Source organism: Marmota marmota, unplaced genomic scaffold (assembly GCF_001458135.2).
Source record: "Marmota marmota marmota unplaced genomic scaffold, marMar, whole genome shotgun sequence".
NCBI classification, from domain to species: domain Eukaryota; kingdom Metazoa; phylum Chordata; class Mammalia; order Rodentia; family Sciuridae; genus Marmota; species Marmota marmota.
In genome coordinates, this window is record NW_026000005.1 from 21,743,217 (window position 1) to 21,815,305 (window position 72,089).

Consider the following 72,089-nt stretch of genomic DNA (forward strand, 5'->3'; position numbering starts at 1 on the left):
TGAATTTTTGTCCCATATTTGTTTCATTTTGTCTCGGTTTTATTTGCATTATCTTAGTGAGGGATATCTTTGTCACGGAAATATGGAATTAAAAATTAGTAAAAAACAAATCGAAAGAATGTTAAGTAAATTGTTAGACGAAGGAGGCACCCCAGTAAAATCAAGAACAGTTAGGGCATACATTGAAGATTTAAAAAGGATAGAAAAGGAAAGCCCAGGAACTCTGCCAGTTGGCACATTATTGTTATGGTACAATCTTGTTTGCTTAGTCAAGGAGAAGACATTTTAGATCAAGAAAAAGAGGAGGCCTCTCGAGATAGTCAGAAAGGGGAAGAAAGTTTAGAGCAGAAAAAGCCATCAGGGGAAAGTTACAACAGGAGACTGCTACTAACACCTTTCTATCACGAGAGGGCGTTAAGTGTCCAACCAACAGCTCCATCTATGGAGACAACATATGCTGGGGGGTGCCCAACCCCCGTAGTTGATAGATGGGATCCTGAGACAGGACCCTCAAAGATTGGCATGCCCTGTACTTGAGCAGGCAGGAGGGCAGCGAATTCACCATGCTCTAGATTTCAAAACAGTGAAGCAATTAAAAGAGGCTGTAACCACCTATGGTCCCCAAGCACCCTTCACTGTAAGCATGGTCAAATCCATTACCAACTTGGACATGACACCAGCAGATTGGAGTAGTATGTGCAAAGCTGTGCTAAATGGAAGACAATACCTGTTATGGAAGGTTGCCAAGAAGAATTTTGCACAGAGACAGCTAGGTGAAATGCAGCAGCCAGTTATCCTCAGAGAAATCTAGATATGTTGTTAGGAAAAGGACCTTATGAGGGTCAGCTGCAACAAATTGCATATGATCCTGCTATATACTCACAAATTGCTGCAGATGCAGTTAGGGCATGGAAGACTTTACAAGGACATGGAGATTTACAAGGTCAATTATCTAAGGTAATACAAGGAGCTAATGAACCTTACACTGAGTTTGTATATAGGCTTATTCAAACAGCTACCAGAGTTTTTGGGGATACAGAGCAAGCAATGCCACTAATTAAACAGCTAGCCTATGAGCAAGCAAACAAATGGTGCAAGGAAGTCATTAGACAATGGAAACATGAAGATTTAAACACATATATTAAATTATGTAGAGACATTAATGAACAAGGGCAAGTCTTGGCAGCTGCAGTACAACAGGCTTTAGATGCCAGGCCAAAAACATGCTATAATTGTGAACAAACAGGACATTTTAAAAGGAGTTGCCCCATAGGAGGAGGGTTTAACAAAACTAGGTATCAAAGGGGTAGAATACGGGGTATTTGCCCACGATGCCATAGAGGGAGACATTGGGCTAATGAATGCCGTTTTCAAACCAACATAGAGGGTACTCCATTATCAAAAAATGGACAAGGACCAGGTGTTTACCCACGATATCATGGAGCAAGGCATCGGGCTCCATTGCCAAAGAACGGACAGGGGGGCCCAATGCTCCGGAGTCCACAACCACAAATATACAGGGCACTGGAGGAACCCAGCAACACCACCAGGGTAGTGCCCAGGACACATTGTCCATTAGATCTCTCATCAGACAAACAAGAGGGAGTGCAGGGCTGGACATCTATGCCTCCGCCAGAGCAGTACTAACTCCAGAGATGGGAGGTCAAATCATTCCCACAGGGGAAAAAGGACCTCTTCCCCAAGGAACAGTAGGCTTATTATTGGGACGCAGTTCTTCTACTCTAAAAGGACTTATGATAAGTCCTGGGGTAATTGATCCTGATTATGAAGGTGAAATAAAAATTATAGCCAGTTCTCCAAGGGGTATATCAGTAATTTCACCAGGAGATAGAATAGCACAGTTACTAATAATACCCAGCCTACATGATAAATTTTCCAGCCATACTATAGAAAGAGGTTCCAGGGGATTAGGCTCCACAAGTGTAGATTGGGCTATGCTTTCTTTAAACTTAGATTCTCGCCTCATGCTAAAACTAAATGTTCAAGGACATGAATTTAATGGGCTACTGGATACAGGTGCAGACCTTAGCATCATCTCTCGTCAAGAATGGCCAAAACATTGGCCGTTACAACAAGCCACTCAAACGCTTCAAGGCCTAGGAGTGGCAACTAATCTCCATAGAAGTGCAATGGTATTAGATTGGAAGGATCCTGAAGGATGTGAAGGAACTATACAGCCATATGTATTGGATCATCTTCCTATAAATTTATGGGGACGAGATGTCCTAGATCAATTAGGTTTGACATTAACAAATAACATCAATCCAAATGCGCCCACTATTATGGCTAGACAAGGTTTTAGGAAATGAAAAAGATTAGGAGAACAAGAACAAGGTTTAGCAGCACCAATACAAATAGACCAAGGAACAGACAGACATGGATTGGGTTTTTAGGAGCGGTCACTGAGACAATAAAAATTACTTGGAAATCAGAAAGACCAGTATGGGTTCCTCAGTGGCTCCTGACTAAAGAAAAGATACAAGCAGCCCATGACCTGGTCAAACAACAATTAGCGGAGGGACATATACAACCTTCCATACCTCCCCATAATACTCCCATTTTTGTCATCAAAAAGAAATCCGGTAAATGGAGATTATTGCAAGATTTAAGAGCCATTAATAGTGAGATGGTTATTATGGGACCTGCTCAATCGGGGATTTCTCAATTGTCTGCTTTGCCAAAAACCTGCTATGTTTTAGTTATAGATATTAAAGATTGTTTTTTTTAAATTCCAATTCATCCTGAGGATAGTCCACGTTTTGCATTTACTGTCCCTGTGTTGAATCATGAAGGTCCTGATCAGAGATATGAATGGAAAGTACTCCCTCAAGGGATGGCTAACAGCCCAACTATGTGTCAAATTTATGTTAACAAAGCAATCCAGTCACTTAGAAATCAAAATCCTGAACTACAAATATTTCACTATATGGACGATGTATTATTAGCACACAAAGATAAGAACACATTGCTAGAATGTTATACCACACTTAACAAACTTATTAAAAAATTATAATTTAGAGATAGCAATAGATAAAGTACAACTAAATTTTCCAATTAATTATTTAGGAGTTCTATTATCCTCAAACATGGTCTGTCCACCAAAAATTCAAATATGAGTAGTTCAACTCAAATCACTTAACGACTTTCAAAAGTTATTAGGAGACATAAATTGGATAAGGCCTTATCTAGGCATACCTACAGGAGAGTTGGGACCTTTATTTGATATCCTAAAAGGTCCATCAGATCCAAATTCACCCCGCATGTTAACGCCTGAAGCAAGAAAGGCATTAAAAATCATTGAAACATATATGGAAAATATGCATTTGGATAGAATTGATATAAGTTTGCCTTTATTATTTATTGTACTACCAACAAAAAATATTCCTACAGGAGTATTTTGGCAAGAAGGTCCATTATTATGGATACATTTATCTTATTCTCCTAACACTATTCTTACTAGGTATCCTGAGGCTGTAGGACAATTAATACTCAAAGGAATAAAAGCAGCAAAGGGAGTGTTTGGAATTTCTCCCAATAAAATTATTACTCCATATACTATGAATCAAATTGATGAGTTAGCTAATGAGTTAAATACTTGGGCAATAATCATGTGCAAATCTAATGTTTCATTTGATAACCACTTACCATCTAATCCTTTATTGTCTTTTTGGTCATTGCATCCTGTAATTTTTCCAAAAATGACAAGAAAAACACCTATCATGAATGCTCCAAATATATTCACTGATGGGTCAAATAATGGTACAGCAGCAGTAGTTACCCCTGATCAAACTTTTACATTTTTAGTACCCAAACAATCAGCTCAAAAGGTAGAGCTTAATGCAGTTTTACAAGCTTTTGTGATGTTTAAAGATTCTGTATTTAATTTATTTTCTGATAGTCAGTATGTAGTTAATGCTATAGTATCTCTTGAAGATGCTGGTAGGATTTCCCCTTCTTCTACTGTTTTCTCTTTGCTTTCCACTATACAAAGTCTAATCTGGGACAGAAAAGATCCATTCTTTATAGGACATATCAGGGCACATACAGGATTGCCTGGAGCCCTTAGTTTGGGCAATGATTTAGCAGATAAAACTACACATGACATACATATTTTCTCTACACTAGAAGAAGCTATAAATTTTCATAAAAAGTTCCATGTCAATGCTAATACTTTACAAAAGCGTTTTAAAATAACTAAGGAACAAGCTAGACAAATAATAAAACAATGTCAAAATTGTGTGACCTTTTTACTACAAGTTAATCTTGGAGTCAATCCTAGAGGACTGATACCTAACCATATTTGGCAGATGGACATCACACACTTGCCAGAATTTGGAAAATTAAAATATTTGCATGTTACAGTTGATACTTCTTCAAGATTTTTGATAGGCTCCCTTCATGCCGGAGAAAAAACTAAAGATGTTATAGCTCATTGCTTACAAAATTTTGCCACTGTGGGCGTTCCAAAACAGTTAAAAATAGATAATGGCCCTGGCTATACTTCTACCTCTTTAAAACAATTTTGCTCATCTTTTGGCATTACTCATACAACAGGAATCCCATATAATCCACAGGGACAAGGCATAATTGAAAGAGCTCATCAAACTATTAAAATGTACTTATTAAAGCAAAAAGAGGGAATTGGGAAGGGGTATATATCCCCCAAAGATAAACTTAAAATAACCCTTTTTACTCTAAATTTTTTAAATTTGGATTCATCAGGGCTTAGTGCTGCGGAAAGGCACATGTGTCCAAAAAATGTATAGAAGCCCAAGGTACTTTGGAAGGATATTCTAACAGGACAATGGAAATGTCCTGACCCAGTGATTGTCTGGAGTCCAGGGTCTGTTTGTGTGTTTCCACAGGGAGAACAGCAGCCGATTTGGATTCCAGAGAGATTAACTAAAGTGATTTCTACAGACCAAAAAGAAGATGATTTGGCCCAAATCCATAACAGCTGATATCCTTACATCTGCAACAGTGGTTCTCCCACACCTGGAGGCTAATGAATAATGAACACCATTAAAGCCTATTTCAAATGTAAAAAACCTTGGGGCTTGCTTGTGGGAATCTTCAGACCAATATGCAAGTTATAGGAAGGATGAGATATCAAAAGAAGAATCAAACCCAGGTGGTAACCAGGATGCTTTTTTCAATATCTGTTTTATTATTGCCCTTTCCCACATCATGAAGTTCTATTTTATTTTTTGAGCTCATACAGACCTAGGTTAATGTTTTTCTGATCAGTTCTATATTTTGACTGTGGAGTTTTTAAACATTGCAATGGAGATTTCACCTGTGAAAAGCTACAAGGCCTTTACTATTGTCTTATGTGTTGTATGTTATGTGTGCACATTTCTCTTTTGTGTTGTATGTCTGTATGTGCATATGTGCATATGTCCATATATCATATATGAGGAGCGCTCATGAAAAAAATGGATCCGAATTTTTTTTTATTCACATGATTTAAATGGTTTAATTTAAATTGGGTAAACAGCTGTTGAGGATTGTTTTAATATGTGAACAAATAAGGAGGTTAACAGATCTGTTTGTTTACTTTCACCTTTCCTTTTCATTATATTTAATAATTCTGTTCAGGATAATGTAAGTTTTTCAGAAAATTGTTTTCTTAGTACCTGTTGGAATGTTACATAATTTTATTTTAGCCATCGTTGCCAGAATTCCTATCTTCATCCCAGTGCCCGTGAAGACAAAGATAAAAACAAACTACCGCCTCTGCGATAGCTATCACAACAAACTGTATAAACTGATGCATCAATGAATAATGTAACTCAACAAGTGATGCTCAATCAAGGAGTCGATTTACTTTGGGAGAAAATGAACATATTAATAGATTCCTCTACTTTGAACTGCTCCCAGAACTTACCTGGACTATGTATCATTTGTATGCATTGTGAACTATCTGTTGGTGCAGCGAATTGTGGTAGTGCTGGAGTATCTTTGCTGATGGTGTCATTGATGGTACAATTTTTCCAAAAGGAGCCATCAATTGGCTTATTGTCGTGGCATTTCTGTATCCCTCTCCTTTCTGCTTGTGATGGTCATTCAGCTAAATTCTGGGGGCCAACAGAGGTGAGGCAAAGAACCTCACCCCCCCACTGGTGCAAAGGCCAAATTTGGGGGCCAGCAGAGGTGAGGCAAAGAACCTCACCACCCCACTGGTGCAAAGGCCTGTCCACAAGTATGCCTGTATGCTGGACCGGTAGTCAATGACGGGTAAGATCCAATTGCAATGGTACCAACCTAAGACAGGAGGCTGATGCCTTGAGGTCAGTTCATCTGATGATGGGTATGGTCCATATGTAGTATTGGACAACCTAAGACAGGTAAGGTCCCTAAGCCACATGCTTGATGTTTAACTAAACAGAAGGGGGGAGATGCTGGAATGGCCCCTGGAATTTTGCCAGAAGTAATGGTTGAGAGGCAAGCCATTAAGATGATGATAATTAAGTTAAGCTGTCTATAATTGCTGTGACTGGATGATGCTGGATTGAAACAGGCTGTGTATTTAATTGTATATAGACCCCTGCTGTCCGCCTCAGGCACCTGCTACTTTGGAGTTCTTGTGGGGATTCCCGGGGAGTTCGTGTTGGTTGGTGAAGTTCCTGTGGAGGGAGTTCCAGTTGGTGTGTGGTGTTCCTGGGAGGGCCGTGTGGGTGGTGTGCGCAGGAGTTCGGGCAATAAAGGAGTTCCTGTTTGAACCTACAAGTGCCTCATGGCGGCTCGGTTATTTTGTGCACATCCGGACTGCGGCACATACCATCTTTCATCTACTGATATCAAATTCATTGTAGTTTACCATGACCTGCTATATTAATGGTGTATGTTTAGTTATGGTTTGTTTTTGTATTTTTAAAATTTACTTCAAGCCATTAATAAAACCAAGGAAAGCCTCTAACTTTATCAAGCCTACGTTTTAGAGAATTTTTCTAACTCTTCATATAATTTTATTTTAGGAAGATAATGTTTGTCTTAAAATGCACCCAGGGTTTTTTTTTTTTTAATAAGATGCAGGAAGACATACAAACACTGTCATAAAGGAAGAAGTTTTTATACTAGCAGTTTCCTAGATGTTGGAGGCACAGCATATGATGCAGAGTCACTGACACCAGGTTAAGAGATGAAGTGAGAAGACGAAAGCTTGGGTAAAATATTTTATTGTGGTTTTCTCTGTAAGGACACAGGCAAGACAGGGTTAGCAAGCTGAGCATGTTTAAGATTGGACAGTCTGAATAAATCAGAGACCTCTGAGCTACCAGAATCATCCCTAGTTGTCTGATACCTAGACATCGCCTGAATTAGAGTTGGATAATAATGTTCCAGACTGCAGGAGTAGTTGGTGTTATGGTTTCACTATTAGGTATGCCCCCAAAATTCATGTATAAAACAATGCAAAAACATTTAGAGATGAAATTGTTGGGCTACAAAAGGTTTAACCTAATCAGTGCATTAATCCTCTGATAGAGATTAATTTGTTGGTGATTGTGGGCATGTAGGTTATGGCTGGACTAGGTAGGTCCCTGGGGGTGTGACTTTGAGTTATATATTTTATCTCTGCTTTCTGATCATCACACCTTGAGCCAATTTCCTCCACCACACCCTTTCACCACATTGTTCAGCCTTATCTCTAGCCCTGAGGAATGGAGCTGGCTGTCTATAGACTGAGACCTCTGAAACTGTGAGCCCCAATATAAACTTTTCCTCCTCTAAAATTGTTCTTGTCAGTATCTGTTTTGGGTTGAGGCAAGGAAAAAACTGACTAAAACAATTGGTTTGCATATCAAAGTCATGCTCTCAGAGAAATCCTTTACCATCTCTAGGAATTGGCTAACCCTGAAAGGAGCAGTCCCTCCCTGGGTTCTCAAGTTTCCAAGATGTCAAAGCATCATTAAATTTTAAAAAATTAAATAATTAGTACATCACTATTCTCTTAGAATAGAAGACCATCTCATCCTACTACATTATCCCTGCCTTTTTTTTATATATACCAGGGATTGAACCCCAGGGTGCTTAACCACTGAGTCACATCCCTAGCCTTTTATTTTTAATTTTTTAATATTTATTTTTTTAGTTGTAATTGGACACAATACCTTTATTTCACTTATTTATTTTTATGTGGTGCTGAGGATCGAACCCAGTGTCTCCTACGTGAGAGGCGAGTGCTCTACTGCTAAGCAACAACCCTAGCCCCTATTTTTAATTTTGAGATAGGGTCTTGATAAATTGCTTAGGGCCTTGCTAAGTTGCTGAGGCTGGTTTTGAACTTGTGTACTTCCTGCCTCAGCCTCCTGAGCCGCTGAGATCATCACATATTATAGTTGTGTACCACCTTGGCCCTTTACATGGATCACCCTTTTCTATTTAGCAAGACTCAAATCATAGGTCCTTTGGCCCATTTTCTAATTTCCAAATACACATAATTCAGATTAAAAAAAAATCAAGACTTTGCCCACTTTTTTCTTCCTGTCCTCCTTTTCCTCTTCCTCCTTCTCCTTGCGGTCTCCTAAATTATTTTAAAGAAAACTCCAGACATCATTTCATCTCAGAAAGCATTGTTTAAAAATGGATAGTGTTGTAAATTACCACATTTTTCTAGGTAACTAGAAATAAAATGATTCTTCTTTTCTAAAAGAATAATTAGTCAGGTATGGTGGCACATACCTGCAATCCTAGCAACTCAGGAGGTTGAGGCAAGAGGATCATACATTAGAGGCCAGCCTGGGCAACTTACAGTGACCCTGTCTCAAAAAAAACTTTAAAAAATGGGCTAGGGGTAAGACTTAGTGTTAGAGTGCTCCTGAGTTCAAAAATATTTTGAAAGAGATTATAAACTCCCGGAGGGCAAGGAATCTTTAAGGTATAGCAGAGATGGTAATGCCATCAGGGCTATACCATGATGTGACCAACAGAGATCAGAAACTCAGTTTTACCCATAGACCTAGAGTTGACTAGTTCAGAGGAAATGGTTCAAGATCTTAAGAAACTGATGAAAGAATGTTACTATGTTTTAGGTGGTCAGAGATGAGACCTTCTTGTATTGCTTGGTAAGATTAAACAACACAGCTCACCCATATCCTCTGTGTTTTCTGGGTAGACTAACCTCCAGACTTTTACATCTGAATGTTGAAGAAACTTTTTAGCTAAAATAGGAACTAAATTGAAATAGATACCCTTGATTTACATAGAACCCACAGGGTAAAGTGAGAAAAAGACATTGAGATTCATACAAGGACTAGCTTGATGGCAGGAAGATTTCAGAAAATGCAGGACTGGAGAGAGAAATAATAGAGTCAAGTGAGGAAACCATCATGCATCCAGGGCGTGGTACATGTCTATAATCCCAGCAGCCAGAGAGGCTGAGGCAGGAGGATTTCAAGTTCAAAGACAGTCTCATCAATTTAGCAAGGACCTAAGCAACTCGGCAAGACCTGGTCTCTAAGTAAAACATAAAAAAAAAAAAGGGCTAGGAATGTGGCTCAGTGATTAAGTACCCCTGGGTTTAATCCCCAGCACACACAGAGAGAGAGAGAGAGAGAGAGAGAGAGAGAGAGAGAGAGAGAAATGACCAGAAGTTTGATCATGTTTCTGTTCATCTTCCAACATGTGTTCTAATTGCCTCTGTTTCCTCCAAACACCCATGGGCTTTGGAAGAAAGGAAAGGGCTTTAGCCAAAAGAAAAAATGTCACAAGTGGCCAACACCTCTGAAAGAACAAGATAGGAAACACAAAAGTTGTTTCCCTGGAAGCTGGAGAGGTATGTGCAATAGATGATGATATAGATATGTGCTTGTATTTAGTAAAGCGGTAGCAGTTGACCAAGCATAGGACTGGAGGGAGTACTAGCAGATAATAGAGCAAAGGTATCAAAGCTATAGGCAGTAGGTCAATAATTATATGATACAAGTGATCGCCATGTCTATCTTCTGAGTATTCCTAAAGGAAACAGTGAGGGAGGTTGTGTAATGCTGGATTACTCAACTTTTCTGAGGAAAATGAGGGTAATAATAAGTATACCTATTTCTTAGGTTTGTTGCCTAGGATTACATCATATAACAAACACTTGAAACAAACATATCAGTTGTTACATCAATAAAAACGTTAATTTATTAAAATGGTTACAGTGACTTACAGTCACTCTAATGCAGGTCCTACTATTCTGGGAACATACCAGACACACTCCTGCATCAGTGTTTGACTATGACATTCTTTTTGCCTGGAGAACTCTTTCTCTAAATACTTTCATGGCTAGCTCCTTATTTCCCTAAAGTCATTTACTCTAATGTCACTTTATCAAGTTCTTTCCTGATCATCTTGGAATACTTTATTTTCTTACCCTGCTTTATTTTCTCTGTAACATAAAGTTTCATCTAATATACTATGTATTTTACTTTTGGTTTTCTGTTCCACTTCACTAGAATATAAATTCCATAAAGTATGGAGATTTTTAAAATGTGTATGTGTCCCCTCCTCACCAGCCACTGCTAGGTCTTTAGTGCCTGAAACAGAGTTAAGACAGTCAAATATCTGTTGAATATGCAAAAGATGTTCACTAACCAGAACATTCTCTACCTGATACTAGGCATAAGGGGGGTCTGTGAGCATAATGATATCTTTTATTATTCTCATAAAGTCTTGAAAAGTACCTGAAGCTTCTACTAGCCCCTTGAAATAATTTAAACCTTTGATTCATTCATTCTACTCACTCATTTATTCATTCACTAGTCACATTTAAATATGGCAGATACTAGCTATTACCAGGGATTAAGTGACAATTTTTTTTTGAGAGGAGAGACAGAGAGAGAGAGAGAATTTTTAATATTTATTTTTTAGTTTTTGGCGGACACAACATCTTTGTTTTTGTATGTGGTGCTGAAGATCGAACCTGGGCTGCACGCATGCCAGGCGAGCGCGCTACCGCTTGAGCCACATCCCCAGCCCAAGTGACAAATTTTTAAAAATTTTTTTAAAAAATATTTTTTAGGGAAGCGGTTCAATGGCAAAGCGCTTGCCTGGCATTGAAGCTGTGGGTTCAATCCCCATTCCGAAAAGAAAAAAAAAATTTGACAGATAAATGAACCCAAAGGGTTTGTGGCTCAGTGGTAAAGTGCTCGCCTAGCACTTGTGAGGCCCTGGGTTTGATCCTCAGCACCACACAAAAATAAATAAATAAAATGAAAAAAAGTTAATAAAAATTAAAAAAATATATATTTTTACTTGTTGATGTACCTTTATTTTTTATTTATTTATATGTGGTGCTGACAATGGAACCCAGTGCCCCACACATGCTAGGCAAGCGCTCTGCCACTGAGCCACAACTCCAGCCCACAGTGACAAATTTTTATGACAAACTTATATTCTAGTTGGAACAGAGATGGAGTTGAAGTGTACTGAGAAAACAGAAGAACCATGTGTCTCCTTACTGTCATTTCACTGTGTGAGGTATATAATATAATATAATATATATATGTATTTTTTTTTTTCCTTGAAGCCCTGGGGATTGAACCCTGGGCCTCACACATGCAAGCAAGTGCTCTATCAGAGCTAAACCCTAAACCCAGGAATAAAAGCCCTTGTTATCTATACTCATTCATATTTTATTTCTTATACTTCTCTATGCTATCTCCCCTTGACCTAGTACTATTTAATAAAGCATTAAGACTCTCATTTTTCCCTTGCAAAAGGGAGTTTCCAGACAATTACTGCATTTGGCTGAGATCCAAATAAAAAATCAGAGTCAGCTCTGAAGAATCAAATCGAGGTGATTATGTAAATGGCAGTATGCAAGAGCAAAATCTAGGAGATGCATGGTGAAGAGATTTTATTGAGTAAGTGGTTTCATTTTATTTTAGATAAATAAATGATACAAAGCTTTAGATGCAAGGAAAAAATCTTACTTCCTGCAGGCATTCATTCATTAAAAATTTAGAATTACCTAATGAGATCCTAGTTCACAACTAGCACAACATAATGCTCTATATGAGCACACACAAAAAAAATGTAATTTAATAGATTCCACTCTTGGGCTGGGGATGTGGCTCAAGCGGTAGCGCGCTCGCCTGGCATGCGTGCGGCCCGGGTTCGATCCTCAGCACCACATACAAACCAAGATGTTGTGTCCGCCGAGAACTAAAAATAAATAAATAAATATTAAAATTCTCTCTCTCTCTCCCCTCCCTGTCTCACTTCCTTTAAAAAAAAAAAAAAAAAAAAAAAAAAAAAAGATTCCACTCTGTAGCAAATGGCGCTTTTGTTAAGGAGACAAGGCAGAAAAATATCATGAAGATAAATAAAACTATAGAGAAACAGTGCATCCACCTCAGCCCCCATTCGTTGAGCTATTTTGATTTTTCTTGACTCTCTGATCACACTGGATTATAGCTAAGGCTACAATTAATCCACTTTGTCTTCTCTCTATATCCCCATCCTTTGATTTTACCTCACTTTCATCTTTTCTATTACTCAAATCAGGATTCTTTTGATCCCAGGCTGTGGAGTTGGAGAAAAATCAAATCATTTAGTGTTCCGTAATCTTCAGCAGGTTTCAATTTAATGTTTACAGGTAATCTGAACATAGGCTTGGTAAATGAGGTAGGAAATTTTAACAACTATTGGAAAACCTTAGGTATTTAAACCCAGTCACTAAGAATGAAAGGTCCCAGAAAAGCAGATTACATTGAGACCAGGAGACAAAGTCTAAATTCATACCCTGGAGTCATTTTAACAAATACAGAAAAAACAGGAGACTTTTACATATATTTGAAAGAAATCTGTGCTATAAATCAGTTTGGGCAGACAGAGGAGACCAAGAATTCTCGCATATACCGTCATGGTGTCATTCGAGGCGTTCCCTTCAAGGTAAGGCTTGAGAGGGAGGAAATCTAATGGTACTATCTAGCATTTCGAATTCCAGATGTCTGAAACAGACTTGCACCGAGACGGCTCCACACTTCTTTAAAGGTGCGGGAAGAATTTAAAAATAATAAAACGCGAACACTTTTCCCTTTGATAACGCAGCCGGGTTGCAACAAAGCTCGTTTGGAGCCCTGAAATATCTCGCGATATTCTCGTGGCCCACTACTCCACCTCCTATGGCGGGAACATTCCGGAAGTGACTGCATTCTCTGCGGCAGTCTTCTGTCGGAAGTGACGTGATATCCCAGAATCCTTGGAGGAAGGGACGCGCTTACCTGCGTTCCTCATGCAGTCCAACGTGGGACGTTTAGCCAGCGTGGTCTGAGCTTTCACGGGAAGGCGTGGACGTTTGTGCTCTAAGCTTCGGCTTAGCGGGCCTTTTTTGGCTGCGAAGTTGGTGGGTCTTTTTGCACTGGTACAAGAGCTCGTGGCGGCCCGCGCGGCGCCGTGACCTGGCCTCACTATGTTGGTGCTATTTGAAACGTCGGTTGGCTACGCCATCTTTAAGGTAGGTGGGAGATTGAGCCGTTGGAGGGGAAGGCCTGTATTGAACAAGCCAGAAGAGGGATAAAGGAGAGGCCGAAAGAACAGAGGATCGTGTGGATGCCTTTTAGGTCGCCGGGCTCGGAAAGGAAGTGAAAAGCCTGAGGGTCCGGTGTTGCGGTGAGCACGTGGCCCTGCCGTTTGGGCGACCCTTTCTGCTTTAGAGAATTTGGTTTAGTTGAAGAGGTGGACAGGAGCCGTGTTAAGGAAAGTTCTGTATTGTAAATTTAAAAAAAAGAAGGTTCTGCATTTATTTTAAAGAGATCGAGTTTTATTGGATTCTTTGAGCAATGATGGAAAGCTTTTAAACAGAGGAGTAACCTGATGTAATATGTCTTTTGACGAAGGTTATTCTATGTAAAGACTATGTTACAGGGAGGGAAGCAAGGATGTATTTGCATTAATTAAAACAAGTTGAGATTGCTTGTGTTGAAAGTTATGGAGGGGAACGGTGAGGACTCTAAAAGGTAGGAACTGACAGTTGGCTGATGGATCGCATGTGGGTTCTGGTTTAAGATGGTTAGGTATGAAGGCTCTTGGCCATGGCTGCTGGAGATTTGTGGATCTGGGGTATGTGAAACTTGCATTGTCTTTTAAACTTTTAAATTAAATTGTGTAGATGGTACACTTCAGAATTTCAGGTTTGAAGATTAGAGGAGAAATCTGAGCTGGTGATACCAATATGAGACTTGGTTGTTTTAATAGGAAAAGTTTGCACGGAAATGGTTTAACAGTGAGACATTTGTATAGTGGAATGTTATTGGGGTCTTAGAAGGAAAGAGCTAGGTTGAGTGCTCACCATGTGCTAGTCAGGAGCTTTTCAAATATAGCAACGAAAAACAGTTTTCATATTTTAAGTGTGTGTGTTGATGTAAGACAAAAGTGTTAGAACATGGTACAGTTTCAGTTGTCAATCAAAAAACTCAAAAGTTTGTATTTGTCGTAGGAATCCGAAAGTACAGAAAACTTAACTTTTGACATTTGAAAATATACTTTTATGTGCATTTGTTATGTCAGATACTTGTTTTTTTAAGGAAACCAATGAAATAATAATTTAAAGCCAAAATACAGCTTTGCTTATTTTTCTTGTCATTGGAGTAATCTGTAAGTAATTGCAGTATTAGCAATTTTAAGGAACTTTTAGAGCCTTCGTTCCCATTAGAGCTCTAAAATGTGTTTATTTTGCTTTTCTCCAGTCTTTTGGAATCTAGATTCTTTTTTTAGAATTCTGGATATGCCCTAAATTCTCTTATTCATATGATCTGTCATATTTTGAATCAGTGTCTATCAATGAGTCTGGTGGATTGATTTTAATGCTATTCTGAACGGGATGTTAGGAGGAAGCAGGTTTGCACAGTCTACTGGATGCCTCTGATTGTGTGAAAGGGAATTGGTTTTGCAACTGTCTGATTTCTAGATGTGGGTCATAAAACTAAAGTATACAACCGTGTCTCTTGATGAGTTTCTGGTTTATATTAATGGCCTATAAAAATAAGTATTTTGTTACAGTTTTCAATGTTATTTCTCTGCAAGTTAATGTTCAAAATTAATGTGGTTTTTGTAACCTAAAATCAGGCTTGAATATAGAAATACTGATTATTTTATGACTTTTAGCATTAATATTAGTTATTGATTTCTTCTGAATAAAACAATGTTCTGAAGTTAAATAGCAGCAATGATCACAATTTTGTGAAACAAATTATGTACTTTCAGAAGGTAAATATTGTATAACGTGAATTATCAAAAAGGTAGATATACAGTACATGTTTATTAGCTTCCCATAGCCTTTAAAAATACTGGGGTATAAAGTTATATTGGTTACAAGAAAATTCCTGTTTTGAGAATGCTTTAAGAAATTTTTTTCACCTCAAATTATGTGGAATGTTTAATATACAACCCAGTGTACACATAAAATTCTATATATACAGTAAAAGTAATTTCAGAAGTTTTACTACTCATTAAGAAGATTATATAGGGCTTGGAGGTATGTCCTAGGTGTCCTAGTACAGGCCTTACGTTCAATTTCTAGTCTCACACACACACACACACACACGAGTTTTTTTATATGTACTAATGCAAAGATTGTTATAGCAACTATTGTAGTTACTTTGGGGGCAGGGTACCAGAGATTGAACCCAGGGATGCTTAACCACTGAGCCACATCCTCAGTTGTTTTTATATTTTATTTAAGGGGAGGGGGCCCTGGGGTTGTGGCTCAGTGGTAGAGTGCTCGCCTAGCATGCACGAGGCACTGGGTTTGATCCTCAGCACCACATAAACGTTAAAATAAAGATATTGTGTCCACCTAAAACTTAAGAATAAATATTAAAAAAAGAGAGACAGGGTCTCGCTAAGTTATTTAGGGCCTTGCTAAGTTGGTGAGGCTGCCCTTAAACTTGTGATTCTCATGCCTCAGCCTCCCAAGCTGCTGGAATTATGCCTGGCTATTAATTATATTAATAAAATATTAAATAAAATATTTATTTTTTAGTTATCGGCGGACACAACATCTTTGTTTGTATGTGGTGCTGAGGATCCAACCCGGGCCGCACGCATGCCAGGCAAGCTCACTACCGCTTGAGCCACATCCCCAGCCCAATTATAGTTACTTCTATTATTGCTTATAACTAATATAGTTCTAGAATGTTAACAAAACTCAATTTGTGTCACTTGGGGCACAGCATAAGATGAACAGACAGCTGTTAGTATTGCTAAGCCCAGGCCTTTAGCTGTGCTGTCCAATATAGTAGCCACTAACCACATGTAAAACTTTCATGCTTGTCATATAGCTAGTATGAGGGGATGATTTTTGGGGGGGTCAGGGGTGAAGTGGGACTAGGGAGTGAACGCAGGGAGACTCTTACATGCTTACAGCTGAGCTGTATCCCAAGACCCACGCAGATTTTTTAAAATAAAAATAACTTTAATTTTAATGGTCACATTGTATAGTGCAGCTGTATAGCATAGCATTCTGTTTTTTCATTTTCTTAGAACTCAGGAAAATTTCTGGTGCGCATACCAAATGCTTGTATACAACAAAATTACTGAGTAATATATTTTTCCAGCTGTATTGAATATACTTTGCATGCTATATAACTCACCTGATATGTTTGTTTGTTTTGAAATATTTTTTAGTTGTTGATAGACCTTTATTTTATTTATTTATATGCGGTGCTGAGATTCGAACCCAGTGCCTTGCACATGCCAGGCAAGTGCAGTACTGCTCAGCCCCAGCCCCTCACCTGATAAGTTTTAGGGGGGGAAAAATGCAGTTGTGCCATCACCCCTGCATTCTAGGATGCTTCATCTCAGGAGCCTCTTCTGCCTATTTTCTTTTTTTAAAAGGTTTTTTTTTTTAGATACACATGACAGTATATTTTGATATAGTATACATACATGGAGTACTGCCCATTCCAATTAGGATCCCATTCTTGTAGTTATCCATGATGATGAGGAGTTTCACTGGTGGTTTATTCACATGGGAAAGTTATGTCTGATCCATTCTATTGCCTTTCATATTCTTATCCCCCATCCTCCTTCTGTGTTAGCGTCTGCATGTCAGAGAGAACATCCATCCTTTGGTTTTTTTGGGATTGGCTTATTTCACTTAGCATGATAGTTTCCATTTCCATCCATTTACTGACAGAAGTTATAAAGCCATTCTTTTTTATGGCTGAGCAATATTCCATCGTGTGTATATACACCACATTTTCTTTATTCATTCATCTGTTGAAGGGTGCCTAGATTGGTTCCATAGTTTAGCTGTTGTGAATTGAGCTGCTATAAACATTGATGTGGCTGTGTCATTGTAGTATGCTGATTTTCTATACTAAGGAGTGGGACAGCTGGGTCAAATGGTGGTTCCGTTTCAGTTTTTCTGAGGAATCTCCATACTGCTTTCCAGAGTACACCCACCAGCAGTGTATGAGTGTACGTACCATTTTCCCCACATCCTCACCAACATTTATTGTTATTGTATTCTTTTTTTTTTTTTTTTAATTTTTATTTATTTTTATTGTTTAATTTTCGGCGGACACAACATCTTTGTTGGTATGTGGTGCTGAGGATCGAACCCGGGATGCACGCATGCCAGGCGAGCGCGCTACCGCTTGAGCCACACCCCCAGCCCATTATTGTATTCTTGATAATTGCCATTCTGATTGGAGTGAGATGGGATCTATCTTCCGCATATTTTCAAGTTGATCCCAGCTGTAGGCAACCAGTGATCGGCTTTCTGTTTGTATAATTTTGTGATTTCATGTAAATGCAGTAGTATTTTAATCGTTGTGTTTGGCTTTTTGCACTTGGCATAATGCTTTTGAAGTTATTCATGTTGCATGTATCAGTTGGTACCTTTTTTTAAAATTTATTTTTAGTTGTTGATAGACCTTTATTTATTTATTTATATGTGGTGCTAGAATCAAACCCAGTGCCTTACACATGCCAGGCAAGTGTGCTACCGCTGAGCCCCAGTCCCAGCCCCCCAATTGGTACTTTTTTGAGTAATTTACATCTTACACTATTAAATTATTGATTTATCTTGTACACAAACAAGTTTCATAAAACATTAGTTGTCCATGTTGTCTGTGATGAAGCAAAACTTTAAAAAATACCATCAACTATCAAGTAAAATAGAAAATCCCAAATAATAAGAAATGCAAATTAAGATAGTTTTTGGTATACTGGCACTCTTTCCTAGTCAGAGATTATTTTCTGTCTGGAATAGAAAAGGATGCTCTGGTCATTTCTGGCACACTAAGGAATTTTTTTTTCTTTCTTTTTACTGTAAGAATTTTCAAGTAGCAGGGGCAAGGTTAGTAATAAACTTCCCTGTATCCTGTCACACAGCCTTCATAGACTCATTTTATATTAGTGATCACTCATCTTCACTAGATTGTTTTGGAGCAAATCTGGACATTTCATTTCATTTGTAAATATATGTGTCCATAAGATAATAGACATGTTTTAAAAATAGCAAGCAGTATAAATAGCAGTTCTAAAGATTTACACATATGTATATATATGTATATATATGTTTTAGTTTTAGGTAAGCACAATACCTTTATTTTTATTTTTATGTGGTGCTGAGGATGGAACCCAGTTTCTCACGTGTGCCACTGATCCACAATCCCAGCCCCTAAAGATTTTTTTTAATGGTAATAGTAGTTATATAGTGATTCTACTTAGAAATGGAAAATATTACTGTATTAATCCAAAATAAACTTAAGATGGATTTTGTATGCAGGTGTTTGAAGTTTTCTTATCTAAAATGAATGTTTATAAATTTGAGGCAAATGTAAAACAAATGTATTTTTTTGTTCACACAGCTTTTCTGTTTTTATTAGTAATATTATCTTCCATGTTACTTCATGGTTTGTTTTCCTTAAGAAAGTTTCCTTTGTTATTTTAACTTCAATTTAAGGGTGATGATATATCTTCTAATATGCCAGTTTTGTTACCCAAATGTTATCTTCATATACTTTTCTTTTCAGCTAGAACAAAAAATGTGAATTGTATGAGTTATATCCCTTATTTGATACACATCCTTTTGACAGTTGGTGACCTTTGGATATGGTTCCTGCAGTTTCTGAATAATTTTTAAAAGTTGGGATTATTATATGAGCCTCCATTAAAAAAAATTTCAGTAAATATTTTAGTGAAGTCATGAATTTTTGGATTCCAAAGCTTCATGTTTTGCAAAATAAAACTAGTGTAGTTTATAGTTTTTTCATACCAACAGTATACTTTGTAATGTTTACAGCTCCTTAACTTGTGGTTCCTTTAATATTTTCTCAGTTTGATTTATTTTGACCAACTTTTCAAATTCTGTAAATATATCTAGTTAAGCTGTGTCAGGTTTAATTTGAACAACAGATCTTTTAAAATTATCTTACTCATCTGAAAACTTAAGTTTTACACACTTTGCAGTATTGTTTCTTTTTTTCTTCCTTTTAAGGTACTAAGGGTTTAACTCAGGAGTGCTATACAACTGAACTATATCGACCCTCCCACCCCCCTACTCATTTGAAATAGAGGCTCACTAAGTTGCTGAGACTGGCCTTGAACTCACAGTCCTCCTGCCTCAGCCTCTGGAGTAGCTGGGGAATTGCAGGCATAGGCCATAGTGCTGGGCTTTTATTTACTGATTTAAGTGAAACTGATAAGATCTCTTAAAAGCAGTGTGGACACATCTGTCAACATAAGCCTATTTTACATGATCAATTAACTCTACTTCCAATCGCTTGTCTTATTGAATATAACGTGTAGGTACAAAGGTCTTTTTGTTTTGGTACTGGGGATTGAATCCAGGGATACTTTTCCACTGAGCCACATCCCCATCTTTTTATTTTATTTCTTATTTTGAGACAGAGTTTTGCCAAGTTGCTGAGGTTGGATTTGAACCGGCAATCCTGCCTCAGCTTTCTGAGTTGCTGGGATTACAGGCATGTACCACTGCATCTAGTTCAAAGATAATTTTTTTCTGAAGCATTAAAAAGGAAAAATTAGACATCCTTAAAGCAAAAATCGTGGTATATTCATACAGTGTAATTCCTAAAAGTATGCATGAACTAGTAATTTGATCAAAAGTTTGTACTGGGTTAGAAACCTAATTCATTATTTCAGTTAGAAAAAATAGCCTTCACCACCCTCATTTTATATGTATAGTACTTGAAGAATGTAGCAAATGCCTGCATTGGTCCATTTGAAGAAAACTATTTAAATATTTTATTGTAGGTTCTAAATGAGAAGAAACTTCAAGAGGTTGATAGTTTGTGGAAAGAATTTGAAACTCCAGAGAAAGCAAATAAAATGTAAGTAATCTTGAAACCTAGAATTTAACACTTAACATTTAAGATTGTGGCCCCCACTCCATTAGTATAGTGTTACATTCAGTTTTTTGTTTTGAAATCTGCTTTATGAATAATGGTAATATGAGCCTAATTATTATGGATGTTTTATTTGGAACATAGGCCATCTCAGCTTATTTGTATTATTTGCAGACTAGAGTGGACAGCACCCCAAAATGAATAATTTATAGGTATTTGAAAACAGTTGATTGAATTAAGTATAAATTTCTGTTAAAAGTAATTGTATAAAGCAAGGAATACTGATTTTCTTGCATTGATATTCAGATTTTTTTACTTAGCATATTCATTCTTTCTTTTTTTAAATATTTCTTAAAAAAATTTTTTTACATGTCTTTATTTTTTTATGTGGTGCTGAGGATCGAACCTGGGTCTCGCCCATGCTAGGCGAGCGCTCTACCGCTGAGTCACAATCCCAGCCCAGCATATTCATTCTTAATGACTTCTACTTCCTAGTAAAATAAAATAACTAGCTAATAAATTCTAGATAAAGTCCTGTCTTGGACTCCTCAAGATTTCTTGGCAAGAAAGTAGAGTATAACTTTGATAGCTCAACTGAAGAAATGAGTGGTGGGAGGGACAGCTGGCATTTCCTCAAGGTAGAGTCAATATAGTTATTCCACCATCTCTGAATCAACTTGTGAAATATTTGATAAATGTGTTCCTAGGAAGAACCACTGATCCTCTTGATACTTGTGGTTTTGGGAGGGATCTGTATATGATTATGTCCATGGATGCCAACGGGTATTTGATAATACTTCTGTTATTGCTAACAAAAGGCAAAAGAGTAAAAGGAAACTTCTTTTTGGAGGAGGGCACATCTGGAGATTAAACAGGAGAAACTTGCTACTGCTATGAAAGAATGTTAAACCCAAAGAAATGGCATACTAAACAATTAAAGAAGCAAAATATAGATTGTAGTATTAGTAGTAGAACCCCCCTCCCAAAATTAAAACAGCTTGAATGTCCATCAGTAATGATATTGTTGCATAAACTGTAGTATATAAATCTCTTCACAGTACAGAGTGATGTTCATGAAACTCAGAAAACCAAGCTTCAGGGTAATTTGTTTAACGTGATTTCATTTTTTGTAGTGTCTTTGTTTATATGCATTTATTCAAGTATTGAGAGACACAAACAAATGCCACTTCAAAAAAGATAGACGTGAGGATAAGGTGGGGCAGAAAAAGATGAATTTATTACTTATTACTTTTCCTTCGGATTTTTATATTTTTAAGTGATTTTTAATTTTTTTTACATATACGTTATATATATGTATGTGTATACATATATATTTGTTTTGTTTGGTACTGGGGGTTGAACTCAGGGGTACTCAAGCACCAAGCCACATCCTCAGCTCTAATTTGTATTTTATTTAGAGACAGGGTTTTACTGAGTTGCTTAGCACCTTGCTTTTGCTGAGACTGGCTTTGAACTCAAAATCCTCCTGCCTCAACCTCCAAAGCTGCTGCAGTTAACAGGCGTGAGCCACCACGCCAGCTTTTTAATTTTTTTTTTTTTTTAAGGGATCGCCATGTTCCCTTGTCAGGTAAGAAAATCTTATTTAACACTGTAATGTACAATTAATAATTATTAATAGTTACAATTTTTTGAACAAAACAGTTGTTTCAGGCAAATAGAAGACTGATTTTCCTTTTTCAAGGGTCGTGCTTTTGCTGGGTTAAGGTAATTCACGGTTGTCAATGATGTATTCCAATTGAAACTGAATCTTAGTGATCTAGCTCAAATATTCGTCACTACCACTGAGACAACTATGAATTAACCATGTACATTTCTTTCTACATAAAATGTAACCCTGCGTATAAATGCATATGGGATAAAAGGGGCAAAACAAAAAGTTAAGGAAACAGATGTGACAAACTTGGGGGGGGGGTACTGGGGGTTGAACTCGGGGGCACTCAGGGCCCCACTGAGCTCTATTTTCCCCAGCTCTATTTTGCATTTTATTTAGAGATGGGTGAATTCACAATCTTCCTGTCTTAGTCTCCCAAGCCACTGGGGTGGTGTGGGGCAACAGTAGACTTTTTAAAAGGTGTTTGTACTGGTTAGACAAGTGAATATCTTAAGATACCTTCCTTAAGAGGGCTTCAAATATTTTTTCCTTGGGTCAGTTCTGTGTTGTATAGTAAAAGTCATCTGTGTCCATAGCAGCGGGGATTATGATGAAGCTTCAACATGTTTGTTCTTGGCCTAAGTTTTCTTCAAAGTGTATAACTTTGTTTGTACGATTCTGGACATTACTAGCCCAACATTTAGAAGAACTGGTCACTTTAAGAAGAATATTCTAATTTTGTACCTTGATTCTCATCGACAGTCAATTTCTTTTATTGCTACACACTTTGGAACACCAACACTTTTTTCATGGCTTTTGTAGAATAGTGTGCTTCCATAATATATTTCTTTTCTTTTAAATTCTAGAGTAAAGCTAAAGCATTTTGAGAAATTTCAGGATACAGCAGAAGCATTAGCAGGTAAAGTAAGAGACTAGAAGCTTTTTTTCTTAATTTATTTTGGTGTTGGTAGTTTATTTTCCTTATTAAAAGGTTGTTTGCTTCAGTTGCCTGAGTTAACCTTATTCAATGTTGTCAATGATGCATTCTTAATGGAACTGAATTTAAGTGATCTAACTCAAATTCGTCACTACCACTGAGACAACATTGAGTTAGCTTTTTTCACCATAGGGCTGGTTTTCCCCATGTGATGAGAGGTGAGAAGTGGTTAAATTGATCTCCCTGTGGAAACCAGCAGCATAATGCTGAAGCACAATTCAGTAAAAGCTGTTCTGCAAGGGACCAAGGTAATGTGGTCAAGTACACAGCTCTCTGATAGTTTGATCCAAGGGTAAAGTTGAGACTAGCTGGGATTCACAATTAGGAAAAAAAAAGATAAGGCTCTCCAGGGGTATACATTCAGGTAAGCATATCAATATAATTAAAAATTGTAGGAAAACTAATAGTTTTTTTGTTTTGAATAAACTACAGAGGAGCACAATAGTTTGTTTATATTAAGTTAACAAAAAAGAAGAAGGATAGATAAAGTTGCTGAAATTCTATATTGCAAATCAGCCAACTACTTGGGTGATAAAATTAGGAAATGAACATCTGTAAGGAAGAATATTAAAATTAAGAATTTGACAGATAAAAATAATTTATTCATCAACCATGGGAAAAGATATGATTCTGAGTGAAAATTGAAAATAAATGTGCTTGAATATTATTGGGCCACCTATCCTTGAAGAGGGTAGGCTAAATGAGGATCCAATAATGAGGCCAGTTTGTTTGTTTGTTTATTTTTGGTACTGGGCATTGAACACAGAGGTGCTTTAGCCACCAAGCCACATCCCCAATCTTTTTATTTTTTATTTCAAGACAAGGTGTTGTTGAGTTGCTGTAACTGGCCTTGAACTTGGGATCCTCCTGTTTCTGTCTCCTGAGTTGGTGGGATTACATTCCTGCACCACTGCCTGCCCAGGTTGTTTCTTTTTTTAAATAAGTAGTTCTAAGGCTCCTTCAGCCATATAGCACAACAATGATATTGTTGCCCTGGAGAATTCTTTAAAAGATCTGCTTAAGTATGGGTAGAATTTTGATAAAATCCCAAGCAATATTGTGTTAGCTATACTCCAACAGTAGGGGGCATTGTTTGCATAGATCATGATATTACCGGTTCCTCCTCAAATTGTGAAATGCTGCATCCTTGATCCCTAGTATCTTCTTGTGAATTATTTTTTTTATATCATTGCTAATGTTTTGGAGATTTTTTTTTTTAATATTTATATTTTAGTTCTCGGTGGACACAACATCTTTGTTTGTATGTGGTGCTGAGGATCGAACCCGGGCCGCACGCGTGCCAGGCGAACCAGGCGAGCGCGCTACCGCTTGAGCCACATCCCCAGCCCCGATCATATGACTTTAAATAACAATGTATGTTATCACATTGTTATTTTAAGTCATATCTCTGGCTAGGAAAGTATATCAATAGTAGAGTGCATACTTTGCATGTGTTGGGTTCTGGGTTCAATTCTTAAAACCACCAAAAATAAAAAAAAATTAAGTTGCCCTGGTCTAATCTCCACAATGCAGAGATTGCTGTAAATTGGCAAATTTTTAGATTCTAGGACAGCATCTGACTATACAGGATTTATAATCATGGGGTATATGAATTCGAGTAAGTTCTCTAAGGAATCCAGTCATAGAAACCTGTGGTACCTTTTCCTGTTTTTACCAGTAAGGGAAACATCCCCTTAGAGTTTTGATTTGCAGTACTGGGGATTGCCTCATTCCAGTTTTGACATTGATAGCACCAAACTTGTATCTGTAAATGTCACTATGTATATTTTAAATCCCATAGCTTTAAAAATTAGAGTCTAATGGAGTGTGAAACCAAAATTCTGTATGGGTACCAGAAGTTCACATATGCCATTAGTATGGAGAGGCTTGTTTTTAGTCTTGCTTATGTTTTATATTAAATATAATAATAAATTTTGATATGGGGAAAATACGTATAATTATTAGAGTAGGAATTTTTAACTTAAGAAATGAGGATGAACACTAGGTTATAAATAAAAGATGATACAGAAGATTAGGAACAGGAAGCAAAAGTTAAATTTAAACTTTTCAATTAAGAAGTTTTTCTATTTATGTACATGTAATAGGTAGGTAGGTAGGTACGTGATGCTCAAACCCAGAACCTTAAGCATGCTAAGCAAGTGCTCTGCCACTAGTTACATCCCCAATCTGAGGGTTTAAAACCTTACATAAGGAAAAAATATAAAGAAGACCTTTTTCTCTCTCTCTCTTTTTTTTTTGGTACTGGGGATTGAACCTAGCAGCCCTCTGCCACTGAGCTACATCCTTAACCCTTTCTATTCTTTTTATTTTGAGACAGAGTCTCACTAAATTGTTTAGGGCCTGAGCCTCCTGAGTCAACTCGGGTTACTGGCATGCAAAGAAGACTGTTAGATTTTAAGGAATCAATGTAAAAATTATAAGAGTTTAGAAACCTGCAAAAGCTATGTGAGAGCCAGATGCTTTTTGTCCTCACCTTGAATCTTCCCAGATAACTGATGCAATGGACTTGTAATTCAAATGGATGACATGGAATCAGGAGGGAAGAACAGGTACCTGGCTAATGAAGCAAACTGCTTGACATTAGAAACTGGCAGGTCTTTCTTTCTGCTAGGCATAGTTTTAACCTCAGACAAAGTGAGAAGTACATATGGGTCTGGAAGTACATATACTTATCTAAGGAAGGGCTTGTTAACAGGAGATTTACAGGCACAGGCCTGATGATACATCTGGTTTGGGGATTAGCAAAAATAAGGCTTCCCTCCACTCAAACATGCTTACACTGTTGCACAGCCTTCCTTTTTTCTAATACTCATTTTGATATGATTTTAGGGTATTTTGCAGTCAAGGACATCAAGCTAGTCTATCTGAAATGACAGGAGAATGAATCTAAGACTTTACTATCCTCTCCTAGAGTTTGTGAGAACATTTGTGTGACGTAAAGATAGAAACCCTTCCTATAAGATATGTAACCATTCACATTGATTGTTTCAGAAGTGACATTAAATTTGGGCCTTTCAAAAGGAAGTATTTTGCTTTAAATTTTAAAATACGTTCTTGCAGTTAAAAATCTGAAGTAACTCTTGTGTTTTTCTTTTTTCTATAAAGCATTCACAGCTCTGATGGAGGGCAAAATCAATAAGCAGTTGAAGAAAGTTCTAAAGAAAATAGTGAAAGAAGCACATGAACCTCTGGCTGTAGCTGATGCTAAACTAGGAGGAGTCATAAAGGTAAAGTAGGGGTGAGGGTTTGGCCTAATGATAAGAGTATGTGCTGAGTATGCACAAAGCCCTGTGTTAGGCCCGCAAACACTAAAATGAACATACGAATGAATGAATTTAAAGTCATGTCTTTCTTTTATGCCTGCTAGTTTGATCTCACAGGATTCTAATTACAAAGCCTAGCCTTTGTAATAAGTTGTCGTAAGTTCTCATATTACATCTTTTTTCCTAAGCTACATAATAATTTCCATTAGTATTAGCAGAACCAAACATATATATAAGTAGTTCCTGTTCATTGTAGAAAATACAGATTAACAAAAAAAGATTAAAATTAGCCCTATCCCTGCTACTCATAATCTCTTTTTTTAAATTTATATATGATATTGGAATGCATTACAATTCTTATTACACATACAGAGTACAGTTTTTCAACAAAAATGGGGTCATGATTTTATTTTTTGGGTGTTTATTAGAAATCTTTAGTAGGGGGATATACTTGCTAGAAATAGTGAGAGTGGAAGGAAAGACTGGAAAAATAGCATACCAAACTCAAAAAGTAGAACAGTGAGATCCATTCATGATAGATTGAAGTTTAGTAGTTAAAGTAAATATTTCTGCCACAGGCTAATTGTTGTGATCATAAAACATACCTCTGAATCATGAAGTCAGGAAAGAACTATGTGAAATGGTAGCAAAGTGCTAAGATTTAAGAGCTTTAGTAATAAGTCAATGGTTAATTTTAAGAAGTTCATTTAAATAGATTACTTCTAATACTATTGGGCAATGAGGTTTTCGTTGATGATTTCAGTCTCTCCATCCTTTGCATTGTACACAGGCTTAACTTTATATATATATATATATTTTTTTTTTTTTGTTAAAGGCTATAACTTTTAGCACATTAGGAAGAAACAGACATTTTCAGTATCTTTATGAACTGAAGTATTCAAATTCCAAGTTGAGTTCTTAATGTAGACATTGTACTCAAGAGAATGAAAGCCTGAGAGAATATAGTAAGCAGTACTTGAATCAAGTGTTCATACTTGTGGTATAAGAATACCTACAAAGGCATGCAAAAGGGCATATTGATGATGGGTATCTTTTAAAATTATTTTTATTACTTAGTAAGTTTTTATACAGATTATCATGTATGATACACTAAATTGTGGCAGGGGGTGGGGGGCATGGATTGAATCCAGAGGCACTTAATCACTGAGTCACATCCCCAAGCCTATTTATTTTTTATTTTGAGACAGGGTCTTGCTAAGTTGCTGAGGCTGGTCTGGAACTTGCAATCCTCCTGCCTCAGCCTCCCAAATTGCTGGGTTACAGATGTGTGCCACTGTACCCAGCTATATATTTTCTTCTTAAATGCGTTTTGCATACCTGTTAATATTTGCATGAGATAGACTAGAACTATGTAGACCTGTGTGAAGTAGTTAGCCAATACACTGCAGTATGGAAAATTGAAGGTGTGCAGGGGAAAGAAAAAATTATCCCATTGTGGGTAATTTGAATTTGGCAATCCTCCTGCCTCAGCCTCCCAAGCTGTTGGGATTATAGGCGTGTCGGCTTCATTACAATCTTACAAGTGTATTACCTTTATACTTTAATTTTGTTTTTAATTAATTACATTTGAAAGTCAAATAACAAAGTAATGAAAGATCCTCAAAGCTTTTTTTAAAAAAGGGAACAAAACTACTAAGTCAAATTATATTCATCATTTACAGCTTTTAATTCGATTAGTCAAGCTGTCTTCCAGGAAGTTTGTACAGATTTGACTTCTATCCACAATATACTCGAGTATTTATAAACATATAAGAAACTTCATCAAACTGAAAATGCATGTGCTCAAATCAGTACATTAACATATAAGAACTAATTTCAGGAAATCTCTTATTTATTAGAAATGTTCTTATTCTTGTAGGAAAAACTGAATCTCAGTTGTATCCATAGTCCTGTCGTTAATGAACTTATGAGAGGAATCCGATCACAAATGGATGGATTAATCCCTGGTGTAGAACCACGTGAAATGTCAGCCATGTGTCTTGGGTTGGCCCACAGGTGAGAAATACTGTAAAACTGTTCCTAAAATGTTACAGATATTAACTTAATCCTCATATTAACCTCATGAGGAAACTAATATTGTGAAATAGTAAAGCTGATAAATGATAAAGCCAGGATTTGAACCCATACAACCTGGCCCTATTGCTGGGTTCTTAAAACTTCATCATAGGAATTATTTACCATTCTAGTGTTGGATCCCTCATTTTATTTTATCTCTACCAACTCTAATACTGTGCCTCCACCCACTGCCACTTCCCAGAATTTTCAAATCTGCTATATTTCCTTCCATTTTGTATGTGTGTGTCAGTTTCCATTTTGTATATGTGTGTCAGTGTTGATTTTTTACCGTTTTTTAATACTTTTTTAGAATAAGGCATCTTAATTCTCCCACGTTTAATGACAGGTTCATTATTGTGCACATTGCTGCTGTGCTGTGTTCACAAAAAGCTTGATACTCTGGTGTACTAAAAATAGTTTGTGAAGAAAGTAAGAGATTATAGGTAGAATATTTAAAACCTATGCAACTGTATAGGTAGCACTATCAAAAATGATTCTATGAGCTAAGTTTGTAGATCAGTGGTAGAGGGCTTGCCTAGTGTGTGAGGCACTGGGTTTGATTCTTAGCACTGCACATGAATGAATAAATAAAGGTTCATGAACAACAACAATATATTTTGAAAAATGATTCTTTCTATATGTGGTACAGCACAATTAAAAAGTCTTGTGAAGTTTATATTAAATAAATACTACATGCTGGGCATGGTGATGCACACTTATAATTCCAGCTGCTTGGAAGGCTGAGGCGGGAGGATCGAAAGTTAAAAGCCAGCCTCAGCTAAAGTGAGGTGCTAAGCAACTTAGTGAGATCCTGTCTCTAACTAAAATACAAAATAGGGCTGGGGATGTAACTCAGTGGTAGATCACATCTCTGTTCAATCCCCAGTAGTGCAAAGAAAGAATTATTACAATAAATAGTAGTCTCTAACACAAATTTTAAGAAGTGAGCAGAGGACTAGTCTAGCATTTTTGAGGCCCCGAGTTCAAACCACATAGTAGGGACAGGGGTGAATATAGACTAATGAAAAGGTTGAAGCTGCTGTATTATAGAAATAAGAGTAGAGACCAGGAAGAATTTTTAAATGAGCTTCTCTAAGAATAAGTATTGAAACTGAATCATTACTCAAATATAGGATTAAACAACAATGTGTATACCAGTGGTTCTCTTAAGGACAATTAGATGTTCCCTTGAGTTATTTGACTATCTAGAGATATTTTCAGTTATCGCAACTGATGCTGTAATAGAGTATGCCACCAACATCTAATTGGTAAATATCAGGGATGCTGAAAATGTCCTACAAAGCATAGCTTGGCACCCTCCTATAAGTAATAATTATTGTCAGTTTTGCCAAGATTTTTTTTTTCTTTTTATACTGGGAATTGAACTTGGTGTTAATCACTGAGTGACATCACCAGCCCTTTTTTATATTTTATTTAGAGACAGGGTCTCATTGAGTTGCAAGTGTCTCACTAAGTTTCTGAAGCTGGCTTTCAACTCCTGATCCTCCTATTTGAGTCTTCTGGAATTACAGGCATGCGCCACCATCCCCAGCCAGTATTGCCAAGATTAAGAAATTGTTCTATAGCTTTGTTTTTAGATGTTAAGAGACTAGAATATTTATTTTTATAAATTTTTTTAGTTGTCAATGGACCTTTTTATTTATTTATATGCAGTGCTAAGAATTGAACCCAGTGCCTCACACATGCTAGTCACGCACTCCACTACTTAGTTACAACCCCAGCCCTAGAATATTTCTTGAAAGGTGTGATATAAAGCCTTGATGTGCTACCAAAAAAATCATATGAGCCAATATGACTTTTACCTCTACACAGCATTATTTTGTTTGTTATTCACATATAAACTAATTCATGTTGCAGAAGTGCAGGTTGTAGCAAATGTGTGCTTTGTGATATTTCATAAGTGCATTTATATTTGACTTGGTTTCCTACTTAGAAAAGCTGAAAACAGTATAACTGAGGACAGAGATTTGGATTTGAATTTAAGATGTTAATTTTTCTCATTCCACCATCTTTTACCCTAAGTACATGTATGAAGACATGAATGGTGTGAATATACTTTGTATACAACCAGAGATATGAAAAATTGTGCTCTATGTGTAATATGAATTGTATTACATTCTGCTGTCATAGATAACAAATTAGGATTTAAACATTTTTTTAAAGAAAGATGTTAATTTTTCTCATCACTGCTAGGAACTAAACATAAGGATACTCTACTACCCAGCTGTATCCCCAAACCGTTTTATTTTTATTTTGAGACAGGGTCTTGCTGAGTTTCCCAGGCTGGCCTTGATCCTCCTACCTCAGCTTCCTAAGTCACTGGATTACAGGCATGCTCCAGCACACCTAGAATGTTAATTTTAAATGCTTTACTAATTTGCCATTTTCTCTCTCCTCCTCAGCTTGTCTCGATACAGATTAAAGTTTAGTGCTGATAAAGTGGATACAATGATTGTTCAGGCGATTTGTAAGTATAGTACATGGCAAGGTCTAATCTGTTTCTCTGTTCTTCATGTTTTTGTTTCTATGGAAGCTATTTGTTGAGAAAGGAGTTAAGCTATTACTGAGTTGATAGATCACAAAAATAGTAAAGAAGGAAATTACCCATAATTTGATTAGTATAGGATAACATGAATCACAGTATTAAAATGTAAATTGATGTGTTTTCTTCTAGTAATGTGAAAAATGGGGTAGGATCTATTTAATTGTCTTTTTTACTTAGCTTTTAAATAATGTGTTATTCTCCACGGAGAACTGTTTTTAGTAACATTGTCATAGCTCTTTGAATCTTTAAAATTCCTATAGTAATTCTATTCCTTTATACATACCCAAGAGAATTGAAATTAGTGACTCAGGTTAGTCTCCTGTATTGTTATATCCATGTTTACAGCAATATGATTTACAGTAGCCAAAGATGGAGAAAAACAAAATATCTATTAACAGATGAATGGATAAATAAAACATCTGTATACTTAAAATGGAAGGTCACATCAGATACATTTTACAATGTGGATAAACCTTGAAATAAATGTAAAAGGGAAATAATACCGGATTCTACTTATGAAGTTCTAGAATAGATAAATTCATGGAGACAAAGTAGTATAGATGTTAGTAGGGGTTTGGGGAGATAATAATAGGCAGTTATGTTTTAATGGCTATTGAATTTTCAGTTTCATATAATGAAAATGTTCTGGGAATGGAATGTAAATATGAGAATGTACTTAATGCTACTGGATTGTAATTTTGAAAATGGTTAAATGTGAATTTTATTATACATATATTGTACTGTAATAAACTTTTTTTGTGTGTCCTCATTTTTATCTACTACAGCCTTGTTAGATGACTTGGATAAAGAACTAAACAACTACATTATGCGATGTAGAGAGTGGTATGGCTGGCATTTTCCAGAATTAGGAAAAATTATTTCAGATAATTTGACATACTGCAAGTGTTTACAGAAAGTTGGTGAGAAATTTGTATATCCTTAAAGACATTGAAAATAACTAAATTTGGTTGCATGTCAAAACAAATTTTAGTAACTTAATCTGTTTGATTTCAGAGTTAAAATCAATTTTTACTTTGACCTATACAACAGAGAAAATGGTTCTCTGAGTTTTTCTTTAAGTAGCTTCTTATGGTAAGCTAATTAATAACAGAGGCAATTGTAGACTGAGGGCATCCTATAGTATATTAACTGTATCTAGTATTTACAGTCATATAGCTGTCTATATTGTTGATGTTATATTCTGTACTGTGCAAATTGCTTGTCTCATTAACATTTTCAGAATTAATGGCCCCATCTTCCATATAAAATTGACATTAGTCCTGTACTTACTTTTGCTACCTTTCTGAACTTAAGTTTTTATGGAATGTTTTGTCTTATTTTTATCAATTATATTTTGGAGGGAAATAGTGGGGAGAAATTTATCTCTAAAATCAAGCATTTACACATCAGGATAACTAGTAGGTATGACTTAGTTGTTTTTTGTTTCACTCAGGCATCCTTTTTGGGGGTGGTGATGGTGCTAGGAATTGAACCCAGGACCTTGTGCCTGCAAGGCAAGCACTCTACCAACTGAGCTATATCTCCAGCTCTCATTTAGGCATCCTTTACATTGGCTTATATCTACTTTTCTTTTGACTGTATGGTGGATTTTATGTAATTTGTTAGAGTGATTCTTCCTCATCCTCTGCAAACATTCTGTAGGTGATAGGAGGAACTATGCTTCTGCCACACTATCTGAATTTCTGCCAGAAGAAGTTGAAGCTGAAGTGAAAGCAGCAGCAGAAATATCTATGGGAACAGAGGTTTCTGAAGAAGATATTTGCAACATTCTGCATCTTTGTACCCAGGTAAATTGTATCCATAGTGAATCCAGCTGTTTCCAGCTTTATAATAATTTTCTGATGGCAATGATGATTTTTATAGTTATTGTTCACCTGATAAAAACATGAGGGTGTTCAGTCACTACCTCATCTGATGCCATCTTATTTGGTATACTTAGAAGGGGAAGTACATAGTGGAATGAAGTAATTTGTACTACTAGCATATTTATTAAGAAGCACAAGAAATGTGGCTTGAGTTATTGGAGTTTGTGTTTATAGCCCATGATAATTTTTTGCCCCAAATTTGATAGTTATATACAAAAAATTTACAGATGACACAAATGTGTAGCTGATGGAATTTTTTGAAAACTATTAGAATAGTATTGACAAACTTTTTTTTTCAGAAGCTATACTGTAAGTGGTTTACATACATTTGTTTAATTCAAGACTTACAGAAGTCATTTTATAGAAAACCAGTCTTAAAAGTAAATTTACCTAGGGTCAAGCAGTTCTTTGATAATTCAGGAATCCAGACCTTTTTAATTTGAGATTAGGGTCTCAGTATGTAACCCACACTAGCTTCAAGCTCCTAACCTTATATGACCTACCTGCTTCAGTCTCCTGAGTAATTAGACTAGAGGCACATGCCACTTTGCCTAAGCTGTTGTACTTGAGTGTTTTAGTCATGTAAATTTGACACTGTTTTTACTGATAGGTCTTTATTACTTACTCATTTTATTCCTTTTGTTAGGTGATTGAAATTTCGGAATACAGGACTCAGCTCTATGAATATCTACAAAATCGAATGATGGCCATTGCACCCAATGTTACAGTTATGGTTGGAGAATTAGTTGGAGCAAGGCTTATTGCTCATGCAGGTGACTGTTTTATTGTAATTTGTAAACATGAGTATTTAAAGTCATTTTTTCTGGATTTTGGTCTTTACAACTATTAAAAAGTAACAGCCAAGTGTTCAATGATGATTTTTGTTTGCTGGATTTCCTTTTGGATAATGAAGGCATCTTTAGTCACTACCTCTTCTGAGACACTTGTGGTTCTTTTTTCAGATGTTTGCTCTGGTTAATCAGAAAAATCAGATAATTACAGAAGAATATAATTACTTATCATTTTTCATAATATTAAGAACTTATGAATCCAGGCACAGTGATACACTCCTGTAATCCCAGCTACTCAATAGACTGAGGCTGCAGATTACAAGCTCAGGGCCAACTTGGGCAATTTAGCAGGAACTTGTCTCAAAAAAAAGTCATGAGTTAAGAGTATGAAAATCAAAAGGAGATTAATAGAGGAAAGGGAATGGGGTAGGATGGAAGGAGGGAGGGGGGTAAGATCTGGGGAGTAATATTGGCCAAATTATATTGTTATGTTGCGTATATGTACAAACATATAAAAATTTCATAATTTTATATAAATATAATGCACCAATAAAAAAGATGTGGAAAGAAAAAGTCATGAGTTCGGGAGATGTAGCTCAGTTGTAGAACATTCACCTAACATGCACAAGGCCCTGGGTTCAGTTCCCAGTACCACAAAACAAAAACCCACATCAGACCAAGATGAATATAGTTCAGGCAATGTATATTCTTGATAAATTATGTGAATTTCATTGTTGAATATGCTATTTTTTAATGTATTTGACTTTCAAAGTGTTTTGAAGAATCAATTTATAATAAACTTAATGTGTATGTAGTAAAATTGTAAGGGTGATATGCTACAACAAAAATCACTGTATAATTGAATACCTTTAGTATAGTTGAAGTACCAATTTATTTTTTTTAAATATATTTTTAGTCATTGACAGACCTTTATTTTTTTATATGCGGTGGTGAGAATCAAACCCAGTGCCTCACACATGCTAGGCAAGTGCTTTATCACTGAGCCACAACCCCAGGCCCAATTTATTTTTGTCCTATTAGAGACATTGTTATAATCCATCATAGTTCTTATTTATTATCTACATCAAAGTGTTTAAACTGGAATAACTCTCTTAGCTACGTTTTTAATGAGACAATATTCCATTCAAGTACCCTTCACTACAGGATCACAATCATCTAGCCTGGTTTCCTTGGCTTCACCCAGTTTTGTAGATGTATCTAAACTTATGGTGGTAACATATGCATACAGAGATTAACAGAAATATGAGTTTTTTGCACTTTAAACATGTCTTCAGTAATTGAGCTCCTAACATTAACATTGGGTGTGTAGTGTTTTGTTTTTGTGGTACTTGGTATGCTCTGCAAGCATTAATACTACTAAGCTGTGTACTCAGCCCTTGTTTTGTTTTTTGATACAAAATATTCTTTGCAACATATCCAAGAAAGCAACTTAGTTTAGTTCCAGGCGTATTGCTTCTTAATCCATATCTGAAATAAAGTTAAATGAAGTGAGAATATTTTTTCAGTTAATACTAGTGAGATATTCATATAGTTGATACTACCTAGTACATATCTAGAACAATGGAATATTTGATGTCCAAAATCTCAGGAAATGGGGGATAGATTGATGTGTGTAAATACTTGTGTTTATATATTAATCACTTGGGGAATGCTAATGAATATACAGTAGAAATACCATCTCAGGCAAATAAGTTTAAGTTAAGCTTAACCTTCACTTTGACATCACAAATCTCTGCCTCAGAGTCAAATGAAGCATTAGAATTTTCAGGGAATTTATACAAGATTACATAATTCTGCATCATTTGAGGATTTTTAAATTTATTACTCTAGCTATAATAAACTATGTCTTTTATTTAATACATGGAATGTACATATCTGGTAGTGCTTTATTAGTGACTACTATTTATTTTTTGTAGGTTCTCTTTTGAATTTGGCTAAGCATGCAGCTTCTACAGTTCAGATTCTTGGAGCTGAAAAGGCACTCTTCAGAGCCCTTAAATCTAGACGGGATACCCCTAAATATGGTCTTATTTATCATGCTTCACTTGTGGGCCAGTCAAGTCCCAAACACAAAGGGAAGGTGAGTTACAACTTTTCTGAAGTTAAGCCTTTTCCATCTATCTTCTATCTATTTTTATTTCTAAAAACACACATTTCTCCTGTAATTATAGTGCACATTCAGTCTTTCTATTGTCTTTATCATTTAATTTTGTTTAAATTAAAAGCATTTGTGTGTACTGAAAGAAAAGATTAGAAGAAATAGTTTATTGGTCCATCTGTAGCCATTTTCTTTCACTATTATTTTTTTCCTAGGATTCACCTGTGGGTGATTCACAAAAGGATTTTGCAAGAAAGCCAGTCTAACGTTTATGAACTTTTTTTTTTTTTGAGAGAGAGAATTTTAATATTCATTTTTTAGTTTTCGGCGGACACAACATCTTCGTTTGTATGTGGTGCTGAGGATCGAGCCCGGGCCGCACGCATGCCAGGCAAGCGCGCTATCGCTTGAGCCACATCCCCAGCCCCGCATTTATCAACTATTAAAACTAATAGCACATAGGCAGGCATGGTGGTGCACATCTGTAATCCCAGCTACTCAGGAGGCTGAGTCAAGAGGATCCCATGTTCAAGGCCAGCAACTTAGAGAGACCCTGTCTCAAAATTTAAAATATGGTTTCGGGATGTAGCTTAGTGGTATAGAGAACCCCTGGCTGGGTTCAATCACCAGCACTGCCAAAAGAATAATAATGGTAATAATAGTATGTACTTTCCTGTTTTACAGATATTGAAAACAGACTTAAAAAATTAAGTACTTTCAGTGTTTAAGAATTCCTAATTTAACAGAAATAACTAAAAATTTTTTTTCTTTTTTAGAGAGGTAATTTATTTTAATACTTATTTTTTCGGTGGACACATCTTTGTTTTATTTTTTTATGTGGTGCTGAGGATTGAACCCAGCTCCCCGCGGATGCCAGGCGAGTGCGCCACTGCCCGAGCCACATCCCCAGCCCCAGAAATAACTTAAAATTTTATAAACTTAAGAGCACAGTAATGGAAATAAAGTGTTCAATGAAACAATGTCAGTTTAAAGAAGTACCCGCGATAGTTAAGACTGTTATGAGAGAAATGAATATAGTTGTTCTAGGGGACCTCTTACGGCATTGAAATAGTATCACTGTGTGAAACTAGAGGTAGACATTGGAAGATTAGTTTTAGTTTACTTTATTTTATATTATGTTATTTTTGGTACTGGGGATTGAACTCGGGGGCATTCAAACACTGAACCACATCCCCAGCCCTATTTTTAATTTTATTTAGAGACAGAGTTTCACTGAGTTGCTTAACACCTCACTTTTGCTGAAGCTGGCTTTTAACTTGTGATCCCCCTGTTTCAACCTCCCTAGCTGCTAGAATTACAGGCATGCGCCACCATGCTTGGCTAATTATTAGTTTGAGATAATTTTAAACACAAATTTGTTAAAACGTGTTTTTGTCCACCAAAGTATTAACAGTGATGTATAACCAGTAAGCCATTATACTGTAGCAAAGATGAAATATAGTAGGTGATTTGAGTTGTATGACTTATAATACTTTTGATTTTGATCTTAAAATGAGGTCTAGCAGATGTAGTTCAATGGTATAACTGCTCGCATACCATACATAAGGCCCTTGGTTTGAGTCCCCAGCACCCCCACCCCCTCAAAAAAAAATCTAGAATGAATGGTAATATGCTGATTTGGTATAATTTTTCTCATGAATAGCTGAGAATTTTACATCTGAGCTTGGGATATAGTTTGATTGCTTCTAACTTCATGTTTTCTATTAGATTTCTCGAATGCTAGCAGCCAAAACCGTTTTGGCTATACGTTATGATGCATTTGGTGAAGACTCCAGTTCTGCAATGGGAGTTGAGAATAGAGCTAAATTAGAGGCCAGATTGAGAACCTTGGAGGATAGAGGGGTAAGAACCATATTCCACTAATTGCACAATGTTTCCTGTGATTTGTTAATAAACAATGATAGTCTTATGAAACTGTTGTTTTGTGATCCACTTTAGTATGTACCTGCTGTTAAGTTTCTCTTATTTTCCAAGAATTAATGTATTGAATCACATTTGTCATTAAGATATGCTGTTCAGAGTAAAGAAAAATTATCAGATATTGCTGCCTGTTGGTCCACTGAACTTTCTAGACATAATGTATTATACAGATATTATGCTTGGGGGCTGGGGATATAGCTCAGTTGGTAGAGTGCTTGCCTTGCATGCACAAGGCCCTGGGATCAATCCTCAGCACCACAAAAAAATAAAAATAAAAATAAAGATATTATGCTTGGAATTTCATTAGTAATTTCCATTTTTCTTCTCAGATAAGAAAAATAAGTGGAACAGGAAAAGCGTTAGCAAAAACAGAAAAGTATGAACACAAAAGGTGAGTATATTTAGGGGAATAAATGAACACATTGTTTATTAATTATCAACAGCATGCACATACATGGCCCCCTTACATCCCCTAATTTTTTTTTTTTTTTTTTTTAATATAGGGTTTCACTAAGTTGCCCAGGGTCCAGGCTTTCCTCAACTTTGCAATCTACCTCAGCCATTCACATAACTGGGATTATAGGCATGCCTCACTACAACCAGCAACAGCAATTTTTCAGTTATAAACTTAAGCACCTAATTAGCTCGCAATCTTTTTAACTATTAAAAAATTATATACATTTATCGTATAAGTGTTGTTTTGCCAAGTATGTATATTGTGAAATGGCTAAATTAAGCTAACATGCATTAGCTTACTTTTTTGTGTGGTAAGACACTTAAAATTTACCTGCTGTGTTTGACAGTAGTCACCATGTTACACATCTTTTTTTTTTCCTTCTCATTTAGTTTTTTTATACTCATTTCTATTTTTTTATCCCCAGTGCTTTATATTTTTTATCTTGAGACAGGATCTTGCTTAGTTGCTTAGGACCCAACTACATTTCTCAGTCTGGCCTCAAATTTGTAATCCTCCTGTCTTGGCCTCCTAAGTCATTAGGATTAGGTGTGTGTCTCCATGTCAAACTCATTTCTACTTTCTAATCACTTCTAATTTCTAGTTTCTAACTTCCAGATATTAGTACTAAATGTTTTTCGTATAAAATTCCTCTATGAATTATGCTATTTATAAAAAAGAAAGTTTATCTAGGATTAATCTACAAAGGAAACTCTTAAAAAGAAAGTCAAAGATGGAAGATAAGTTTAAAAATGGTTCATAGGCATGATGAAATACTCAGATCTCACTGTCAACAAGATTTGTGTATAGAGGGGTTCTTTGTTTATCATTTGGTTTAATGCTCCATATTCACATCAGGTTGTGGTGATAGAAGTCAAGTGATACAACTGTTTTGGGAAACAAAACATTATGACATTATGTATCAAGATCCTTCAAAGTGCTCCTAGTCAGTCATTAACCTAATTCTACTTTGAAGAATTTTTAGTTGTAGAGGACACAATACTTTTATTAACTAGTTTATTTATATATGGTGCTGAGGGTCCAACCCAGGGCCTCACATGTACAAGGCACAACCCCAGTCTCATCTGTAAAAAAATTTTTTAAAATATATTTTTAGATGCTGATGAACCTTTATTTTATTCATTTATATGTGATGCTAAGAATTGAACCCAGTGCCTCACACATGCTAGGTTATGCTGTAATAATTGAACAGAGAAAGCAATATATAATTATGTATCTATTCATACATGCAGGTATTAAAAATACATGTTTGAAAATTTTTTCCTGTATACTTTGAAAAAGCCAAATGCATGCACTGTGGACATTAACACTTTAATTGTAAATTTCTAAGTTGTTTACAATAGCTGCATATTCTTTGCGGGAGTGGGATATTGGGGGTTGAACACAGGGACCTTCAACCACAGGTCTACTCCCTCAGATCTTCTTTCTTTTTTTTTAAACAGGGTCTAGTTAAATTTAAGAGACTTACAGTTCTCTTGCCTTAACCTCCCGTGAAGCTGGGATTACAAGCGTGCAACCACCATGCCTAACTTTTAAGCAATCTTTCTGTATCTATCCCCTTTTATTCCTTTGCCCTGTGGGATATCGTGATGAAGATATCTGTATAAATTTTGGTTTTTATTTTATTTCATTTTATTATACAACTTTCTCAAAATGGGATTCAGTTTTTACTTTCTTGCTAATTGTGGAGATGTTTCTCCATTTGTGGGGGGTGAGTTGGGGTACTGGGGATTGAACTCTGGAACACTCAATCACTGAGCCACATCCCCAGCCCTATTTTGTATTTTATTTAGAGACAGGGTCTCACTGAGTTGCTTAGCACATTGCTGTTGCTGAGGCTGACTTTGAACTTGAGATCCTCCTGTCTCAGCCTCCCAAGTTACAGGTGTGTGCCACCACACCTGGCAATGCTTTTTACCTTTGGGAAAACTTAAGTCCTCATGAACGACATCAAATCCACTAAAATAAAGCTATCTTGTATGCTTGTGTATCATCTAGTGACATTCTCTTTTGTCTTGAATTATTTTAGTTACAGATATTTGTAGGGATTTTCTAAAATTCTTTTGTTCTTTTAGTGAAGTGAAGACTTATGATCCCTCTGGTGATTCCACACTTCCAACCTGTTCTAAAAAACGCAAAATAGAACAGGTAGACAAAGAGGGGGAAGTAACTGAAAAGAAAGCCAAGAAAGCCAAGATTAAAGTAAAAGGTTGGTTTAAAAATTTTAAATGCCACTTATGCTATTATGATGATACACTCTTGTACTTACTCTTACACTTAAAAATTACAGACTTTGTGAATCTTGGAATAGTATCCACCTTTACCATTGAGTGAAAGCCAGTGGTGTTTCAATATGTCATTATGTTCCCTGCGAGTAAGTGGAATCGTTAAAGGCATCAGATTTCATAGGAATGTGAGAATATAACTTCAAATACGTACAATTATGTGTTTAACTAGGTTTACCAAAATACATAGTTTCTTCTATGTACATTATTTTAGCAATTAAGAATTTTTTAAAAAGAATAAAGTGATTTCTAAGTTGGATGTTAAGATATTTTTTAGTCATGAAAATGACTAAATGAAAGTAGACTTATTAACATCAGTGGTTTTCTTTGTTATTTGGTTAATAAATTGGAATATTTGCATGCTAGGTTGCTATTATAGTGATATTTAATAAGTACTCACCAGACAACCAAACTGTCTTATGAAGTTGATTAAACCAGTGCCCCATTTGTTAGATGCACCTGTTTATTGAGTTCTTGCCAGTCTAGAAAGAGTAAAACACAGTATCTTTGTTTATTTTTAATGTGGTACTAAGGATCAAACCCAGTCCCTCACAGTCAAGGCAAGCGCTGTACACTGAGCTACAGCCCCAGCCCTTCAATTTGGTTTCTAAATGGCTTAGTTGTCAAAAACATACTGTCATCAAGAATGGACACAGGCAATTATTTAAATTCCTTTTGTTTTCTTATTGAAAAATCAAGAAAATCCCTAAACTCATTGCTAGAATTTGAATCACTGAATTCTAAATTTTATCTCCCCACCTCACCAGTTTTTGTTTTTTTTTAAATGATAAGCTTTTCAAAATTAATGTGACTGGATCTTTGTGTATTCCTAATATTTTGCCTGCAATTTTCCCCATGCTCTAAGTAGCAGTTTTTGTTATTTTGGCTGTAAACTTCAACTTTTTTCTTATAATCCAATCTATTCTGGCATCAGATCTTCTCTGTTCTACTTTGAAAATATGTAGTGGCCATAGAGGTAATACATACTTCACATTAGTTTTCTGTTTGTGTTCTAAATTTCTACTCTATTCCAGCCACATTGACCTATTTGAAGTTTCTTAAATACCCCTCCCCAGATATTTGGAATCTTACCATTTTCTCTTCTTTCTCCTTGGAGTATTCCTTTCAGATATACCATCATTCATTTCCTTGTCTTGATGTTTGCCTGACCACTCTGTCTTAATGTCAATATGTAATTGCCCTTCTACATTCCCCTTCTTCCTGTTTTATTTTTATCCTTAACACTAATTCCTATTGTATATAGTATTATTTGCTTTGTATTTTCATTCTCCCCCTAAAATAAAATTCATAATAGAGGCTTTAAATTCCCGTAACAGTCCAGTAAGGTAAATATTTTTATTTGTTTGTTTATTTGTTTTGGTACCAGGGATTGAACCCAGGGTCACTTAACCGCTGAGCTATATCCACCCCTTTTTATTTCCTAAATGAAATATTTAGAATATTTTCCCTGACTTTCTGTGGCTGGCTTTGAAACTTGCAATCCTCTTCCTCAGCCTTCCCAAGTTTTAGGTGAGCACAATATCTTATTTATTGGTGCTGAGGATCGAACCCAGTGCCTTGTGCATGCTAGGCAAGCACTCTACCACTGAGCCACACCCCAGCCCATCTCTTAACCATTTCTAATGTAATTGCCTCCTTGCCAAAACAATGGCATTGGTAATCTGATAGCCTTTGTTTTAGTCCTAAGTTTTATATGTAACTGCATGATTAAGAGAGAAGTATGTATCTCTGAGCTGTATCTGTATCATTTGTAAAGTTCATGGCATTAGAAAAAGTAGTCCTTGAAGGACATTTTCAATTACAAGATGGATATAAATATTGAATAGTTGACCAGAATGACCAAAAAAAAACCAAGAAGATTTTGGGTGGATTGAGGTGTGGTTGAATGTTAATTGTTAGATCTTTGTACTTACCCAATTCAGTTGAAGAGGAGGAGGAAGAAGAAGTAGTACTAGTAGAAGAAGAGACATCTACCAAGAAGAAGAAGAAAAAGGATAAAAAGAAACACATTAAAGAAGAACCAGTTTCTGAGGAAGAGCCGTGTACCAGCACAGCAATTCCTGTATGTTTAAATAATTCCTGTTTTTTAACTAACCAGTACTGTCTCAGTGTGGGCAGAGTCTCCATATTTTAATCTCTTCTCTATGAGAAATGAGTAAGCATTTAAAAAAATGGTTTTCATTGATGGGGGAGTAAATAAAATTGTCTTATTTGTACTATTAATGCCCAGGTTTTTGTTTTCTTTGATAGAGGGTCCTGCTAAGTTGCTTTGGGCCTCGAAGAGTTGCGAGGCTGGCTTTGAACTTGGTATTCTGCCTCTCAGCTTTGCAAACTGCTAGGATTGCAGGCGTGTGCCAAGGTTCCCATTTTAAAGACCATTTTCCAAATTTGTTTTCTTATTACAAAAAAGTTTGCTTTGAGGAAGGAAGAAAACATGATTTACTTTTTTTTTTAAGTGCTCAGGATTGAACCCAGAGCCTTATGCACATAAGGCAAGTGCTGGGCCACTGAGCCACACTCCAGGGTCATTTTTATATTTTAATCTTACTCCCAAATTTGTGTTTAAGGGACATTGATCTATTTTATAAGGAAAAGTTATTCCTCATGCATACAATTGCAGCTCTTTCAAAAGCATTCTTGTTGCTTATTTCAGAGTACAGAAAAAAAGAAGAAGAAGAAGAAGAAGAAAGACATTGAGGACTAATGGAAAAGGAAACAGTTTTGGCACCTGGAAACATCATGCTTAAGATTCGGTTGGGAGTATGCCAGAGATGCTCTCTAAAATCATCAAGGAGAGGTTGAATGAAACAGTGATTAATCATCTCTAGCTTTTCACACTTGTGTCTTTATGTCAACTCTTGTTAACCTTATTATGTCAACATTTGTTAGAGTCTTTGATATATAAATAAAAATATTTTCTTTGTATTTTAAGGCAGGTCTGTGATCTTTTGACATTTAAGTAGTGAGTCTTTGGTCTTTTCTATATTTTATTTGACATCTGGTGATTATTGTTTTGATTATTATAGTTGAAAAGTTGTTAATGGTATGCTTAATTTGAAACAGTCTTTTGGAAGGCTGTAATTATGATAAGATGGACCGATTTAAGTACCTCATTATTACTTTTTTGGACTATTTTTCATAACCTACCCACCCACCCACGCTCTGTATTTATTTAAATAAAGATTTGTTTCATGTTCAGATTTAAAATTAGGTGAACAAACCATTTCAGGGACTCTTCTAGAAAAAGGAAGAAACTGTGTTTGTAACTTACTAAAACACCCTGGTTCAGTTTTCAGTACCAAAAAGAAAAACAATGTCACTTGGAAAACAGTTGGAGAGAAAAAAATGTCAGTAGAAATGAGGCATAAACTTACAAAAGAATGCTAGAGAAAGATCTTTACTTTTTTAAAACAGTATTTATTATGCCAACAGAAACTTGTTTTCTGTATCATCATGACAGTCATAAGTTTATCAAACTATTATATCTTGCCTCTTTATATCCTGTGGACATAATGCTGAAGTAAGATTCAATAAAAGCATTTGGCAGACGGAAGAAGCTAGAAGCTAGAGACTCTAGCTTTGATTTCTGCTTTTCTTGTGACCACAAGCAAGTCAATAACCCTACTTCAGATTCCTAGTTTGCTGTTAGCTTTAATAGTGTGGTTATTTTGCTTTGAGAAAACAATGTCGTTTTGTAGTACCCAGTAGGATGTGTCCCAGGTGTATGAGGCTTTTGTTTGTTTTGTTTTGTTTTGTTTATGGTTTTTGGTACCACGAATTGAACCCAGGGGTGCTCAACCACTGAGCCACATGCCCAGTCCTTTTTATATTTTATTCAGAGACAGGGTCTCACTAAGTTTCTTGGGACCTTGCTAAGTTGCCGAGGCTGGCTTTGAACGAAGATCCTCCTGCCTCAGCCTCCTGAGCTGCTGGAAATACAGGCATGTGCCACTACACCTGGCTGTTTTTAACACCTTTCATGAAAGTAATTCATTGATCTACCAAGAGTGGTATATTCAAAAGCTTTTACATCTGAAAAAAGTTTAGACTGAGAATGCTAACTAAAAACTTCCAGTGGTTTTGAATAGTTCTCTACAGGCCTGAGGAAAGCCTTAAAGTCTGTCTCATATGATCCTTAAATTTCAGCCTGTGTTAGGTGAGACTATAGGCTCATGCCACTGCACCCACCTATACCTAATTTTGGTTAGCAAATTTGAATTATTTTCTATGAACCCACATAAAATAATCCTTTCTTAAAACATTTATTCTATGGCTAGGAATGTGGCTCAGTGGTAGAGAACTTGGTTGGCATGTGCACAGCCATGCGCAATAACCAGCACGACCTGAAAAAAAAAGCTTGTGACTTGGATTCATCCTTTATCCCAACTCTATCACTTAGAATGACATGCAGTTAGGCCAAGTGTCTCAAACTTACATTGATCTGAATCAAGTCTAGGTTAGCACCCTTGACAGACAGCATTTTTAGCAAGGTCTCAGGTAGTGTAAGTTGAAGGTGCACACAGTAGCCAAGTACTAGGGTAAATAAACTCATAGAACCTGTTTTTCTTTATCTGTAATTGGGTTGTTTAAAGGAATGAGGTATTTGTGAAGAGTTAAAAAATTCCTTCTGCATTGCTTGACATCTTCAGTAGAACTCTTCTTACTATCAGCAATTGTTCCTGGCATAAAATAGGCTTTAATGTTCACTAATGAGTATATGGCTCATGGAGAAATTACTAATTTTATGTGTTATTCTGATTAAAGAATGCCCTTTCTGGTTTTTCTGCAGATGCCTTGAGAACAGCATGAACTTTTAAAAAAATAAGAATTTTTAATTTATTTTCTCATGTGGTGCTAAGGATCAAAACTAGTGCCTCACCTGTGCTAGGCAAGTACTCTACCACTAAGCTACAACCCCAGCCCCCATTAACTTAATATTAAGGGCATAGGTGGTTGAGCCAGTATTTATTAAGGTTTTTAATCTGCTTTATCCTATGGCAACTCATCACCAAGTCAAAACTTGTTAACTATTTTTTAATTATAACAACATTATAAGTACTTTTTTTTTTCCCCCTAGCACTGGGTATTGAACCCTGGGCTTTATGTGCATGGTGAACAACTGCTTGTAGATGCTAATTTATAGTAGATTTTATTTTGTTTGGTACTGGGGATTAAATCTAGGGGTCCTTAACCACTCAGCCATATCCCTAGCCCTGTTTACTTTTTATTTTGAGACAGGGTCTCACTAAGTTTCTTAGGGCCTCACTAAATTGCTAAGGCTGGCTTCATTGTGGCACACATCTGAAATGGCTGGATTATAGATGTGTCGTATCATGCCTGGTTTCAGTAAGTTTTTGTTCAAAAACATTTATTAAAGCAAGTGTCAGATTCTCCTAGAGATCTTCTGGAGTATTTAATAATTTTGATGCTTGGGTTGGTTTTAAGGAGAAATTTTTTAGTAATTTTTTAGAAATGTACGAAAAGCTTTGGTAGGGATTAGATATACCCAGAGGACATGGGGGTAGGGGAGGGTTTAAACTCAGGCCCTCACACTTGCTAATCATGTGCCTTACCATTGAACTACAACCCCAGATTTTTTTTTTTTTTTTTCCTTTGAGACAGGATCTCAAAGTTCCCCAGACTGGTCTCATCCTGCTTCAGTCTCCCAAGTAGCTGGGATCACAGGTGTGGACCACCAAACCTGGCAAGAATTTTCATTTTTGACAAATTCCAGCTCATGATGGTTAAGGGACAGTACCTTTTCTAGGAGGATTTCTTTCCATTATCTTACCTAGCTCTGCAGTTCTCCAAACTAGAACCTAATTTTATGGCCAAGATACCACCATCAGGCCTCAATTGAACTGTTTTGCTGTCAATTGTTCAGAAGCACATTGGGACTGGGCACAATCTGACTAATGTTCTTCCTACATAGTTAAAGAAAACTTGGAATTATTGTTTCCTGTGTATCAGAATTTAGTTTTTTAATTTAATTCCTGTTTCTGTGAGTGTTCTGTGTACATTTTGTATAAAATGAGGAAAAACCAGTTGTTTAAATTTGTGGGCTCATTTGAAACAGCACGTAACAAACAGCAAAAACGTCACATGTAATGCAAAATCATTTGAAAGAAACATTAGTTAGATAATAAACTTATGACTAGTCCCACAAATGTAAATGACCAAGCATATCCTTGACTTATTTTGGTTGATTATAAACAAGGACTGGTGCTTCATATTAGTTATGGTTTACATATTAGGTGTCCACCGAAAGCACATGTGAGACAATGCAATGACTGCGTTATGAGATCCTTAACCCAATCAGTGAATTAATCCCCCACAGAGATTATCTGAGTGGTTACTAAGTGGGTAAGGTATAGCTGAAGGAGGTGGGTCATTGGGGCTGTGCCTTTGATGTATATATTTTGTGAGCTTAGTCTCTCTGCTTTCTGGTGTGATGTTCCCAGTTGCTTTCCTCTGCCACACTCTTTGGCCATGATGTCCTGCCTTACCTTGGACCCTGAGGAGTGAAGTCAGCCATCTATGGATTCAGACTTCTGAAACCGTGAGCCCCCAGATAAACATTTCCTCCTAATTGTTTTTGTCAGGTCTTTTGGTCACAGCATCAAAAAAGCTGACTAAAACAATATTCAAGCATCTCTACTATTTAGTACTTTTCTTTGAAGTTTAGTTTTGGGATTTTGTTGGTTGCCATAAAGCTTCAGTGAATGCCTTTTTGTGCATTTATCATGTGCTTGTGTTTAAATAGGATAGGGCTGGGGTTGTAGTTCAGTTGTACAGTGTTTGCCTAGCATGCATTAAGGCCTAACTTCCATGTACAGCACCGCAAATTTTTTAGATGTAAAATTATTGTGACAAAGGGAATAGATAAGTGTAAAATAGTGATAGTTTGCTCAAAACGTAGTAGTAATTTTCAGTCCAACCAACAATATTAGAAAGCCACTATTTCAGAAACTCTCATCTTTTTAAGAGAGTTGTCCCACCTACTCATTACACACTTTTAGACACAGCAGCATTTTTTTTAAATGGTATTTTAATCAAATGGTTTTAAACTGGATAGTGTCCTCTTAAAATTCTGTAGTCTAAGATGGATAAGAAAATTCTACTTTATCAGTACAACATTGAAATCATACTGAAGCTCATACACTCCCACTCAGCCTTAACTACTAATCCAAAGAGGGAATTTGTGACTAGAAAAAGGTATCCCTTCAACACTGTAATGCTGAAGTACCAGAAGATTTTGGGGAATGTAAGTCAATGACTAGAAGGTGTCTGCCCCTGAATTTTGGTTTTCTGCGGTGAACATCCTGCACTACTTTTAACAAGCAGTAATTCTGGTCTACCATCACTTAATTGGAAAATTCAAAGTAATAAGCCTAAAAGGATAATTAACATTTTATTGATTACTACTCTGTATCCAGCATTCCTCAAGCCCTTTAATTAACTTAAGTCTAACAACCCTTTCTAACAGATTCTATCATCTTGCCTGCTTACACATGAGGAAATTGATAACATGTTAAGGAACTTGGTTGATGCCATTTAAATCATTGGGAACAATGGGATATGGGAATATTGAAGGCATTTTGCCTCTAAGGCCAGTGGCCAGTGATTCTGAAAAATGCAAGCTACTCTTGTGTTGGAACATTTTTCTTAGTAGCCTAAAGAGAATCTTATAATTTCAAAATAAATAAATAAATGGTTTGATTCTAGAAATAAATTGTGTGGGCTACCCTTGCAGAGACAGGTTGAAATAGCTGTCACCAGAGCTTTTTCATTGAACCTGAGGATCCCAATGCTAGTATTTTCTATTCTGTGATTTAAACCAAACCCAAAGACCTAGCAGGCCACCAAGCAATAGCTTTGGATGTAGTTCCCAAGATCTGGCCTAGTGTGTTTGTACACCTGTAGTTCCACCGGTCAAGTCAGCCATTACAATGTCAAGTCCTATATCATAGCAGAAAATGCAGCCTTCAGAGTTGGAAGACACTATTATTAGCATAGCTTTGATGACATCCCTTATAAAAGTGACCAAAGGTGAACAAATGCTCATAAACACTACAACCCCTGATTATGTAGATGTCACGATACTTAAGGAAATGAGACAATGGAAAATGACAATAAATTCCTCAAAAAATTTGATGTGTCTGTTAGTACCAGCAGAGGAGAATAGGAGATTTTAGAGGGCAAAGGAATCAGATTGTCTAGTACAGCTCTATCGCTGCAAGTGAAGATTTTGGTCTGAAAGAGACCTTCACCACACTTTACCCAGTGTGCTGGCATATTCCAAGGATTTTAGGTTTGCCCTTTTCTCTTAGCAATATGGAGAAAATAGTTTGTCTTATAAAAAGTGTTGGCTGGGCATGGTGGTACATGCCCGTAATTCCAGCAATTTGGGAGGGTGAGGCAGGATTGCAAGTTTGAGGCCAGCCTGGGCAACTTAGTGAGAACCTATCTCAAAAGGGCCTTGGAGATGTAGCTCAGTGGTACAGAGCTTTCCAGTCTGTGAGAAGCCCTGAGACCAATCCCCAATATAATTTTTTTTACACATTTAATTGAACATTTGAATCCATCTATTGGAATCGCAGAAAGCAATCAGATCAGAATATGTAACATTAAAATGGGGACAGGCTACAAAAGAATTTCATTATGATTGCTGCTTCAGAATTAAGGGGGGTGTGGAGGATATAGGACTACTGGTTTCATTATGTCATTATTAGTGTATATATTGCTTAGAAAAAAAAGTAATAATAATTTTTTTTTTCGGTATTGGTGATTGAACCCAGGATCTCACAAAAGGTAAGCAAGTACTCTACTGCAGAACTACATCCTCAGTCCTTTTTAAATTTTATTTTGAGACTGTCTTCCTAAACTGTCCAGGCTGCCCTCAAACTTGCCATTTTACTGCCTCAGCATCCTGAATAGCTGGGATTAACAGGTGTGCACCACCACACCCATCCTGAATTCAAATTAAGTATATATATATATTTAAAAAGAAATAATGTGGGGAAGAGGGGCTTTTCTATATCAGGTGGGCAAAGTACAATCTGAGGTCCAAATCTAGGCAAAGCCAACTTTTACAAATAAATTTTTAATACTACATAGCCATGCCCATTCACTTCAAAAGTATCTATAGCTATATGTCTGGCTTGTGTTTCCACAGCCGAATTTAGTATTTATGAAGACATATAGCTCATAAAGCCTAAAATCTTTACTATATGGTCCTTTATAGGAAAGATTTTCTGACTCCTGCTTTGGATTAAAAAGGAACTTGACAGAGTCAAATGCAATGTGTGAACCTTTATTTACTCTGGTTCCAAAAAACAAAAGCTTGGACAAGGCAAGTTTTTTTTTTGTTTTAAAATTTTTTAAGTTGTAGTTAGACACGATACCTTTATTTTATTTTTTTTAAAATTTATGTGGTGCTAGGGATCAGACCCAGTGCCTCATGCATGCTAGGCAAGTGCTCTACCACTGAGGTACAACACCAGCATGAGACGGAAATTTTAATTTAAACCATGTTGATTGATTTCAGGAAGTTAGTTAACTTGTTTTGTATGTGGTAATGGTACTGTGACAATTGGGAGAATGTTCTTAGTTTTTAAAGATGCATTCTGTTGGAGAGAAATACCCTGTTGTCAATCATTTATTTTCTAATGGTTCGGCAAAATTGATGAATATATAAATAGATGAAGCAAATATGGCAAGCAACCTGTATTCCCAGTGGCTCAGGAGGCTGAGATAGGAGGATCAAGAGTTCAAAACCAGCCTCAGCAAAAGAAAGGCGCTAAGCAATTCAGTGAGACCCTTTCTCTAAATAAAAAATAGGGCTGAGGATGTAGCTCAGTGGTTGAGAGCCCCCAAGTTTAATCCCCAGTACACCCCCAAAAATGGAAAACAATTGTTGAAATATGTGGCATTTGGGTATATGGAATTCATACTATTCATTTTTTTCTGTATACTTTAAATGATCATAATAAAAATCTGATTTTAAAAAGCAAAAACATGGTATTTATTTTGCTTTAATTCTGAGTTCTTCGAAAACTTCCAAGGTCTTTATGACATTCTTGGCCAACAAGTATTTGGGACACTCACTGGGCCAGGCACTCATTAGATAGCAGGGAGAACTGGAGCAATTTCGCCTATAGGGAGTTCCCAGAATGAACCTCAGACCTCCAGCCATCCTAATGAGTAGACATGTTCTCATTTAAGCCCTTCTTGAGGAAGGGGGAAAGCAGGGAAGCAGCAGATAGAGATCTCAAATAAAGATAAGAATTATGAAATTATGCAAAGCAGACAAACGCTATGAAGTGTAAGTTGTGTTATGGAAAAGAAACCATCCTTCTCCCCTCTCTTCTAGCCACAAGATACTACACATTTAAAATTAGAGAGCAGAAGAGAGCCATGCCAGGTAATAGAGCTGGAAATACAGCAGCAACACATTGTACTCCATCTCCCCACCCCAAACTTGTCCCTGGAGCTCTGGCAATTTGGTACTGACCTGGAGAGCTTTTCTGTGCCATAAAAATGAAGGGAGCCCATCAGGTGCATTCTTGGGGCCTCATAAAGCTACCTTTTTAACCTGAGCCAAGAAGGGAACGCCTTGGTTCCTAGCAGGGTTAAATGTGTCTGACTCCAGGAAAAGAATCAAGCAGACAACAAGTGCATCTATTTATATCTTAAAATCTGCTGGGCCAGCAACAAGCTAATAACCAACTGAGCATGATGGAGAGGCCACAAGATGACTGTCAGAAAGGAAAGAGCCCTGCACTAGTGGTCAAAGAAAATAGTACATGTTAAAGTGCTGCATAAACCAAAAGTCGCTATGGAATGTCCTTGCTATTGTCATGAACTGATTTCACCATCTATTAATTTGTGTCCTTAAACAAGTCAACCTGTGCCCTCTCATTTCCCTATCTGTAAAGCAGACATAAATTTCTGTTTATCCAGGAAACATCATTTATGCAAAAGTTCCTTATAGGGTTGGGATTGTGGCTTAATGGTAGCATGCTTGCCTAGCCTGTGTGAGGCAGGCACCATATAAAAAATAATTTTTTTAAAATTTGCAGCACCATATAAAAAAATAGTAAAAATAAAGATATTGTTCATCTACAACTAACTAAAAAATATTTTAAAATAAATAAATAAAGATATTGTGTTCATCTACAGCTGAAAATATGTTTTTTTAAAGTTCCTTATAAACTGAACACTTAAGTATTATTATTATTCAATCTCTGTTCTACTTAGAAAACAGGAAAATGCAAGAGTTAAAGATTCCAGGGGAGAAGTCAATGGGAGTATGTTTTAGTCAGGTTTTTTTTTTGGGGGGGGGTGGTCATCGTGACCAAAAGACCTAATAAGAACAATTTTTGAGGAGGAAAAGTATATTTGGAGTTCATGGTTTCAGAGATCTCAGTACATAAACTACCAACTCCATTGCTCTGGGCCTAAGGTGAGGTTGAACATATGGTGGAAAGCAGCTCAGGACATGAAACCAGGAAGCAGAGAGAGAGAGACTCTTCTCCCCAGGGACAGAATATATATATCAAAAGCATGTCCCCAGAGACCCACTTCCTCCAGCCACACCCTACCTGCCTACAGTTACCACCTAGTTAATCCATTGAAGTGGATTAATGCACCAATTAGGCTAAGGCTCTCATAACTCAATCATTTCATGCAATTTTCTTGCATAGTTTCACACATGAGCTTTTGAGGGATACCTAATATCTAAATCATAACAGGAATTAGGTCAATTTGTGTGGTATCTAGCAGCCACCTGTTTATTATACTCATTTTCTTTATTTCCGGGCATACACCTACACTATTCCTGAGCCTTGCAGTTAGATGTGGCCCTGTCGATGAATTCTAACCAATGGGATGGTAATGGGTGGCAGCCATGCTCATCACTTAAGGTCTGTTTCATAAAAAAAAAAAAAAAAATTACACTCCTTAAGTCTCAATCTTCAGATGCTGGCCCTTGCAGACACAGTGACTTTGGAGATACTGTCAAAGAAGATACAAGGTAGAAGAAGCCGGGTGCGATGACACACACCTGTAATCCCAGCAGCCCGGGAGGCTGAGACAGGAGACTTGCAAATTCAAAGCCAGCCTCAGCAGTGGTGAGGTGCTCAGCAACTCAGTGAGACTCTGTCTGTATAAATAAAACACAAAATAGGGCAGTGGTCTAGTGCCCCTGAGTTTAATCCCTGGTACCAAAAAAAAAAAAAGAAGAAGCCTGGGGTCCTGAATCAACAGTAGTATGGAGAAGAGCTCCTCACAGATCAGGAGCATCCAACTTAGACTTTTGCTACGTTTGTTCCACTTACATTAGGTTGAACTATGTGAAATTGTCAATGTTTGACTACTTTTGACCTTTTATAAAAATGGTAATTTTACATAATTCAACCTAAGACATTTTGGATTGTTTTAGGAGCATTGTAACTGTCATACACCATCTTTTTTTTTTTTTTAATATTTATTTTTTAGTTTTCGGGGACACAACATCTTTGTTTGTATGTGGTGCTGAGGATTGAACCCAGGCCGCACGCATGCCTGGTGAGCGCGCTACCGCTTGAGCCACATCCCCAGCCCCACCATCTTAAACTAAATCTTTTTTAACAGTCACATTTTCAAAGATGAGAAGGAAAATTAGGATTCTTGAGTTCATGGATCAGAGATTGTAAACTGCCTACTTTGGGTCCAGATTTGTGTACAAAAATATTTTTAGGGCTGGGGATGTGGCTCAAGCGGTAGCGTGCTCGCCTGGCATGCGTGCGGCCCGGGTTCGATCCTCAGCACCACATACAAACAAAGATGTTGTGTCCGCGGAAAACTAAAAAATAAATATTAAAAATTCTCTCTCTCTCTCTCTCTCTCCCTCCCTCTCTCACTCTATCTTTAAAAAAAAAATATATATTTTTATTTGCTTTATAAAATGTTGGCCCACATAGTTTTTAAAAAGTCAAATTGGAGCAAGCCTGTAATCCCAACGGCTCAGGAGGCTGAGATAGGAGGATGACAAGTTCAAAGTCAGCCTCAGAACAGCAAGGCACTAAGCAACTCAGTGAGACCCTGTCTCTAAATAAAATACAAAATAGGGCTAAGGATGTGGCTCAGTGATTGAGTGCCCCTGAGTTAAATCCCCAGTATTAACAAAAAAAAAAAAAAAAGTTGTTGTTGAATCAAATATATTTTCCTGTCATGCACTCAAAAATATTTTTGTCTGTTTTTGTTTGTTTTACACTTAGAATTAATGTAGCAAAGCAGGGTTGGGTTGTAGTTCAGTGATAGAGGGCAGGCACAAAGCCCTGGGTTCAATTCATCAGTGCCCCCAAAAGTGTAGCAAAGAAAAAAATTCAAACCCAATTTTAAAAGCCCAAGGAACAAAACTTAATAATTAAATCATTAAGGTCTTCAGAGGGAGAGAGAAAATTATAATTATGGGGTGAGAAAGCACAACATGAAATTCAGAAAACAGGGCCGTCCCGGAGTCTACAAGCTTCTTCTCGCAGCTTGCTTCTCAGCCTAGCCCAGCCTCACCATGGTGGACGCCTTCATGGACACCTGGAAACTAGTGGACAGCAAGAATTTCAATGACTACATGAAGTCACTTGGTGTGGGCTTTGCTACCAGGCAAGTGGCCAGCATGACCAAGCCCACTACAATCATCGAAAAGAATGGGGACACCATCATCTTAAAAACACAGAGCACCTTCAAGAACACGGAGATCAGTTTTCAGCTGGGGAAGGAGTTTGATGAGACTATAGCAGATGACAGGAAGGTCAAGTCCACTGTGATGCTGGATGGAGGAAAACTTGTCCACGTGCAGAAGTGGGACGGGCAAGAAACTACACTTGTGCGGGAGCTAAATGATGGGAAACTCATCTTGACACTCACCCATGGCAGTGTAGTGTGCACTCGCACTTACGAGAAAGAGGCATGACCCACCAGCACTGTCACTGACTGTTCCTCTGTCAACTGGCCACCCCTGGACTCAGCACCACATTGCCTCATTTTTTTCCTCTAGCATTTTGTATAAACCTACTTTGGGGAATTCTTCTGGGATCAGGTGACACCAGCCTGGATCCCCAGTTTCCATTGTGTATGTATGTGTTTCTTTTCTTTTTTTTTAAACTGTATCCAAATATGCTCTAAAGTCAATAAAGCAGAGCAGAGGCCCTGCAGTTGCCTCTGGTGATGTGAAAAAAAAAAAAAGAAAAGAAATTCAGAAAACAGGAAAAAATTCAGTGATAGAGTATTTGCCTAGCATGTATGAAGTCCTAGGTTTGGTTTCACAAAATAAATACAAAAGGAAGAAGAAATAAAAAGATTAATAAAATTGACTATATTAAAACTTTTGGATAGCCAGGCATAGCAGCACCTGCCACATGGCATATTCCATTATCTAGAGACTCTGAGGCAAGAGGATTGCAAGTTCAAGGCCAACCTCGACAACTTGGCAAGACCCTGTCTTAAAATTAAAAAATTAAAGGGCTAGGGCTAGGTGCAGTGGCACATGCCTGTAATCCCAGTGGCTCAGGAGGCTGAGGAAGAAAAATCGCAGTTGAAAGCCAGCCTCTGCAATTTGTGAGGCCCTATCTCAAAATATTTTTTTAAAAAACAGGGCTAGGGATGTAGCTCAGTGATAGAATGCCCCTGGGTTAGTCCCTAGTATCACAGACATTTAAAAAAAAAAAATTGTGTAGGAAAAATACTTCTTGGTTAGCAAAAATACTGTGGGATAGTCAAAATATAAGAAATATTTTCTTTACTATGTAAAGAGATTAAGAAAATTAAGATGAAAGAAAGTAACAGGCAGTTCTAGGATAAAAAGTATACATAGATGAATGATCAAAGAATGTAAGAAAAGTTATACTTTGTTAAATTGCCAAATAAATAATACTCTTTGTTGTCCAGAGCACTGGGAGAATATTTCTTTTTTTTCTTTTTCTTTCTTTCTTTTTTTTTTTCTCAGCAGTACTGAGGCTTGAAGGGAGAATATTTACCTAATAGCTATGAAAAGTAAAAATACCAACCAAGCAATGCTACTGCTAGTTTTGTACGTATATAATCACGCAAGTCATTAAAGCACTTGTTTATAATAGCAAAACAAACCAGAAACAACTATAATATCCCATAAATATGGCTAGTAGTTCATCTTATGACTAAAAAGTTTAGCCATTAAGGGACTGGAGTTGTGGCTCAGCGGTAGAGCGCTTGCCTAGCACATGCCGGGCCCTGGGTCGGTCCTCAGCACCACATATAAATCAGTAAAATAAAAGTATAAAAAACAAGTTTAGGGGCTGGGTCTGTGGCTCAGTGGTAGATTGGTCTCCTTGCACGTGCGAGACTCTGGGTTCAATCCTCAGCACCACATAAAAATAAATAAGTGAAATAAAGGTATTAAAATATTTTTTTTAATTTAGCCATTAAAATACAAATGGATCTCCTAGATGAACTATTATAGTGGGAAAAGCAAAGTGCAGAGAACAGTGTGGAACTAGTTTGTAAAATATTTTTTTTAAAACATTTTTTAGTATTGATTTTTTAGTTTTAGGTGGACATAATATCTTTATTTTTATGTGGTGCTGAGGATCGAACCCAGTGCCTCATACATGCTAGGCAAGCACTGTACCACTGAGCCACAACCCCAGCCCTGTAAAGTATTTTGAAAGATATGTGTACTAATTTGTCTTCCATTACTACAGCAAAATGCCAAAAGCTGAACACTTATAAAGAAAATAAGTTTATTTAACTTACATATTTGGAAGCTGAAGTTAAAGTGGATGGCCCTACTAGTTTGATTTATGATGAGAGCCTCGTGGCAGATGGAATCATGGCAGGAGTGTGTAGATAAATAGTGATCACATAAACAGGAAGCCAGAGGGTGGGGAGGATCTTGCATTTTTACTACAACCCCTCTTGAAAGAATTAACCCAAGAGGACTGCCTTAAAATTGTTTCTTCAACATTGCCACACTGACCACCATGTGAATCTTTCAGGCATACACTCACCCATATCCAAACCATAGCAATGTGTATGTACCCCTATCCCTATGACCTGTGTACAAGAAACTATTAACATTTGCCACCTTTGGAGACAGGGATTTGAGGTTTGGAAATCAGAGGGTGGTAAGATTTTTGTTCTTTGTTCCCTTCCATAGTTTCATTAAAAAAAAAAAAAAATGCCTGTGTCATTGTCTCACATTTTCATTAAAAAAAAAAAAAAGACAAAAACATAAACTAGCCAGGCACGTGGTATAATTCCAGCAACCTGGGAGGCTGAGGCAGAAGGATTGCTAGTTAAAGGCCAGCCTAAACAACTTAACAAGAACTTGTCTCAAATGTAAAAAAAAATAAATAAAAATAAAAAGTCAGGGGCTGGGTTTGTGGCTCAGTGGTAGAACACTTGCCTATCACACGTGAAGCATTGGGTTCCACCCTTAGCACCACGTAAAAAATAAATAAGATAAAGATATTGTGACCATCTACAACTAAAAATATTTTTAAAAAATAGTCTGGGGATATAGTTCAGTGGTAAAGCATTCCTGGGTTTAATTCCCAACAGCATGGGGTTGGGGATGTGGCTCAAGCGGTAGCGCGCTCGCCTGCCATGTGTGCGACCCAGGTTCGATCCTCAGCACCACATACAAACAGATGTTGTGTCTGCCGAAAACTAAAAAATAAATTTAAAATTCTCTCTCTCTCTCTCTCAAAAAAAAAAAAAATTCCCAACAGCAAAAAAAATTAAAAAAATAAACAAAACTATAGGCAGTGATGCTGGCTGTTCATCTTATTATTGCTTGTTTGTTTTTTGCCTGCAGAGTTCATGAGGGAATTTGTTGTTGTTTTCTTTTTTTTGCGGGGGGGGGGGAGCAGAGGTACCAGGGATTGAGAGAGGGGGTGCTTAATCACTGAGTCACATCTCCAGCCCGTTTTTATTTTTTATTTTGAGACAGGATCTCTCTAAGTTGCTCAGGGCCTCACTAAATTGCTGAGGCTGGCTTTGAACTTTAGATACTCCTGCCTCAGCCTTCCGAGCTTCTGGGATTATAGGTATGTGCTACTGCACCTGGCTTGTTTTCAAGATGTGGTCTCACTAGTTTGCCTAGGCTGCCCTCAAATTCCTTAGCTCAAGCAATTCTCCTGCCTCAGCCTCTTTAGGCTGAACTGCAAGCACATGTCACTGAGCCCATCTAAGAGGCATTTTTTTTCTTTTCTTTTTTTTTTTTTTTTGTAGTTTAGTTTTGTGGTTTCAACAATGTTATCAGTAGGGTTTTTCCAGTAAGAAACTTAGTTGGAAGAGAAGTATGAATGGACAAATTCTTTGAGTTGCATCAGTTCTCTGTACATAGTTCATAAGCTTCCAATTATTATTCTTTATACCTCAGGCCAAAACATCACTTATTAATTAATGCCTCATCTTCATTTTATAGCAGAAGAACTGTAATCTCAGAAGAGTTATGGTGACAGAATTACAACTGCAGCTCCCACCTGTTTAATTTGTTGAAGAAATATTATGTTATGCAATGCTGATTGGAATGCAAATGACCTGATTTGATCTTACATGATCTGTAATGATTGAAACGAAAGCACAAATAGATATTTATGACTTTGCTCTTCATTCTCTACGTGCTCTAGATGTGCTTTTCTTTTTCTCACATTCTTCCTCAGAGTTTGCCTTCATTTCTCATCAATTCTTGTGATTGGGTTTTCTTCTCCCTTTCCAAATCACAGATGTTTTCCCACCCTGTGAAAACTAGGGACTGGCTAGCCAGAGCATTACTGTAATTGTGTTCTGGAGGAAATCCTTTCTTTTACTGCCAGGAATTTCAGGCTCCAAAAAGGGGGAGGTGGGGGTGGGGTGAGGCTGGCACACTGCCAGGTAATTGCCTCCTTCTTCCCTTTAGCCATCTGTAGGCGACTGGCTGGAGCCCGAGGGTAAAACCACATCCTCCAGGCTTGGAAGGGAGGGACTTTCAGGGATCCTGAGAGTTGAGTTGATCCTGGTCATTTCTCTACCATACAAGCAGGACCTCTATTAAACCACAGTCTAGCAAATTTTAATGCCTTCTAAAAGTAGAAACCATATAAATTCTGTTGATCACAGATCGCCAATGTTAAAAACCCAATCATGAAACCTTTTCTTTCACCTAAACTAGGGGTTGGGGTTGTGGTGTATCTTAATGGTAGAGCACTTGTCTAGTATATATGAGGCCTTAGGTTCAATCCTCAGTACTGCAAGAGTAAAATAAACCAAAGATTGGTTTTTCAAAGAACCAGTACATATTTTAGGCTTCACAGACCACATGATCTCTGTTGGGACTACTTACTTAATTCCATCATTGTAATGCCAAAGCAGCATTGTGATACCAAAACAAATGAGTGTGACTATGTTCCAACAGAACTTTATTTATGGACACTGAAACGTAAATTGAATTTAATTTTCACATATTATACAACACTATTCCTTTAATTTCCAGCCATTAAAAAATGGAAAAGCCTTTTTTAGCTCATGGGCCACGTAAACTGTGTATAGTTTGCTGATCCCTGATCTAAAGGAAGTGGTTTTCAAACTGCTTTGGCAACCCATCTGAGGGGGAGAAAGACTATCTTGGCTACAGAATATGCCTCCCAGGCTTCCTTTTTCCATTTTTTTTTTCTGTTTTGTATTTTGGCCTCCCAAGTTTTGCTTTATTTACAGAGTTTCATAGTTAAAAGTTTAAAAATCCCCTGATCTAACCAGAATCGTTTTGTTTTTTTTTTTAAATTTCAGTCCAGTCCATTTTTTTTTTCTTGGTCTTCCCTCAGTAGAGATGGAGAACAGTTGGTAATCTAGTTCATTTTAAGGACCTCTTAAGGAAGTTATCATGAGGTAATTGAAAACTCAAGCTTTGTCCTTTTCACATACTTCATAAATCTGTCAGATACCCCCGCCCCCATCCTCTAATTCATATTGTTGCCCTTCTCTCCAAAGTCCTATAAAATTCCACAAACTGAACTGGGTCTGGGGGCATACACCTGTAATCCCAACTACTTGGGAGGTGCAAGCCGGAGAATTGCAAGTTTGAGGCAGCCTGGGCAATTTAGTGAAAGACCTTTCTCAAAAAGAAAGAGTCTAAGAGGGAAAATTAAAATCCTGGGGTCAGAATTCAGAAAATCTTGAATTGACAGGAAGAAAACTGGGAAGTAGGTGAAAGCAAGAGTCTTGGGATTGGAGCTCTGAACAACCAGGGGTGCCTCTGGATCATCCCCCATGCCTCTTTTATACACAAATAATGCAAATACGTTCATCACAGCAAATAAAAGAAAATTAGAATCACTCAGATAACTACTGAAAAAATCACGGGTATAGGGACTAGAGTTGTGGCTCAGTGGTAGAGCACTTGCCTAGCACATGTGAGGCCCTGGGTTCGATCCTCAGCACCACATAAAAATAAATAAATAAAGGTATTGTGTCCAACTACAACTAAAAAATAAATATTAAAAAAAAAATCACTGGTGTATGTCATTCCAGAACTCTTTTTATATGAGCATACATATGTTAAAAAAAAAATTTATACTCTGTAGTGTCACCTGGACATCTCATGGGCTATTCAAATTTACTGTGTACAAAACAAAACTCTTCATTTTATCTAAGCCTGGTTCATTGACACTAATTGTCCACTTCAAAACCAAGTTGACCTTCCATCTCCCTCACCACCATTCCAAGTATCACTAACTTTCCTTGTTAGATCTTCACTTAAAGAAAAATTATACTAAGTCACATTCTGACCCATTCTTTCTAAAACTGGTCTGATTTTTTTTTTTTTTTTTTTTTTTTTTTTTTNGAATTAAGTAAGTAGTCCCAACAGAGATCATGTGGTCTGTGAAGCCTAAAATATGTACTGGTTCTTTGAAAAACCAATCTTTGGTTTATTTTACTTTTATAAATACCGGGGATTGAACCCAACCCAAGGGCATTCTACCACTGAGCTATGTCTCTAGTCCTTTTTAATTTATCTATTTATTCTAATTTGTTATGCATGACAGCAGAATGCATTTCAATTCATAGTACACATATACAACACAATTTTTCATGTGTCTGATTGTACACAAAGTAGACTCACACCATTCATGTCTTCATACATGTATTTAGGGTAATGATGTCCAACTTATCCCCATGCCCGCACCTTGTTTTTGTTTTTTGTTTTGGTACCAGGAATTGAACTCAAAGGCACTTAACTACTGAGTCACATCCCCAGCCCTTTTTATTTTTGAGACAGGGTCTCACTAAGTTGCTTAGGGCTTCACTAAATTTCTGAGGCTGGCTTTAAACTTGCGATCCTCCTGCCTCAGCCTCCTGAATTGCTGGGATTATACACACATGTGCCACTGCAACCCACAGTCCTTTCTGTTTTCTATTTTGAGACAAGGTCTCACTAAATTTCTCAGGCTGGCCTCGAACTTGTGATCTTCCTGCCCCAGTTAGTCACTGGGATTATAGGCATGTGCCACCACCATGCCCCAGCAAAGTCTGATTCATAAGCAAATATAAAACATGTTCAAAGACAGTCTTTATATTTGCATAACTTAAAATGAGGCCCCCCAATGAAATGTGCCCAGTGTCCCTACCAGCTGCCTGCTGGACTTGAAAATTGTCATTTTTCAGGGAAATCTGAAATTATGGTTTAAGGCCATCCTTAGTTCCTATGAAGTCAGATAAGACAGATGTTCAGGCTTGAGAGTTAATTTCAGAGGCTCCTGGGGCTTCATGAAACAGAAGAGGTGCAGCCTAGCTCTAAAATAAATTGGATACGAAGGTGTCAAAATAGAATAATGCTGAATAATAATGGTAATTCAGAATCTAAGGAAGGATGATTTGAAAGTGGGCAATTAGTCTTAACTAACACTGGCTCCACTTCCCTTTATAGTCTGAGGAATCTGAGGGAGGAGGTATGCCCAGATGATAGGAACACTCTTAGGCTCTGCTGCACTAATAACAGTAGCCTTTCTGAGCACTTACTACATATTAAGCATAGTGCTAAAAGCTTTGTTTTTGTTCTCTTTCTCACATGCCACTGTCAATGAGGCATATGTAAAGGAAGAAGACAGACTTAGAGTAAGTAGTTCATCTAAAACCACAAAGCTAGAAAGTGCAAGAGCTGGGATTAGATGGGATTAGAGCCCAGGCCATGTGGCTTCAGAATTTTTTTTTTTTTTTAGTCATAGATGGACACAATACCTTTATTTTATTTATTTTTATGTGGTGCTGAGGATTGAACCCAGTGCTTTACACATGCTAGGCCAGTGCTCTATCACTGAGCCACAATCCCAGCCCCAGAATCTTAATTCCTATGACATTTGGTTCTTACTGTCAAAGATTTCCCAGTAAGGGCTATAGTCAGAGAAAAAAGGAGGTTACTTAGCAGGGCCACTCCTGTAGATTTGTAGGAACTAGGATTTCTACTCCAAAGGGAGCAAAATTTCTCAAGCCAAACTGTGACCCTACAGCTTCTGCACTTGAACAAAGGCCTGAAACAGACATCCACAACGGCTGGAGCTGTTGAAGAGATTTTGGATAGGGAGTGAGCTACACTGAAGAAAAAGGCCTGAAATTTGCAAGTTCCTCAATTTCCCTGTGTCCATTGCTATCACCGCCAGTTTTTCACCTGCTGTTCATCTCCTAATTTAGCAATCTATATGGAGAAATCGTTGGTATTTCAAAATATCAAATGTGTGCTACATTTAACACCATCTTTACATATAGCATTTACTTTGACAATATATTAACCTTGCAAGTTCCCACATGACTGAAGATCATATTCACTCAACAATTATTTATTGAGTACTAACTGTGTTCCAGGCACTGTGTCAGATGCTGGGGATTTAATAGTGAGAAAAAAAAGTCCTGATTCTTAAGGAGTATAAAGGAGAAAGTAAGTGCACTTGAGAGGAATTTTTAACAACATATGAGTAATGATATGAGAAAGTTCAGGACTCTATGAAAACACATATCAAAGACACTTTCTGACTCAGAAGCCAGGGCATGTATCCTTGAGGAAACAAGTTTTGTTTTTGTTTTTGTTTTCTTTTTATGATGACTGTTCTTCATAGACTATCTGTTTACAAAAAAATTCTCCAAAAACTGGAAATCATTTTTAAAAGCAATTTTTAAAATTACGATGTTAAGTTGATCTCTACTTCTACAAAATTATATGACACGGGTCTTTTAAAGTTTTACTGCATTTCAAGATTGTTCTTGAAGAGATATTCTGCCAGACATCAACAAGATCATCCTGTTTAACCTTCCATACTCAGTCAGACCCTGCGTTAAGAGTTGGCATAAGGTAGGTCATTAAGTCTTTTCTCAGGGGAATTAATTGAGCCAAGAGTAATTCTCTCTATTCTTTTCACTTCCTCTAGTTGTTTATGAAGAAGTGAACTTTAAGTTGAGACCTGAAGAAATAGGCATTAACCAAGTGAAGGAGAGGTAAAAGAAGATGAGCAGTCTAGGTAGAGGGAAGGTGGCTTTGCAGGAAGGAGGTAAAGAAACTTCCAGAGAAGGAGACTGCGATCAGCAGTTGGAAGGGAAAGTGGGATCCAGACAGAGGTCTTTTTATTGTTGATGTTTTGTTTATGAGATGTGAGAAGTTCACGTGTGTGTGATAAGTCCGTGCGTGTACAAGAAGTACTTGTGTGTTCCTATGCTAATAGGAATGAGCCAGTTCAGAGGGTGAGACTGAGAGATAACTATCCATAGCACAAAATCCAAAGAGGACATGAGAGAAAGAAAGATGGAAATCTCCTTTAACAGGTACAAAGAAAAGAGGAGTTGTGAATTTGGGTGGATTTTTCACTTGTCTGTGGAATTGAGTTGGATTCTTTTTTTTTTTTTCCTGGAAAGGAGAGAGATCATCTATTGAAATTAAGAGTTGTCTAAGAAATTGGAGATCTGGATGTTTGTATATGAATATGCAACCAGGGTAAGTTCACATCATGTATAACCACAAGAATGGGAAGTTATACTCTATGTATGTATAATGTGTCAAAATACATTCTGCTGGCCTAGCATGTGTGAGGCCCTGGGTTTGATCCTCAGCACCACATAAAAATAAATAAAATAAAATAAATAAATAAAATAAAGATATTGTGTCCAACTAAAAAATATTCTGCTGCCATGTATAACTAAAAAGAACAAATTAAAAAATCTAAAAAAAGAAAAAGAAATTGGAGATCTGGGGAAAAGGGGAAAGGTTGGAAATAGCCACTGTGAAGTGTTGTGTTCATGAATGTAGAGGGATGCAGGTCAGCCCAGGTGTGCCACATTTAACAGCCCAAGTGTGGGTACCTGGAAAGCAAAATCTTGGAGTCTTCCAGGCCAGGAGTGTTTCAGGCAAGGGCAATGAAGAGACAAAGGGCAGAGGAGTACAGGGTATTGGCTAGAGAATGAGGGAAGATAGGGCCTAAGGAATGTAAGTTGGGGGGTCAATGGGCTAGTCAGCAGAGAACTAGGGGAGTGCGGATAATTGAGCAACTCTGCTCTAAGTATACACATATCTGTCCACCTCTAACCATTTCCATATTTAACCATTTCCATTACCTGTTGTAAACTACCATCATCTCTTTCTTGGTCCACTGAAATGACTTCTTCCTTCTTCTGTTCCTATCATCTTGTAACCCTCTCTCCATTCAAGTTCTAATTATCTTTTTAAGTGTAAATCCATGATACTGTCAAATCAGGTGCCTCCTGATGATGCACTGAAAAGAACATATCACTTCTGCAGATATGCTGATAAAAATACATAATCTGAATAGAATCATGAGGAAACATCAGACATACCCAAACGGAAGAACATTCTACAAAGTGACTACATTCTTCAAAAATGTCAAGAAAAGACAAAGAAAGACAGAGGAACTGGTCTAGATTAAGGTGACTAAAGAGAACTCACAACTGGGTTGGGGCTATAGCTCAGTGGTAAAGCACTTGCCTAGTATGCATGAGGCACTGGGTTCAATCCTCAGCACCACATAAAAATAAATAAAATAGGGCTGGGGTTGTGGCTCATTGCTAGAGCACTTGCCTAGCACGTGCTAGGTCCTGGTTCAATCCTCAGCCCACATAACAATAAGTAAAATAAAGGCATTTTGTCCAACTACAATTGAAAAATAAATATTTTTTTAAATTAAATAAATAATAAAATAAAGATGTCATGTCCATCTACAACGAAAAAAAAAAAAAGAGAGAGAACTAACTAAGTATAATGTCTTGTCCTGAATAGGATCTGGGACTAGGATACAAGTAGTCATAAGGAATATTAATGGGAGTACTGAAATTTTAATATGACCTGCAGATTAGATAGTAGCACTATTTCAATGTTATATTTCCTGATTTGAACTAGATGCAGTGGTGCTTACCTGTAACCAATGACTGTCTCAAAATGAAAAATAAAAGGGCTGGGAATATTACTCAGTGATAAAGTGCTCCTGAGTTCAATCTCCAGAACCAAAAGAAAAGACAATGAAAGGCAAGGGGTGGTGCCTGTAACCCCAGCTACTTGGAAGGCTGAGGCTTAGGCAGGAGGATTGCAAGTTCAAGGCTAGTATGGGCAACTTAGGGAGATTCTGTCTCAAAGAAAAAAAATAAGAAAGGGTGGGGATGTAGCTCATTAGCAGTACACACTTTGGATTAAATCCCCAGTAGTGAAATATTTATTCAATATATAAGAACAGAATGAAAGGAGATGAAGCCAGATGAAGCAGTGTCCACATCACAGGGACCCTGTAAGTCCTCATGAGGAGTTTTCATTTTAACCATCATGGGAAGCCATTATAGAGTTATAAGCAGGGGACTAACACAGTGACTTTTCTTTGGAAGAGATAACTTTTTCCATGTACCCTTTACTCAAATTCACTAATTGCTTACAGTTTTTAAATTTTATTTGTTTGTTTGTTCTAATCAGTTGTTTGACAGCAGCTCTTTGATTCATTGTACACAAATGGAGCACATTTTCTCACTTCTCTGGTTGTACACAAAGTAGGGTTGTAAGGGTAAAAGAAATTGAAGTTAAAGTGTAAAAGTTAAAGTATAAAAGACCGGGCATTGTAAAGTTTCTAAGCTGCAAGGCCTGAGTTAAAATGTAAAGGACCAGGTATTGTTAGGTTCCTATGCTACCTGAAATTCCTGTAGCTGTTAGGACAATACCGGAACTGCCCAGTAAATATTCCCCCTGACCATCTGGTTGTTTAATAACCCAGGACCCTGTGCGATCTTGCACATAGGCATCTCAGGGCCTGAACCAATCAGTTTGAATGTGTACCCCGCTTTAGAACTGACCTATCACCCCCGCCCGACCTGTTCCCGCCAATGAATGAACTAATCATGTTTAGGAGTTGTTGTTTAATTTTTCCCGCGGTGTATGACGATTTGTTAAGGGAGATTGTGATGTATGTAAAGTCCCCGCCCTCCCCAAAAAGTGTATACTTAAGCATTGCACAACCCCTGCTCTGGGCTCTGGGCTGCTCTCCTTTCTCGAGTGGGCACGGAGCCCCAGCATGCTGGAATCTCAATAAACCCCTTTTGCTGTTTCATGAGCCGCGGTCCCTTGGTGGTCTCTTCCTCCGACGTTCGCCGGACCCTTACAGGGTCACACCATTTGTGCAATCATACATGTATTTAGGGTAATAATGCTGGTCTCATCCCACCATTTTCCCCATCCCATCCCCCTCCTCTCTTATGTTTTAGCCTCATTTATTTGATTGGGTTGTGTGTGTGCGTGCGTGTGTGTGTGTGTGTGTGTGTGTGTCCTTTTCATTCTCTCTCTCACACACACACAATTTTATATACAATTTTTTTCTCCATCATTTGAGAGTAAGTTTCAGACAATTATGCCCCTTCACTCATAAATATGCTTCATGAATTTCCTAAAAACAAGGACATTTCCTTAGATAACTACACTTTTGTCAAAATTATAAAATCTTTCTTTTTCTTCTTCTTTTTCAGGGACACTCTACTACCAAGCTACATCCCTAGCCCTTTTTATTTTAAGTTTTTTGAGATAGGGTCTCACTAAATTGTCCAGGCTGGCTTCCAACTTGCAATCCTCCTGCCTCAGTTTCCTGAGTCACTGGTCATAGGTGTGTGCCACCACATAGTATATACTATACCGCTTCTATGTTTAGACACAGATTCGCAAATACTTGCCACCATGTTACAATTATCTATAGTCTTTGGTAAAGTAACCTGGTGTACAGATTTGTAGTTTGGAAACAATAGGCTGTACCAAGTAGCCTGAGTCTATATTAGGGTATACCAAATGAGGTTTATGATATTTGTACAGTGACAAAATTGCTGAATGATTTGTTTTATTTATTTTATTTTGTTTATTTATGAAGTACTAGAGATTGATCCCGGGGGCCTATACCACTGAGCTACATTCTCAGTCCTTTTATTATTTTTTTTTACTTTGAAACAGGTTCTTCCTAAATTGCCAAGGTTGTCCTCAAACTTGCAATCCTCCTGCCTCAGTGTCCTGAGTAGCTGGGGTTACAGGCATGCTGCTATGTCACCTGATTAAATGATTCATTTCTCAGAACAGATCCCCATTGGTAATGGACCCATGACTACTCCTCCTCCAATTCATAGGGTTAATTTCCCATCATTCAGTTTGTTTTTCTTGTATTACCTCCTCAAAGGAGGTGACATTGCCCCATTCCCCAACCCTTTTCATTATCCAGTTATTTATTCCGCACCCCCTATCCATTTATGCCTCCTCTGATCTCCTGTAAATCTCCAAAAACTGGGTCAGTTTCATCTTGTGTATCTCCCTATCCCTTGCACCTAATTAAGTATAAGAGGATGTGCTCAGGCTGGGTGCACAGCTCAGTAGTAGAGTGCCTGCTCGACATGAGGGTTCGATTTCCAGTACTGTGTGAAACATACACACCCTCACAAGATGTGCTCAATAGCTTTCCAATGAATAAATGAACAAAGGAGAAAGGAGGCTGTGACCAGAGAGCACATTAATGAAGGAAGTGGACCAGGAATGATGAGGTCCAGTGAGTATAGGAGTGGGTGAGTCCCTGACATGCAGTAGAGGCAGCATTCTGCATGGTGAGTGAAGTAAATACCTATGAAATACAGGACAAAGATGTGTAAGAAAACCATACTATTTCTTTTGCTTCCCTGCTTCCCTCCCTTCCTTGGAAGGAAAAGAAGCTGCCAAAGATCAAGGCATTTGTCCCTACTCATTTTAGAAACAAAACTGCGTCTGATTCTTTGCTGCACTCCCAGAGTTTAGAGGCTGGAAAATAGCCCAAGAGCGTCAAAATCCTGACTTTGATTCATAAACATGTTTGGAAAAAAAAAAAAAAGATGAAGAAAGAAAGAATGAAAGAAAACCAGAAACTGTAGTTATGACCTAACCATAGTAAAAAAAAAAAAAAAAATCTCTTTGACTTCCATTGGTTTGGTATTAATGGAAGCCTTTTATCTCTAAAACTTTGTGCTTGTGCTGCCAAGCGGAGGAAGGAAAAATCGGGCAGAAGGCTCTGTGTGCATAATCATGCTCCCACTGGCCCTCACTAAATGCAGGGCAGAGCTCCGCTGGAAGGCTCACCCCCCTGATTCTAGGAGGCCCCAGGCTAGCCTGAGAAATCAGTGGGAAAATGTTCTCTTAGAAGTCAAATCCCAGCTTCTATCAGAAATCAAGGACAGATGAATAACGCCACAGGCAAGGACAGGCTGGCCCTTATGTTACTTATGTGAACATTTAAAAAAAATCTTCATAAATGCTTAGCCTGGAGTTCTTAGATCAAATGCTAATCTTTTCTGCCCTAAAATACAGTTTATGAAGTTAAGAGATCCTTAACTTTAGGCACTAAAGGGCAGTACACCCTTGTAGCCTCTTTCTTTCTCCCTTGTTAGGACCATTTTAAGGGAGGAATAATTTATTTAAAAGTGCATTTTACGGCTGGGGATGTGGCTCAAGCGGTAGCGCGCTCTCCTGGCATGCGTGCGGCCCGGGTTCGAGCCTCAGCACCACATACAAACAAAGATGTTGTGTCTGCCGAAAACTAAAAAATAAATATTAAAATTCTCTCTCTCTCTTTAAAAAAAAAAGTGCATTTTAACACCTGTGGCTCCCTCCAAAGAATTACCTTTTCTCTCATTTCCTATAAGGATTTTTTTTTTCTTCTAGTACTGAGGATGAAACCCAGGGGTGCTCTGCCACTGAGCTACACCCCTAGCTCTTTTAAAATTTTTTATTTCAAGACAGGGTCTTATTAAGTTGCTGAGGCTGGCCTTGAACTTGTGGTCCCCCTGCCAAAGCCTCTGAAGTCACTGGAATTATAGGCATGAGGCACAGCACAAGTTTTATAAGGATTTAGGGCTAGGGAAAGAGCTCAGTGGTAGAGTACTTGCCTAGCATGTGTGAGGTCCTGGGTTTGAGCTCTAGTACTGGAAAAAAAAAGTTTTTAAAAATAAATTTTATTTTACATTAATATTAGGTTAATGAAAAAGTTGCAAAGGTAACATACTTCATATCCCTCATTGTTAACATATTATTGTACTATGGCACATTTTCACAACTAAGAAGCTAGTATTAGTCTATTAACTATTAACTAAACACACTTTGTTTGAATTTTATTTAGTTTTTCCCTAATGTTCTTTTCTGTTGCAGATTCCATTCAGGGTATATTACATTTGGTCATTATGTCTGATCAGGTATTTTGTAGAATTTCCCTCAAATCAAGATTCTCCAATGTTTTCTAACAGATTGTTTATTTTCTAACAGATTGTTTATTTTCCCTGATTATTTGCTCACTAATATCTGTACAAACATAGATATACTTATTTTACATTTTGGGTTACAGTCCAATACTATGTTATTTATTTTGTCACTCAGATTGTTCCAGCTTTTGCTTTCTAGAGCTCCTTCAGGTTGATCTCTGTGTCCCTTTGACACATTCCCATTTTAATAAAATTTTAAAAACATACAAGTGAAAGATAATTATTTATCTTCTAAAGCACTTTATTCTTAACATTATATACATGGACTTGACCATTCCTCGATGAGTCCAAAAGAGATGTCATTTTAGCTGGGCATGGTGGCATACACTTGTAATCCCAGCAGTTTAGGAGGTTGAGGCATGTGGATCTCGAGTTCAAAGCCAGCCAGCCTCAGCAATTTAGCAATATCCTAGGCAACTCAGCGAGACCCTGTCTTTAAATAAAATATAAAAAAGGACTAGGGATGTAGCTCAGTGATCAAGTACCAGGGTTCAATCCCTGGTACCAAAAAAAAAAAAAGTCATTTTAAAAGGTAATGATTTTGTGCTAGGGTAGTGGCTCAGCAGTAGAGCGATCGCCTAGCACGTGCAAGGTGCTGGGTTAGATCCTCAGCGCCATATAAAAATAAATAAATAAAATAAAAAGGTATTGTGTTCAACTACAGCTAAGGAAAAAAAACAAACAAACAGGTAATGGTTTCCTAGCTAGGCACAATGGTACACACCTGTAATCCTACGTACTTGGAAGGCTGAGGCAGGAGGATGACAAGTTCAAGGCCAGCCTGAACAATTTAGCAAGAACATGTCTCAAAATAAAAATTCAAATGGACTGGGTATATAGCTCAGTGGTAGAGCTCCCCTGGGTTCCATCCACAATACTTGGGCAGGGTGGTTGAAAGGCATTGTTTTCCTAATCTGATTGTGTTGCTATTTTAATGACTCATGGTTTACATTTAACTCCTTTTATTTATTTTTTATTATTATTTATTCATTTTTTATGATGCTGGGGATGGATAGAACCCAGTGCTTCATGAATGCTAAGCAAGTGCTCTACCAATAGTAATGTGGTTTTATTTATTTATGTCTTTATTTATTTTTTATTGGTACTGGGGATTGAACCCAGAGGTGTTTAACTACTGAGCAACATCCCCAGATCTTTTTTTTTTTTGTATTTTATTTAGAGTCAGGGTCCCACTGAGTTGCTTAGGACCTTGCTGAGTTGCTGAGGCTGGCTTTGAACTCAAGATCCTCCTGCCTCAGCCTCCTGAGCCACTGGGATTATAGGTGTGCACCACTGTACCTGGCAGTAATGTGGCTTTTGTTTTTATTTTTGTGGTGTTGGACATGGAATCCAGAGCCTCATATTTGCTAGGCAAATGCTCTACTATCGAATCACACCCACAACCCTATCTTTAACCACTTTGATTCTTTTACTTGTTAAAAAATTTACATTAGTGGGCTGGGGTTGTGGCTGAGAAGTAGAGTGCTCACCTAGCATGATTGAGGCACTGGGTTTGATTCTCAGCACCACATAAAAATAAAATAAAGATATTATGTCCACCTATAACTAAAAATTAAATATTAAAAAATTTACATTAGGGCTGGGGATGTGGCTCAAGCGGTAGCACGCTCGCCTGGCATGCGTGCGGCCCGGGTTCGATCCTCAGCACCACATACAAACAAAGATGTTGTGTCTGCCGAGAACTTAAATAAATAAATAAATAAATATTAAAAAAAAAAAATTTACATTAGTAATCTGGATTCACTGTAGGAAAATTCAGGTAAGAAGAAGTGAACCATAATCTTATTATGTAGAGAAAATTACTATTAATACTTTGTTATACACTTTTCTCATTTCTGGTGTGTGTGTGTGTGTGTGTGTGTGTGTGTGATTCACACATCTTGTTAGCATCTTTCCCAAGTTAATATATACCCTTAATGGATATTTAACTTGCTTTCTGCTTCTTTACTATTAGAAATATTCTTCTACATATTTAAATCATTAATTTGTGCCATAGCAACTAAACCAAACTTATTTCCAGACTGTCAAAGTTCACAAATTCCATTCTCTTAGGTCTTAACTGAAATTCTTTAGCATGATTTTTTTTTTTTTTAAAGAATTTTTTTTTTAATATTTATTTTTTAGTATTTGGCGGACACAACATCTTTGTACGTGGTGCTGAGGATCGAACCCGGGCCGCACGCATGCCAGGCGAGCGCGCTACCGCTTGAGCCACATCCCCAGCCCCATAGCATGATTTTTAATTTATTTATAGTGCCTATATTATAGGCTGCACCGTGGTAAATATCAAAGCAATTAAAGAATGTGATCCCTGCTTATGATATAAATATAGAAGCGGAAGACATAAATCTAAGATAATACATAATCAAATATGATGAAACATGATATGTAAATACTGAAGGAATTCCAAAGAAAGAAAAAATAGTTTCTGACTTAGCTGACATTGTGTCACATGTTTCCTTATATGTAGCAACAACTATGGGTGCTCACAGATGATTTTGTTCTCTTTTTCTGACCCAAAGCTAGAGTACATTTTCCAACCTCCACTGCAGTTAGGCTTGGTCATGTGCCTGCTCTGGCCCATGGAATGTGAACAGGAGTGGTGGTGGACACCACTTCTAGGTCCATGAAAACCTCTCAAGCACAATCCTTACTTCTCTGCCATCCCTTCTCCTGCTGAGTGGAAAGGATAAAGAGAAGGACAAAGAAAAGGGTGGAGCCACAATGTGGGAAAAGCCTGGGTCCCTGAATGACTATTTGGAGCACAGCCCATTCTCCTCTTTACGCTGCTCCTTCTACCCCTTTCCTCTGTCCCTCCTCTCTTACTTCTTTCTTTCTCTCTTCCTTCCTCTCCCCCCTACCCTTCCACCAACCCATACTGGACTGTGAACAAGAGAAGTAAACTTTTA

The 72,089-nt window shown here is 37.2% G+C and overlaps 2 protein-coding genes, 1 long non-coding RNA gene and 4 other non-coding genes across 10 annotated transcripts; 6 read left to right on the forward strand and 1 right to left on the reverse strand.

Annotated features, from left to right (window-relative positions):
- Positions 1–13,189: 13,189 nt before the first annotated feature.
- Nop58 (NOP58 ribonucleoprotein) lies at positions 13,190–43,308 on the forward strand. Of its 4 annotated transcripts, none has more exons than XM_015481275.2 (15): positions 13,190–13,462; positions 20,233–20,309; positions 22,803–22,855; positions 26,060–26,181; positions 28,097–28,233; positions 30,717–30,781; positions 31,645–31,779; positions 32,522–32,667; positions 33,392–33,518; positions 35,474–35,637; positions 37,384–37,518; positions 37,926–37,987; positions 40,147–40,280; positions 42,300–42,439; positions 43,031–43,308. In XM_015481275.2, exons 1-15 carry the CDS (start codon positions 13,418–13,420, stop codon positions 43,079–43,081), a joined length of 1,593 nt encoding a protein of 530 aa, XP_015336761.1. In that variant the 5' UTR covers positions 13,190–13,417; the 3' UTR covers positions 43,082–43,308. The 4 variants fall into 4 exon arrangements, with proteins under 4 accessions (XP_015336761.1, XP_015336763.1, XP_015336765.1 ...); XM_015481279.2 differs by lacking the exon at positions 13,190–13,462 and adding an exon at positions 23,066–23,181 and having other exon boundaries at positions 20,231–20,309; XM_015481277.2 differs by lacking the exon at positions 22,803–22,855.
- LOC125618181 lies at positions 19,323–28,373 on the reverse strand. Its single transcript, XR_007349440.1, has 3 exons — positions 28,245–28,373; positions 22,697–22,705; positions 19,323–19,335 (listed from the first exon to the last, which is right to left on the reverse strand). It is a non-coding gene; the product is annotated as an uncharacterized LOC125618181 (long non-coding RNA).
- LOC125618392 lies at positions 22,054–22,142 on the forward strand. The gene has a single exon (XR_007349674.1). It is a non-coding gene; the product is annotated as a small nucleolar RNA SNORD70 (small nucleolar RNA).
- Positions 22,960–23,046, forward strand: LOC125618391. The gene has a single exon (XR_007349673.1). It is a non-coding gene; the product is annotated as a small nucleolar RNA SNORD70 (small nucleolar RNA).
- On the forward strand, positions 32,720–32,803 carry LOC125618397. The gene has a single exon (XR_007349678.1). It is a non-coding gene; the product is annotated as a small nucleolar RNA SNORD11B (small nucleolar RNA).
- On the forward strand, positions 33,610–33,689 carry LOC125618395. Its single transcript, XR_007349676.1, has one exon. It is a non-coding gene; the product is annotated as a small nucleolar RNA SNORD11 (small nucleolar RNA).
- A 10,606-nt stretch (positions 43,309–53,914) lies between the features above and the next one.
- On the forward strand, positions 53,915–54,612 carry LOC107138464 (fatty acid-binding protein, heart-like). The gene has a single exon (XM_015481061.2). It carries the CDS (start codon positions 53,930–53,932, stop codon positions 54,329–54,331), a length of 402 nt encoding a protein of 133 aa, XP_015336547.1. The 5' UTR covers positions 53,915–53,929; the 3' UTR covers positions 54,332–54,612.
- Positions 54,613–72,089: the final 17,477 nt, after the last annotated feature.

Excerpts from the sequence above, each read along its gene's own strand:
- Nop58 (XM_015481275.2), top strand. The coding sequence starts at position 13,418 with ATGTTGGTGCTATTTGAAACGTCGGTTGGCTACGCCATCTTTAAG. Across the intron at positions 22,856-26,059 it reads TACAGCAGAAGCATTAGCAG|CATTCACAGCTCTGATGGAG; the intron begins GTAAAGTAAGAG and ends TTTTCTATAAAG. Across the intron at positions 40,281-42,299 it reads AGCCAAGATTAAAGTAAAAG|TTGAAGAGGAGGAGGAAGAA; the intron begins GTTGGTTTAAAA and ends TACCCAATTCAG.
- LOC107138464 (XM_015481061.2), top strand. The coding sequence starts at position 53,930 with ATGGTGGACGCCTTCATGGACACCTGGAAACTAGTGGACAGCAAGAAT.